Source organism: Hyaena hyaena, unplaced genomic scaffold (assembly GCF_003009895.1).
Source record: "Hyaena hyaena isolate Hyena2069 unplaced genomic scaffold, ASM300989v1 scaffold_672, whole genome shotgun sequence".
NCBI classification, from domain to species: domain Eukaryota; kingdom Metazoa; phylum Chordata; class Mammalia; order Carnivora; family Hyaenidae; genus Hyaena; species Hyaena hyaena.
This window is the reverse complement of record NW_024081299.1, coordinates 276,747-348,835: the sequence shown is the minus strand read 5'-3', so window position 1 is coordinate 348,835 and position 72,089 is coordinate 276,747.

Genomic DNA, 72,089 nt, shown 5'->3' with positions numbered 1-72,089 from the left:
CAAGAGACATTTTAAGTTCATAAATTTAAGTTTTATTATTTTAAAAAAATTTACATTTATTTATTTTTGAGAGACAGAGCACAAGTGGGGAAGGGGCAGAGAGAGAATGAGACACAGAATCCAAAGCAGGCTCCAGGCTCTGAACTGTCAGCACAGAGACCAAAATGAGGCTCACACTCACAAACTGTGAGATCATGATCTAAGCTGAAGTTAATCGCTTAACCAACTGAGCCACCAGGTTTAAACCAGCCTCTGTTTTATTATTAAAGGGGACTCAGTTTATGACAAGTTAGATGAGGTTTTCTTTTTCATATCATTATGATGACTTATTTTCTAAACGTTTTAGAAAAAAATAAGAATTGCTAAGAGGCCAGAAAATGGGTCAACTGATAATCAAAACTGTATATCAGAAAATCCTCAACTATTACCTTAATAGCATGCAAATTAAGTACAGCTTAATCATTTTGAAGAAACTACTTCATTATCATCATTGTAGTTGTCATTGAATAAAGAGAAACCATGCATCATTTTCTCTTATATTAATAGATCATGGGGGCAACTGGGTGGCTCATTTGGTTGGGTGGCTGACTTTGGCTCAGGTCATGATCTCACGGTTTGTGGGTTTGAACCCCGCATCGGGCTCTGTGCTGACAGCTAGCTCAGAGCCTGGAGCCTGTTTCTGGTTCTGTGACTCCCTCTCTCCCTGACCCTCCCCTGCTCGCTCGCTCTCTCTCTCTCTCTCTCTCAGAAATAAATAAAAACATTAAAAAAAGAACTATACATTAAAAATATTAATAGATCTTAACTTTTTCCCATTTACAGTGAAGTAAATATTGTGGAACATAACTACAGAAGTCACTTTAAGTGTTAAAATAACAAAATTAACACTAATAGGTATTGGCTAAAAGTCATAAATGCTTTTGTACATGAGGCATATATAATATTCTGATAACAGTAGACAAAGAAATGCCACATTTATTTTTTTAATTGCAATATAATTGACATATAACACTATTTTAGTTTCAGGTGTATAACATAATGATTCAATGTATTTATGTGTTGAGAAATGATCACCATATTAAGTCAATATTCATCATCTCATTATAGTTATACATTATTTTTCTCATGATGAAAACTTTTAAGATCTACTCTCTTAGTAACTTTGAAATATTACAATTCAGTGGTATTAACTATTGTCACTATACTTTAGATTACATCCCAAGAACTTATTTATTTTGATCACTTCTTCCATTTCATCATGGGTAAAAGGGGCCAAATTTCTTTTTTGTTGACCCTAAACTCTAGAATTACTCAAAATATCTTTTCAAAATTAAATAATATATTTTAAAATTTGTATATGTTATATTTGCATTATTCATAGTTATAAATACTTTTTTAAAAAAGAAGCATAAAATTAAAACCGTCTTGGCTTTCAAAGCAATATGTTCTCTAAAACAGACTTCCTCAGGGCATATCATGGTGGCTCAGATGGTTTAGCATCTGACTCTTGACTTTAGCTCAGGTTATGAAATCCCAGGGTCATGGGATCAACCCCTGCATCAGGATATGTGCTGAGAATGGAGCCTGCTTAAGATTCGCTCTCTCTATCACTTTCCCCCTTTCCCCCACTCTCTCTCTCTCTGTCTTAAATAAAGATAAATAAATAAACTTCCTCAATTGTAATCAGGGAAATCATAGATGAAATTTAAAACATACTAGAGAATAAAACTAATAAGATCAGTCAAATCATTAAGATAGAAAGCAGAGCCAACATACCCAAACTCAGTTAATTCTATATATGTATTCCTGAAGTATTTGACTTGCCCCTAAAAGGTATATAGCAAATAAATTTATAATATTGATATGAGGGACAAAAATACTAGCTAAATAAGTTATCTATATTTTTCTCATATATATAATATATATCAACATATATAATGTATTTTTTTTTTCAAAAGCTCTTATGTTTACTTCTTTCCATTACAATTCTGGGTCTTCATTATATCTTACATCTACCTCTACAAAAAATTTTTAAAGAATATTTATGCCTTAAAAATAGTTAAAATTATGGGGCGCCTGGGTGGCTTAGTCGATTAAGCGTCCAACTTTCACTTAGGTCGTGATCTCGCAGCTCGAGGGTTCGAGCCCAGCGTCGGGCTCTGTGCTGACTGCCAGCTCAGAGCCTGGAGCCTGTTTCGGAGTCTGTGTCTCCCTCTCTCTCTGACCCTCCCCTGCTCACGCTGTCTCTCTCTCTCTCCTAGAAATAAATAAAAAATATTTTTAAAAAAATAGTTAAAATTAGAGGCTCCTGAGTGGCTCTGTCAGTTGAGCAATGACTTTGGCTCAGGTCATTATCTCACAGTTCATGGGTTCAAGCCCCACCTCAAGCTCTATGCTGACAGCTCAGAGCTCAGAGTCCTAAACCAGCTCCAAATTCTGTCTCCCTCTCTCTCTGCCCCTCCCCCACTTGTGCAGATGTTCTCTATCCCTCTCAAAAATATACATTAAAAGTTTTTAAGTAAAATTATCCATAAGTCTAAAACACCAATATCCGTACCTACAAATATTAAAATATAAATGTGGTGTATCTGAATTCCTACTTAACTTCTATTTTAGATAGCATTATTTTTGACACTTTTATTGTTTTTACATGACTTTTAATAGCTTTCTGTAGTTTTCAAACTGAGATTCAGTCTTTATTTTCTCCTTTATAATATTCATTCAACAATCTTAAACACACACACACACACACACACACTCGCACACACACACATTTCCCCTCACTAAGTCACTCAAGAACTTACCAGAGTCCTTGGAATAAAACTGATGAAAGTCCTTTTCAGGTTGGCTTCATTTTACTTTAACATGATAGCCAACAGCTCCAGCCAATGAAGTTTCCATAAACAGATCTTTTACTATTCAAGGCTATAACTGTCTCTAAACCATTATATTGTAACCTGAATATACCTATCTTTCCGTCTACTCATACATCTACTAAAGGCTTCTGTTTCAAGGCCAAATCTAAAACATATTATTAAAATTTTGGAATCAGCATACACTCACTAAACTCGCTTCTTTCTGATCTCTCCTTAAATTTATAACAGTTCTTTATATTTTTTTCATTTAATTATACTTCATTGTAAACGATTGGGTTGTTTCAAATGTATGTGTATATTGTCTCAAAATGTCTTTTAAATCTTAAAAGCCATGATATGTGAGAAGACTCTGGGAAAATGGCAGAGTAGGAAGCACCAAAATTTTGTGTCCCCACCCAGACAGTGATTACACTGGCAGAATCTGTTTGATGTAACGATTTTGGAACTATGGAGTCTATTGAAGACCTGTACCTTCCAGGGTAAGTTAGGTAAATTTTGGCAAATTTCAACTCAGCTCCTCAATAATTACCCATCTCTTATCCCTCAGCTCCATGAAAGGGAACTATGTATGTGCTCTGGAGCATTTTGCACACATCTTGCCAGAGCCTGGGTGAGTGACAAGGATCCTATCTTCCAGATAGCAAAGAGTCATGTCCTGGTCACGTACTTCTGCTTCTCATCACAGAGGTGCGGGCACAGAGATGGGCACCCATTATTGTTACACCTCATTTCCTTATCATAATCCCTGACAAATATCATTTTACTTTCTGTTTCTATGGCTTTTACTATTCTGAGTAACTCCTATAAATAGAATAATTTAGTATTTGATTTTCTGTGATTGGTTTTCTCACTTAGTGTAATGTTCTTATGATTCATCCATGTCATAACATATACTAGAATTTTCTTTGTTTTTAAGGTTGAATAACATTCCATTGTATGTGTATACCACATTTTTCACCTGTGGTGGACATTTGGACTTTATTTTTCTGGAGAATTTTTCTGGCCAAACAAGAGTTTACTTAACTTTTCAACTGGAGGATTATCTGCCCAGCCTCTCTCAGAAGACCACAACCAATGACTTTCTTACACAAGATACTGAAGGCTGGCTCTCTTAGCTCAAAGTAAAAACAACTCTGAGCCAGTTAGTGCTATAAATGTCCCCATTGAATATTGCTAAAGCAAATCTCTAGCAAAAACCACATATTTGCTTGGCTTCTCCCCTCACTCTTCTCCTGAAAGCTCTCTTAAATAAACTTGCCCATATATCATCTCTATTCTACTTTATCAGTGACAAGAGTAGTATGTGTAAGCTATTCAACAAAAAAACCCTAAAAACCCAGGATCACCAAATGACAGACATAGAAGATGTCCCTATAATTTAAGAGCTCTCATTTTGAGCATAATCATATATCAAAGTTCAAATTTGATAATATGACCAATGCTTTAGAAATACCTGTTGTAAGTTTATTTATAAAGTTCTTAAATTTGGGATTATTGTCCAAAATATTGCAAGTCTGGAAAAACAGATTGAAATCATTCATAAAATCATGCCGATTATAGAAGGTAAGTCCAGATGGATGGCAGAGGAGATAGCCATGGACCCAATGTTAACAATATATTAATTTTATTATGACTAGGTTGGCTGAAAAAGTAAAGGAAACTAGAAAAGCCTTATGGGCATATGGGAACATCAGGTATCTCTCACAATGGTGAATGGTGTATTGCTGAAAGATGCTTACATAGTTCTTTCCAGTAACCTTCACCAAAGAGTATAAACAGAATGCATCATGCCTATTTGAACACATGAAATGGCACAAAAAAGAAGCATAGGCTACAGTAGTTTGGCAAGCATCCCACAAAGAAACTGATGAAAAAGTAGCTTCTTGTATGGTATGCCAGCTCTTATAGCACGAAAATATGAAGAGCTACTAAATGAGAAGACCAGCAGCTGTCAGACTTGGGAACAAGTTGGCACATGAAAAACAAAACAAACAGTTATTACTACTATTAAAGACTTAGAATTGTTTCATGGTGAAACAAACATAAAAAGAGGTGAGAATATAAGAATGTAGTCAATATTCATATAGGGTTAATATTGAAGAGTATAAAAACTTAGAAATGTGACCTTTTACAAAATATACTATTTAGGTGTATAAAAATAATTTTGGAATTTGGCTAATTATAAGTTAATTTATACAGAAAATATAGATAATTAAGGAGTATACATTGGGAAGAAATGTTTACTAACTTTAAGTTCTTCAAATTAATCTCCTGTATATTTATTATGTTAAGGGATCTTCCAATGACAAGTTGAATCCAGATAAATTATTGAGGATCATACAAAAAGTATTCAAAATTAACTGAAATAATAATTATACTTTTAAACTATCATATACAAATGCTAAAAGTCTTAAACAAAACAACAAATCAAATCTCAAGCCCTCCATAATATCTATGACAAATTAGCCTGTGATTCCTATAACAAGATTTCTGAAAAAGAAATTTGTTTATTTTATTGACCTTTTGCAAAACAGCCATGTAAACTTTCGAAAGGTCTATGTTTTCCTTCTTGAGTAAGTAGTTCACATCTGATCTTTTACACACATATCTGAAAAGACGGGTTTATCTGCACACAAATTCTAAGAAGCACCATATATGTTACCATATTGATGTTTGCATCAACTTTGTGGGATTAATTTGTTCACTAACATAAAATCATATTTTACTTTTTACTGTTATCATGAATATAATCTTTTAATTTAAATGAAGTACATGGATAACATTAAAACCCATTGTCATCACAATTCAGGGCATATAGACCAAAGAATGTTGGACGGGGTGTTATAACTCTTGTGACACAGTGAATCACCATGCCTACCATGCATTTTCAGGTATAAATACTATCATTAAAATGCATAATACTTATAAGTGTGTTTATAAACGAAACCACAAATCAAAAGCAAATGAAACATAATATAAATTTTAAGTTAAAAACACTGTGTAATTCATTTGTGATTTTTTTTTTTACATAAAAGTTTTTGATAAATCCATTATTCCAAATGCTCTTAAAATCTAAGGCCAAGAATAGTAAGAATAGTTATGTTTAACATAAAAGAAAATAGAGCAGATCATAAAAATACTTAAGTTAGTCTTGATTTGAGTACCACATCTTGTATCTGATATTGGGTAAGTCACATAATCTTTGTTTTCTCAGTGACAAGACCTGAAGTTTTGTTTTATTGTCTCTCACAAGGCTGTCATGAGCATCCATGATTAAGGCACTATAAATTTGAAATGTTTTTACTAGCTTAGTTAGGAATTCACAATTTTAGGGAAGAGACTCAGCTAAAATTATTCTCTATAATGAACTAATCATAATATGATACCCTTTGGAGAAAGAACCTAATACCACAGAATCAATTTATCTATGTCTTTTCTGGGACTCAAGTTGAAAAACAAATGACCAAGATGATGCGCAGACTTAGCCTTAATGTTTCTGTCCAGTTTTAAATCTTCATCTCCTGCAAGATAGCTCCTATTTGGAACATGAAACAAAAGGGCTTATTTCTAGTCATGCTTCCAAGTTCTGGTATGTTCTCATTAGAAACCATGGGTCACTAAAATCCTGGAAGTGGGGAAGGGGGGGGAGAGAGAGAGAGAGAGAGAGAGAAAATATCTATCATCCAGGCCATCATAATAAGAATGTAAAATCTATAAGAGCAAAGATATTTAACTATTTTGCTCATTTCTGTAATTACAAGAGTGTTAAAAATGTTGAGATATAGTGGGATGTATAAAGAATATTTGTTGCATAAGTGAATCACTTGTTTATATTTGGATTATGTTTAGGAAGTATCTACAACAGGTAAATTATAGAGACAGAAAGTATATTAGGAATATCAGGGGTTAAAAAAGGAGGGAATGGGGAGTTATTGGCTAAATAGAGCAGTTTGGGATGATGAAACAAATTTTGGAAATAGGTAGTGGTGGTGGTTGTATAACATTGCGACTGTGATTAATGGAAGTGTATGTATAAAACTGGTTAATGGTAAATTTTGTTACATATTTTACCTAATAAAAATGTTTAATTATAACTCTAATCCAGAAAAATTAACTTATTTAGAAATAAGGAGATGAAATCACTCAACAGACTCAAAAAAAGTAAGAATTTATGATCCTAAAGAATCTATATCTTAAAACACATTATTGGTCACATATGGTTTTCAAGTAAAATGTGAATAATGTAAAATGAACAGGTCATAAGTGGAGAACTGATGAGTTTTGATAAACATACACATCCATGACCCATCATCCCTGCCAATATGTGGAACATTACCATTAACATACCTCAGAAATGAGGCAAGGGTATGAAGAAATTGGCATTTAAAAATTTGCAAGTGGAAACTATTTCAGAAATTTTTGTGAGCTAGTTATTAAACAGTCATTATTAAAATGCAAGTTATATAAACTTACAGCTCAATAAATTGAAAACAAAATTAATAGTTAATTTAAAAAAATCATATCTTCATTATTTTATTACATTTTAATGTTCTGCTCTTGAGATTATTTGTCTATTGCTTCTGTGTTTTAGAAATACCATGTTTGTATTGTGTTACTGCACATTCCTGACACTGTGTTCAATAACTTCATGATAGTAGCTTGAAATGGGCAAGGTCAGTATTTACAACATGGGAATCACATTTTTAAAATTGACTTTCTTCCCCCACAGAGAAGTTCTTAAACATACACGTGCACATCAGTGCTCATCTATCCAACCATCCACCACCCTGGAGGACATATCTTAATTTTGCCCATTCTTGAATTTCAAATGAATGGAAGCAGAGATAATATTCTGTTTATTATGCCCCTGGCTTCTTCTGTTCAACACATATTTTTTGAGATTCCCCTATCCTCCATGTATTCTGCATATATCAGTAGCCTGTTCCTTTTAATTGCTGAGTGGTGTGCCATTGCAGGAATACACTACAATTTGTTTGCCCAGGATTCTTAATAACAGTAATTGAGTATTTATATTTGAGCTATTTTTAATGAAGCTGCTACAAACATTTTTGTATAGTCTTTCATGAATATGCTCTTTTCTTATTCTCTTATGCAAATATCTAGAACTGATGGATCATAGATAGGTATATATTCAGCTTTTTAAGAAACTACCAGATATGCAAAGGGTGTATACCATTTCACATTCCACCAGCAATAAATGAAACTTCCAATAACCCTGCTTCTTCTCTGACATTTAGTGTTGTCAATCTTTCAAGTTTTACTAATTCTAGGTTTGAAATGATCTCATTGTGGTTTTAATTTGATGATTAATGATGCTGAACATCTTTCCATGTGCTTATTAGCCATCTGTTTATCTTTGCTTGTCAAATGTCTGTTCAGATCACTTGCCAAATTATTTTTTTTATTTTTTTAAATCCTTTTAAATGTTTTGTTTTTATTTATTTCTGAGAGAGAGAGAGAGAGAAAGAGAGAGACAGTGTGAGCAGGGGAGGGTCAGAGAGAGAGGGAGATACAGAATCTGAAACAGGCTCCAGGCTCTGAGCTAGCTGTCAGCACAGAGCCCAACGCCGGGCTCGAACCCACGAACTGTGAGATCATGACCTGAGTCAAAGTTGGACATTTAACCGACTGAGCCACTCAGGCGCCCTGCCAAAATATTTAAAATTAAATTGTCTTTTTGTTTTTGCTTTGTGTGAATTCTTTATATTGTTGTTATAAGTCCTGTATCAAATGCATGTATTATAAATATTTTCTCTTTTTTTAAAAAAAAAAAAAGATGTATTTGGATGAGAAGTTTTAATTTTGATGAATTATATATATTTTTTCTTTCATAGTTAGTGTGTTTTGATTCTCTATAAGAAATCCAATCTTCCCCCATGGTTGTGAAAATGTATTACATGTTTTCATCTAGCAGCTTTCTTGTTTTATTTGTACATTGTCCACATTTCATCTTACAAATTTTTTTGTGTCAAACTTGATGTAGGTGTTTTGTTTTGTTTTTTTTTTTCCCATGTGGATATCCAGCAGGTATAAAGCCCCTCTTTGAAAATATTCATCTTTCTCTATTGAATTGGCTTGGTGTCTTTGTCAAATAGCAATTGATCTTTTATGTGTGCCTATACTGTTTCTTTTTTCCGTCAATTAATTTTTCTGTCCATATTTCAAGAACACATTGTCTTAATCACTGTAACTTCATAGTAAGAAATACTAAGATTTGAAATCATTCAGTAGGAGTCTTTCAACTTCTTTTTACTCAAAATTATTTTTGGCTCTTCGAGATATTTTAAATATCCATCTACATTTTAATCTCAATTATTTCAATTAAGCAATCAGTTGTTAGAAATGGTGAAATTGTTTTAAATCAATTAAAATTTTAGCAACATTAAGTGTTTAATTTGTGAACATCGTACATCTGTCATTTATTTAGGTCATCTTTGATCCCTAGTGGCAATATTTTATAGTTTCCCATATAGATCTGTTACACATCTTTTGCTAAATTTATCTGTATATTATGGAGTTTGATGTGTCTATTAATGGATTTTAAATTCTTTTCACATTGCTATAAATATACAAAAATACAAATAATTGTAATATATTGAGCTGTGGTCTTGCTAAATTCACTTATTCTAGTAATAGTTCTGTAAATTTCTTTGAATTGTGTATGTAAGCAATTGTGTCACCTGGAAGTAAAGAACTTCTACTTCTTCCTTTTCAATCTATTTCTACTATTTCTTTTTATCTCCTGATTGCACTGATGAGCGCAATTAATACAATACTGAAGAGAAATTGTGAGAGATTTCTTTTCCTTATTTGGGTGACTTAATGAAAAGATATTCAGTATTTTACCGTTAAGATGCTCTTCATCTTAATGAAGAAAATGCCTTCTATCCATAGTTTACTGAGAGTTTTTATTGTGAATTTATTAAGATGAATGTATCTTGTTTTTCTTAATTTATGATCTTGTTCTTTTTTAATTTATGATCCTGAAGAATCTATATCGTTTTTAAAATTTTTTAATCATTTATTCATTTTTGAGAGACAGAGCACAAGTCGGGGAAGGGCAGAGAGAGAGGAGACACAGAATCTGAAGCAAGCTCTAGGCTCTGAGCTGTCAGCACAGAGCCTGATACAGGGCTTGAACTCACAACTGTGAGATCATGACCTGGGCGGAAGTTGGATGCTTACCCGAATGAGCCATCCAGATGCCCTAAAAATCTATATCTTAAAACATGTTATTGGTCACATATAGTTTTCAAGTAAATTTTACATAATGTAAAGTGAGCAGGTCTTAAGTGGAGAACTTGACTGGATTTTTAAATTTTGCATTTCAGCTGATTTAACAGGTGTGGTTCTTTTAAAAACTTTACTGTGCTTGGGGTTTGCAGAGTTTTTTCATTTGTTTACATTGTTATTTGATGATTGTCATCACATTGATAAAAATCTGTCCCAATTTTTCTACTCCTCTATTCCCTGAGCTCAATTCTACATGTTTTAAAACATTTACTATGACTCCACAAGTCACTGAGTTTCTAGAAGTCATGTTTCTCTAGTTCTTGACATTATATAGTTTCTATTAATCTATCTTAAAAATCAATCCATTTTCTACCCTCTTATTTCTGCTATTAAGTCTATTCAGCAACTTTATTTCTCAAGTTAGATTTGTAATTTTCAAGTCATAATTTCCGTTGGATTGTCTATTGATTTTCTGCATTTATATTCAGTTAATTTGACCACATTTTCCTTTAAGTTCTTAAACATATTTGTAACATTTTCTTTAAAGATATTTTCTGCTATTGCCACATCTGGGTTGTCCCCTACTTTGTTTATGTCTCTTTTTTCCTGAACAGTTGGTCATATTGTGTTGCTTATCAGTGTATTTTATAAATTTCTATTGTATACTAATAGACATTGTAAGTAACACTTTGTAGAGTTCCTAGATTTTAGTATTCACTGAGGATGGTTTCTTTTTCTTTAAGCAGATAATTAAGTTACTGGTAATTCATCTTGAACTTGCAGAGGCTTGGTTTTATGCTCTATTAGGGCAGACCCTGGAAAATTCAAGGCTTTTGGTAAATACCTCTAACTTCACAGAACTCAAACTCCAAATGCTACCCCTGTTCCTTTGAGCAAAAGCTGAAATCTCTTGGTCTTTCAGTCCTTCAGACATATGTACGTATGTATGCATTTAGTCATACCACGTGGATGTTCAGAATGCCCCACATATGTGTTTAGCTTAGAGGTAAGCCGTAGTTTTAAAAGAATGTATGGATATATTTGGGGATAGACCCTACTGGACTTCATTCTTTATGAGATATACCTCCTTAATTTCTAAGCACTCTAGTTACCTAAAATTCTGTCTTGTAAAATCTTAAACTGATAGAAATATATCTATTTGACTTTGAGCCTCTATATTCATAACCTAGGGAATATCTTCAGGGGAAAGATATATGTACTTAGATCTCATCCAGTTAACTTATGTTGTAAAGTTTTGGATAACCTACAGTTATCTAGTTTCTTGCTTTGGATAGCTCTCTAACACCTTTGTGTAATTGTTCCTCCCACCATTAGAGTTTACAATGGTTATCTTTTGGCGGGTTATTCCAATATGACCTACTTTGTCATGTCTGGAGGTGGAATTCACTAATTTATTTTAGAAATATGGTGTGTAGGCATTGCTTAATTATTCATTTACTATGTTTCTAACTTCGATTTTTACCACAGGTATTTAGACTCTGATAAACCACGAAGAACATACATTAAGGATTGCATTTCGGGAAAATACTTAGAGTTTAGTAGTAATGCATTAAATTACTGTATAACATATATGTGGCTGAATTCACTGTTAATTTCCTATTAAAAAAACCTACCTTTTAGAATACCCAGTTTATATTTTAATGCTGTTCACTCTTCAAATTTAGTGACTTGAGATCTGAAATTTAAAAGATGACAGCTGATTTTTCAACTTAAAGGATGTTTGTTATAATATATATATTGGCTGCTTATGTTCACAACATATCCAGAGATGCTCTTAGGAAAATGGGTTAATAATAATAATAAAATAATAACAAAACAAAACCCTACCTGAAATATTCTGCTATCCATAATATGATTGTCAAACTTCAGTAATATCTATAATTAGATTTATAATGTTTGCCTTTCAATACAAAGAAAAATGTTTCTTACAATTTAGCACCCAAAAGGTGCAGATAAGTAACTTTTTTCTTTTACTTTTAAGGAAGTGAATAAAGACAGGTATATATTTTTTCAATGCGGTATTTTGTCAGACATCAACATTCTCCCTCTTGCAAAATCTCAAAAGAAGTGTGAAAGGTGGTAAACTGAATTAAGGGAAATTTCTTTCCAGCTTTCATCCAAGTTGACTTAATACTCCTACAGATTCATTTATGGTTGCAGGGTATCTGCAGAAGCACCAGACCTCAAAACCTTAACATCTTTTCCAGTAGTAAGGGAAAAATCCTTTCCCTAAATTTCAAACAAAAGGCATTGTTTTTAATTAACTCTGATTGGCCATGTGAACATCTTTGTGGTCCCAAGTGTACGTAAGTCCCGACCATATGAGGATTTGATTCTAAGAGACATTATTCACATAAACTTGTCCAATCTTGTCAAAAGGTATATAGAACTTCATCCAAGATACACAACTGAGAATGGGTACAAGTGTGATTTTCTTGAATGAAAATGGTGAGGAAAATCATTAACTAGGCCACAATATAACTGTTAACCACTGACCAGCCAATTCAGTCTAGTGGTTTTACCTTTCAGCCCCATCTAGAAAGATTTATCATCAACCCTATTGCAGATCTGATTTTAGTTGGAATGCACTTCCACATCATGAATTCTGTTAGTAAAAGTTTATCAGTTCAGGTTTTGATTGAAAAAAAAAAAAAAAAGAGGGAAAGAAAGAGAGAAAGACAGAAGGAAGGTGTGAAGAAAAAAAAAAGGAAGACAAAAAAAGCATTACCTCAGTTCTTACAGCCTAGGATAGAAATATTCTCTTAATAATAGGATTCACATTTCATTACTCTTAAGCTATATTCCTCCTTTCATACATATTCAGCTCCTCAAACTATGCGTGACAAAAGATACCCAAAACAAAAAAGCAGGTAATAATCGATATGCAATTCTGTTCGGTATTATTTCTCTTTGATGTTTGCAATTTGGATTGGGGGATGAAGCTCATGATAGTGTTATTTTGAGGTACCTTTGAGCTGCTTATTAGTGGGTCCTTATTAGCAGCTTTTTATTACCAGCTTCCCAGGCCTTTGTGACATGTTTTGAAGATAACTCTTTTGTTCCATCGAAACCATAAGCCTACGTTAATCTGCAATGAATTCAAAAAGAAAGAAGAAAAGGCCAATTAAATTATAAAATACCTTTAAAGTCACTGCTATGCACAACTAGCTTTTATATCTTAGACAATATTAAATTATAGAGCCTTTAGTGAAAAATTATATTTTGCTTTGAAACCAGTCTGGCAGCAATAATATGTGCTTCCATACAATGATAGGTGCCAAAAACCTCTTTAAAGCTAAAAGGAACCCATAAATGAAATCATTTTAGGGAAGCCACTATTTACTATAAGTACCTTAACTAAAAGAAAGATCAAATACAGTATTGATGTGTCAAAAAATTTAATGACAACCATTGTGTGCAATCATTTCAGCAGGTATTACAGAACTCCATTTTATTTCCTATTTGTTAATGTAAGCCATTATATGATGCTAATGATTGCTCGTTGCTTTATAAGCATTGTATGTAAGGACAACTTTATTTCTTTTAATTTTTTTTAATATTTATTTTTGAGGGAGAGAGAGACAGGGTGTAAATGGGGAAAGGGCAGAGAGAGAGGGAGATAGAATCCAAAGCAGGCTGCAGGCTCTGAGCTATCAGCACATGGGACTTTGACATCATGACCTGAGCCAAAGTAGAACACTTAACCGACTGAGCCACCCACGTGCCCCTGTAAGGACAACTTTTAATTCTTAAACTGAAGTATTGTAACATTTGTAACAATACTATTGTCCCATTTTAGTGTAAAGAAACTGAGACCTGGAGAGGTAACAAAATTATCCACTGTTATAACAACAATTACTACAAAACCTGACCTGTATAGTCTAGCTTCAATATCTAGGCATCAACGCCCAGGCTATTCTAACTCTTTTTAAATGGTAATGCATGTGTTTTCTGAACTTTCTTTAATAAACCTCTCCTTGTTTCTGTTGTTCAGATCTCTGAGGTAATGCTATACTACTCCCACTTAGAGTTCCCTTTAATTTGTCCAGCTTCTTATCAGCACCTCTACAGAAATGTTAAGTATCTTTCTCCTCTTCCTATGATTTTGCTCATAGGATTCTCAGACTCCTGAAGTAACTTCTATTCTTCACATCTTTACTTAGATGATACTTAATAATCTTTAGTGACCCAGACTCTATACAACTCCTGTTAACAAATCAATTCTAGTTTATTCCTTCAAGATTTGGTCTAACACTCACTTTCTCTAGGAAGCTATATGTAATATCCTTTACTCACTTATGCATCTAATAACCATTTTTTATTTAGTGGTTTATTACTACAACTTGCATTGAGTATTGTGTATGTCTATTATTCCTAATGCATATACACAGAATTTTATGTGGCACATAAACATAGGATTGAGAATAAGAAGATAAAAGCCAAAGTTAGATAATACTGCCCAAGACTTCTAACTGAGCTGTTTCTTCTTACTACTGGAAAAGATGTTAAGGTTTTTGAGGTCTGGGGCTTCTGCAGCTACCCTGCAACCATAAATGAATCTGTAGGAGTATTAAGTCCACTTGGATGAATGCTAGAAAGAAATGCCCCCAAAATGTTAATAACAGAAATATGATTTTAATTTAAAGGATTTTTACGGTCACTTGGGTGGCTCAGCTGGTTAAGTGTCCAACTGTTGATAATCTCACGGTTCATGAGATTGAGCCTTGTGTGGAGCTCTGTGCTGACAGCAAAGAGCCTAATTGGGATTCTCTCTCCTCCTCTCTCTTCCCTTCCCCTTCCAATTCTCTCTCTCTCTCTCTCTCTCTCTCTCTCCCCTCTCTCTCTCTCCCCCCCCTCAATAAATAAACAAACTTAAAAGATTTTTAGTGGCATGAAATATAATGATACAGATAGGCATAAAACCACATAGCTTATTTTAATTTCCAGCACTACCCTGGACCCAAAGCACATCCACATTACCCTTAGTACTTAACCAGCTATTCACAACTGACCATGCCCTGTCCATAAATTAATATTTCAGCCAGGTGGACATTTTAGGCACATTTTGTTAACTTTCCCTAACTAACCTGTCAACTCTCACCATTTCCATTCAACAACTTACTAGACTTTCTAGAGAGTATAGTAAGGCAAGGAAAAGAACTGTATGGTATCCACCCTATGACAATATGACTATCAATGTAGGAAACCCTTAAAATCAACAAAATAGATTAGTAAACCAATAAATAGTTTTAGGAAATTTTCAGAATAAAATATTAATATATAAAAATCATAGAGTGAATTTAATTTTAAGGGCAATATATTCACTCTTTTTTCATTAAATATATTTTGAGCTATATATTTTGTAGATCCCCTTTATTGTTTTAAGGAAGTTCCTTATATTTCTATTTCTATGTAGCTGAGAGTCTTTATCATGTATCAATGTTAAATTTTTCAAATGCTTATCCTTTTTGTGTTTATTAGTTTAACATGTGAATTATTTTTAAAGAATTTTAGAATATTAAGCAAATCTTTCAAATAGTTTGTGCTATACCTGACACTTCAATCAAATATAATGTTTTCTCATCTTATTTCTTAGAGTTAGGTCTTCCTTTGACCTTGACTTGGGTCTAGAATCAGACTTAGGTTTATCACCCTTGATGTGAGTTGCAAGAACATAGTTGCAGTTTGTTGTCTGTTGAGAAAAGAACTGAACTCTTGCCATTTTTCATTTGCTGTTTCTCCTAGAAAGGCTAATTATGCACATTTTGAGATCAATTAATGTTACAACTTTTTTGCTCAGTAGCAAATTTCAAATGTGGTAATTAAAAGGGTGGACTCTATAGCCAAATCAGGTAGGTATGACACCTGAGTCTGTCATTTAGTTGCTATGTGATCTTGGCCAAGTTACTTAACCTCACTTTGCTTCAGGTTCTTCCTCTAAGATACAGAAATAAACAGCATTTCTAGTATTATAATAATTGGATATATTAATATATAAATCACTTAGATTATAGCACATATTGAACATGACCTCAGTGTTAGGAATTTTATATTTTTAATTGTATAAGTTTGAGTAAGCTATTCTAGCTCATAAATATGTAGTTTCTTCCTCTGTTAAAATGGGAGTAAATAATAATAGCTACCAAATAATGGATGTTAAGCATTTAGCACATAAGTGATCAGTAAGTTAAATCTATTTTTATTGTTGGTATTACATTTTTATTCTTTTTTTAATGTTTTATTTCTGGGAGAGAGAGAGAGAGACAGCGTGAGCAGGGGAGGGTCAGAGAGAGAAGGAGATACAGAATCTGAAGCAGGCTCCTGGTTCTGAGCTAGCCGGCAGCACAGAGCCTGACACGGGGCTCAAACCCATGAACTGTGTGATCATGACCTGAGCCAAAGTCAGATGCTTAACCGACTAAGCCACCAAGGTGCCCCTACATTTTTAATCTTATCATGTTTTCTGCAGTAGGAATGTTTAATTATACATAACTTACATAAGTGCTGTTAAAAAATAATCTTGAGATATAATTTTTAAATGCAAGGTTGCATGAGTAATCAAAAATTAGAATTTTGGAGGGCTAAGAATAAAACAGGAAAAGATAAGAGTAATAGGAAAGAATGTCTGGGACAAGCTGTACACCAACCTTTTCTCTTATCTGAATAATCCTGACAAATTCACCTATTGGAAAATTGGATAAATGAACAACATCCATGGGGAATATTCTTTGAGCCACATAAAATCACAGCAAGTTTTCTTCCTAAGTGACAAGATGTTTACTTTCTAATATACAAGATGGCATGTATTAGAGAGAGAAAGAAGAACCACTCTTAAATTTCAGCAATGGACTAATAACTTCTGTGAACAAGAGATTAAATGATTTTTGACTGCTCTATTCTCAGAACTATTGGTCTATGTACCTCAGCACTGTCAGGGTAAAAAAATACTTCTGACAACCAAGTCATTATATATTAACACTTGTCAGGATTTGAAGATGGTATGCATTAAAGATGCAAAGATGTACCCCACCACCCTCTCTTCTTTTCTGTGCCACCAGCTTGCCTTTAAGGCTATTGATGCTCTCCACCATCAAGATACCAGTAGACCCAGAAATAGAAGACACTTTGCTTGGAACTTTGGGGTGGAGTTATTCTAAACTCTTGACGCTTTCATTCATGTTAGTTAAAAATGATCACAGCAAGTACAAATATCTCCTTGCTGCCGTGTTTCTCATACTTATAATCCTGTACTGCTCAATTCCACTGCTCCTTGAATAACTCCACAAGTCAGTTCTACTGTGCCCTGTTGAAGGGCCTGTTCAATTGTGAACAACCTCTCCTTCCTGGCATTCCATCCAATCTCAAGACTTCCTTTCTGACACCTAGCTGAATAGCATCCAGATTGTCATCTCTACGCATCTTTAGGCCTAGAAGTATGTTTCAAATGGCTTGTAGGTTCATGAAAGATCTGTCCTACAGCTAATGAAGATCAAGCTTGGGGACCCCTCTTTTGCACTGGTTTCTTTCAAGGGCTCTAGAAGTATGTCTGTACATTTTTATAAAATTTACAGCAGTGAGAAATTTGGGTACAATCAGTTAAAACCACTTTCAGTGAAGATTTGCCTTTGTACCTAATTTTATATTTGTGCATTTGCATTCTTTTACTTAAAGAGAGTCTCCAAAATTATGTAAATTTCAGGTATCACAATATCTGGACCTACCATTATTATTATATAAGTAAAATAGTTTGTTCTAAAGATGATAATAATAGCTTGATCTGAGAATGTTTCTCAAATTATTGCCTCAGCCATTCTGAGCCACCTCACAAAGTGTGTGCCAAAATACTGTCAATTAAACTTCGGAATTCACTTTAGTAAACTGTGATTAGTCAGGTAAGGTAGGAAAAAAGCAATCTAGCCCATTGCAATCTAAGTGTGATATATTTTAATTAATTATGGTTTTGCGTTATCCCAACTTTTATTCCCTTTTCTTGGTTTGGATAAGTAAACGTAAGCAGTAACATTCCATTATGTTCTTTCTGGGCAAAAATGAATATACATTTGTCAGGTTGCAAGCTTTTACCAACACACTGGAAATTTTCTGTCTTCTAAGCTGGTGATTCAGGTCTGATGTCTGACATAGGTTTATAGAATTCCGTCAGATTTTGACCTCTGAAGTTTGATTTTAATTTTGGAGGACTATAGTTGAGAATATGATTTTTATCTATAGCAAAGGAGTTCATAATGCAAAGGTAGTTTATGTACATTTTTTGCATTCCAATCTGTAGAGAAATGTTTATTTTGTTTGAACATCTCACTGACAGCCTATGTCAGAAAATATCATAAGTACACATATAAAAGTCTAATACTCAATTTTCCATTACTTTGCTTAAAAACTTATGGTTTTATATGCAGAGTATATATAAGTTTTATATCACAATTATATAAAGATGAGCACATATGTTAAATATTTATTCATTAGGAATTCTATAATTGTTTTTACTTGATCATTATGCCCCAAATTTAATACATATAGAAGAAAACTATTAAACTGGAATGATACCCAAAAAAGTCATGGCATAATGAAAAACATCTGCTCTGCAGTACCATTTACTAGGTATAGAGCATATTTGGAATAAATTAGTTATATATGTTCTTTTTCTTAGATTTCATATAAATCCTTTTGAGATATTTTAGCTTACATACTCTGTCTCAATTCTTGCCTGACTTTAACTATTTGAAATGATGAGCCCATGTTAAAACTTACTATTATCTTTTCACTTAAAAAGTTATTGCTGTATTTTATTTTTCCATTTAAGACTTCAGTAATTTTTCCTAAGCATTTAACAATGAAAGTAGGAAAATAGCCAGTAGAAGGCAAATCATAGGGCTTATTCAGTGTAAATCAATGTTGATTATTAGCAAATGGGTAAAAATGAAAGCTTGGGAGTAAGTGCAGCTAAAATGACCCAATCCTATATATGACTCATAAAAGTTAACATTAATTATTATCCTATTATTTTTATTTTTTCATTATGGTAATATTTTGAAATTATTTTTCATTTTCATCTGCATCTTTAATTCTGGATAGGTGCCAACAGTGCTGTTTAATTCAGCTTATTTCAGCCAAGCTATCTTATTCAGAGCAGTAAGGCGGGGGGCAGGAAAGATTTTCTATAACACAAATAAGCACTTAAATTTTCTTTTAGACTTCTGTACATTTCAAAGTCTTTAGTAGAAATATGTATAAGTTTGCATTGTGTTCAGAAGACAAAATAAAAGACTATAAATATAAAATATATAAAATATAAAAATATAACAAGTATAAAGGAAATATGCAAACTTACTTTTAAAGTATGAACCTATACAATCAAAGCAGTTAGTTCTTAGACTTAAAATATATCTTCTTTCTACACTTTGCCCATTTATCTTTATGACAGTGTTGATTCTGATCAACAAAGTGATTATGTTTATAAAAAGATAAATCATCTTTTAACACCAACACTTCCAAAATATCAGACCTGAATTGCCAACTAAAAAATGTGCGATCAGAACTTAACCTCAGAGTGACTTTCAAAGTGAAACATTCAGAAACATTCAGAAACTGCATGATGGAATAGACCATAAAACGCTAGTAATGTGGAGACTTGGCTGGAGCAGTAACTCCATTAGGCAATCTTTCGAGTACTTATTCTACATTCTCCATTACTCTAACTAGATTTATTTATCTGAGCTTAAGTAAATACAGATAAATTTTATTCCGTAAACTAAGTAAATTCATTCTAATTGCTTATTGGTAGCTTAATGTTGAATGTAATGGTTTAGGAAAACTCCATTGTAAATTTTTTGTTAAATAATAATATTCCTACATGAATAGATGTTTTTCAGTTTGTTTTTCAAAACAATATTGCTATGTCCTTCATTTCCTAAAAAGTATACCTGTTTATAATTTTGCATAATTTAATTATATTTCTTTAGTTTTCTTTTGTTTACGTGATAATTTTCCATAGCAAAAGTCACCTATATTATGAGTTTGTAGAGAAAATTACAGATGACCTAAAAATATGATTTACAGGTGCATGGTCAGGATATTTAAAAAGATATTTGAAAAACAAAGGAAGTTATAAACAAGATGAGAGTAATTCAATTTTTCACATTGTAACTTTATCCTGACCATTTTACTAAAAAAAAAAGGCTGCCAATGTATATTTCCTAATATGATTGTTTTTCAAGGAAAATTGCAGGCCCCTACCTTACTAGAAAGACGTCTCTATTATTTTTTGATGGCAACGTGATGTGATATGTTTAGAGTCTACATGCCTTTACTCCTGCTGCTTCCTCCTCAGTAAAGGTCTTTTCCACATCGACTCTGCATTTTTAAACCCTATAATTTCTTTCAACAGCTAACGGTCACACTCTTCATTCTGAACATTCTTTGGAATGCTCAATTAAAATCAATGAATTCTTTCTTTTTTAGCAATTCCTATCTCAATTTTAACTTATCTCACTTTTTGTCGTGTAGTTATTCAGGTCTGTCTATCTTGGTCATTATTGTGACTTGAGGACTGAGACTTTTTTTAACCTCCCTAGGGAACCTAGGACATAGTGGGTGATCAATAAATGTTAAACTGTATGTACATAAGTCACTTTGGTATAATGCAATAATTAGAACCCAAACCTTAATTTCTTTCTTTTGCTCTCTTTCTCTTTTTTTAATGGAGAATTTTTAACAGGTTGGTTAAGGTATAATTTATATATCAAAAAATTAAACTATTTTATAAGTACCATTTAATGATTTCAGTGGATGTATATAGTTCGTGTAGTTTTAGAATATTGTTATAACTTCAGGCATCCCCTTGAGCTCTTTGCAGGACATCCCTATTCTCATACCTAGTCCCAGACAACCATGTGTTGGATTCCATCTCTATAATTTTGCCTTTCCCAGAAAATTCGTATAAATTAAATATGGCTTCTTTCACATAGCCTATTTATCAGATTGATCTATGTTACTCCATGCATTAGTAGTTCCTTCTTTCTTTGCTGAATAATATTCCATGATGTTAATATATCACAGATTGCTTATCCATTTACCAGCTTGTGGATAGTTGGGTTGTTTCCAGAGGTTTTGTTACTGTGAGTAATGCTCCTATTAATTTTGCATAAAAGAATTGAGTGGGCATATATTTTCATTTCTCTAGAATAGACTTTGAAGACTTGAGTGGTTGGATTACATGGTAAATGTAAATTTAAAGTTGCAATATTAGCAAACTACTTTTCCAAGTGGCCATGGCATTTTATGTTCCAACCAGCAAATCATTAGTGTTCCAGTTTCTTCATATTCTTACTGGCGGTTAGTATGCCAGTCTTCTTTCTTTCTTTCTTTCTCTCTTTCTCTCTTTCTCTCTTTCTCTCTTTCTCTTCTTTCAGTGAATTCTGGTGCAGTATCTGATTATGATTGTAATTTGTGTTGCCCTAATGATTAATTATGTTGAATATTTTCTCATATGTTTCTTGCCATTCAATCATCTTTTAGAAGGTGGGACTGGGTTGACAGTTAAAATATTTTTTTTATTTTAATGGAAATTTTTTAAATTATTTTTGAGTTTCAAGTCTTCTTTATGTACTTTGGATACATAAGATATAGGTTTTGCAAATATTTTCTTCCAGACTGTTGCTTATCTTTTTATACTTAGAGATGTCTTTTAATAGTTAATAAAAATTTTTAGTCATTTTTCTTTTCTTTTTTATGGTTTTTGTATCATACCTAAGACATCTTTGACTATGAAAGGTCTCAGAGTTTTGTCTTCTGTGGATCTTTCTAGCAGTTTTATAACTCTAGTTGCTACATTTAAATCAATAATTCATTTTAACTTGATTATTTGTATGGTGTGAGGGAGAGATCGATGTTTATTTTTTGTTTGCAAATAGATATGCAAATATTTCTATACCATTTATTTAAAATAGTATTCTTTCCTCATTTAATTACTATGACACTTTTGTTCAAAACGAACTCCACATATGGAGGCCATTTTTGGACTCTTTATTCTGTTCCATTGAATTATGTGTCTATTCTTGTCCCGGTACTAACCTTTTTTGATTCCTTTAGCTTTTATAGAAAACTGGGAAATCAGGAAGTTATGTCCTCCAAAACTGATTTTTTTTCTAAATTGGTTGTTTTAGAATCTTTGTTTCTTTGCAAGTTATAAGCTAAGCTTATAAATTTGTAGCCCCCTCCCAACAAAAAAAGGCTAGTGAAATTTTGTTAGGGTTTCTGTTAAATCTAGAGACAATTTGGGAAGAATATACTTTTTAGCATGTTGAATCTTCTAAATAATAAATATGGTATGTATATCTAATTATTTGTTTTGTTTAAATTCTATCATAAATGTTTCTATTTCAGTACTATTTTTAATGGATTTTCTTTTTTGTTTTTAATTTTTTAATGTTTTATTTATTTCTGAGAGAAAGATAGCATGAGCAGGGGAGGGTCAAAGAGAGGTGGAGACACAGAATCAGAAACGGGCTCCAGGCTCTAAGCTAGCTGTCAGCACAGAGACCAACAGGGGGCTGGAACCCAGGAACCACGAGATCATGATCTGAGCTGAAGTCGGACGCTTAACTGACTGAGACACCCAGATACCCTTCAATGGAAGGGTATTATTTTGCTAATATGCAGGAATGCAGTTGGGTTAGGAGTATTGATCTTGTAATCTGCAAGCTTCCTAAACTTGTTTATCTGATTCTTTTTTTTTTTTTTTTTTTTTTTTTTTTTTTTTTTTTTTTACAAATATGATTTTCCACATACAAGATTATTTTGTATATTTTTTCTGTGTTGGAAGATAGTCTTAGGTCTTCCTTAACAATCAGTGCATTGAATATTTCATTCTAGTGCCTACTAGCCTCTACTATTTCTGTTGAGAAGTCAGAGACTGATGTTCTCATTTTTCCTTGTATGATAGGAGTCCTTCTTTTTTCTTATTACTCAGAGGACTTTTTCATTGTCTTTGAATTTGAGCAGTTTGAGTATTATATGTCTGAGTGTGGATTTGTGAGGTCAAGTTTCTCATTAAATATGAGAAGTAAATTTTGGACATTTTTAATTTTCTTCTCCCTTCTCTCTCTCCTTTCTTTTGAAACACTCCTCACATGCATGTTGAAATACATGATATTGTTCCAAAGATCTTTGAGGCGCTATTTCTTTTCTGTCAGTCTTTGTTCTCTTTAATCTTTGGAGTAGATAATTTTATTTTATCTTTAGTTCATATTTTTTTCATCTTCCATCTCAAATCTACAGGTGAGGTCGTTTACTGAACTTTTTGTTTCAGTTATTGTAACTTTTACCTCTAAAACTTCCACTTGGTCTTTTTTATACTTTTCATTTCTCTTTGAGAGTCTCTATTTGTATTCTCATTGCTGCTATATTTTTCTTTAAATGTTTGAGCATATTTTCTTTAATTATTGAACTTATTTATAATAGTCCCTTTGAAGTCTTCAGTACGAATTCCAACATACACTAGATAAGACCATTTTGAGTTGTTTTAGGGTTATGTTGCTGTTTTCCCCTAAGTAACTGTCACATTTTTCTTTTTCTGAAAAGAAAACATCTGAACGGATGTTTTAGATGATATATTAAAGGAATTCTGGATTCTGTTTTATTTTTCTGAGCATTCTTGCTTCTTCGTTCTATTATCTTGTCAGTAATATAATTATATAACCACACTTGCTCATGGTGTGCGGCTATAGTTATCTCTGCTCAGCCCTTCTCTCTTTTTTTGGAGAGGGGCAAGGGGACTTATACCGATGTTGTCATAATTTAGTGATCAGCCAATAATTCTAGTGGATGTTGTGCCCACAAACCTCAACATTATAATGCTTGTACCATTAGCAAACTAAACTATGTGTGACTAGAGAAACACCTTCAAAGCCACTTCCCAAATCTCACTGGGTTCTATTTTTTCAGGGTTCTCAGGTTTCTTCACACTTGCAAAGTTTAGAAATTATCCCACAAATATTTGGAGAACTCATATCAGCATTTCTATTTCTGTGTCACTTCTAGAATCTCCCTGCTAGGTTCTGGCTGCTCTCCCTCCCACCACACACTTGGCCTATAACCTCACTTTAGTCAGCTTTCTTTACCCAAAACAACAACTAAGATGACAAAAACCTGGTGTTGCTGCTCTCTAGTGTCTTTCTAGACTCCAACTGAGTCTACTATCTCTTATTTCAAAGTTGCTGGGTTTTGCTGTCCACTTCTGTAGTTAAAACTAGAGCTTTCTGTGATCAAGCTGGTGGGGAAGCCCACCAAGAAGGCTACAGATTTGCCACCTTTCTCATCTAATACTGTTGGAGTTTTGAAGAATAATTGTTTCTCAATTTGTTGTCTGTGTTTGGCTGATCTTTAGTACTCTGAAATAATTATGATGGGTTCTTTCCAGTTTTATGCTAATTTTCTGCAGAGGGGGATCATCTCTGCAGAAAACAAAGTAACAAACGTCCAAAAGATTTTTATTTTTATGGAAATTATGATAAAAATCAATACAATCATGTAGAAAATATAACAATATGGATGCTATTATTTCTTAACAGGGTTCCACAGCATTAAAGTAGTAATTTATAATTGAAATAATACCTAATAAATTTATAGGCATTACTCAATACCTAGAGATCTGGGTTTTGTGAGCATATGTGAGCATGTGCAGTCTTTTAGCAAACTAAATAATATAAAGGTAAAATACATATATGATAAAACAATAAATTTTAAATGTAAAATAATTTACATGTATGATAAAAACAATAAAAATATTGAGGAAAAAAATTATTTGTATGATAAAACAATATAAAGACACTTCTGTTGTAAAACAACATAAAGCCTACTCCAGAACAAGTGACCGTAGTAATCTCCCTCCATATCAGAACAAAGCTGAAAGTGGAAATTATATATTGAAGACAAACCACTTGTCACCATCCTGCTAATGCAAATAAAAAATCAACTTAATACAAGTGCTGTATAAATTGACATATGCTGAAAAACTTATAAACCCAGCTTTTCATACAAAAGATTTTTTAATGTTGAATGATGTCAAAAGTACCTTTCTCTTAATAAGCTAATGATGTACTTGATGCTATCTCATGACATGAGCAGTATTATTTCAACAGAATATGCACATTTTATCCAGGTATACTGTTATAATTTAACATCTCTATAGCATTAATATGATTCTCAGATTTAACACTCCTAATGGAACTAATATATTTAATATTGTTATTATATCGTCTTTTCCGTGACTCAGAACACCACAACCCATCAACTTCTCCAAGCCAGTGGCTGAAAGTGCCACTATAATTTTATTTGTTTAATTCATGTACTCTTTCTATATTACTTCAGGCCACAGAGTCTCATCATCAACATGATTATGGGCTTTGCAATTAGCAACTGCAATTAACCTATGTTTAAAAGCCTTATTGCAAATATATAAATATTATACCTTTGAGATCCTGCCAAGTTATTTAAATATCTTGGTCTGAATATTAAGAAATATGAGGCTAATATTTACCTAAGAGTGTTTGTTTAATAGAGGTAAAACAATTTTATTTAAGTTGGCTTATGTATAGATTATAGCATCTCTCCTTGCCCCTTGGTTGGAAGAAAAGAAAGCTAAACCCATGCAGTTATACCTAGAGGACAAATCAATCATTTAACAAAGTCAATCATTTAATATAAGATGACATTTTTACCTGACTAAAATGGAAAAAAAAGATTTTTAAGACTTTCTCATTTCAAGCATTGTATTTCAGAACCTGAAACCCCAATGTATAGGGAAGGATCAGAATACATTGTTGATTTATTAGTTTTTTCACCTAGAAGGAAGTAAATTGTCACTTGAGAGTCTACTTATTTTTTAAGTATCAGGACAAAAGCAACAAAATGAAACAGTCATTTCCAATCTCTTCCAGATGCATTATTACATTAATCTGTAATATCTGATTATCAGATAGAGGGGGAATGAGATAGAGCTAGAAATACTTAAAAGACTGTTTTTATTCCCATTGGAAACTGTCTGATATAATAAAGCTCTTCAGAGAAAAGGTCTGGCACTGACAAAAACTGACCTTGAAAATAGAGTGAATTACTTGTTAAGAAGCTCGTTCCCTCAGATTTCTGTCCAGGTACTGTTGTTGAACCTCATTGCTGTGTGTATGACCAGTCGGATAGGAACCGACTCCCATGATCCAGAATTTGTATAAGGAAACTGACTTTGATATGAAGCCACCACTTGCAAGAATATCACTTTCAAATCTGTTCTTATGGTAGACATGAATTTAAACATATGGTTGGGGGAAATTTGATCAGTTGAGTAGGAATAAACATAACGTTTGCTCAAACTGTCGAGTAAGGAATTTGGAAAGGCTGTGTATGTGCCAATTGAAAAGGAAACTGGAAGAGAAACCCCTCATGGGAGATCTCAGATGAAAATAGCTTGGGGAGAATAAGCAGCTTTAACAATATGTTGGTTAACTTTAAAGAAATAAAACCTGGAAACTTTAAGATCTTGACAAATTTTTTTGCACCTTATCTTGCTAGAAGGGTAAAGAATTCATCAATTTTAAGTTTAATTATTTCTTAGTATATCTATCCCATAGATATTTTTTAATAGAGAATTTAAAAGAGAAAGGTAGAGAGTGAACCCATGGTGTTATAGGTAACATAGAGATCAAAGAAAAGATTGTAACTACAAAGAGGAAATCACACTGTGAAAATAAATGCAATTTCATGGAAATTTTCCCCATAATTTAACTTGAAGAAAATTCATCAACAGTTTTTGCTCGCATATCAATGATCAAATTTCGAACTATCTTAAAGTGAGTTTTGCCATTGTTTATCAATAATGATTGGAAAAATCAACTTTATAACGCGTGTGTCATGTAGATCTTCATTTAGAATAATAAATCAGAAATGAAGATAATAAGGTTTACACCATCTAAGTTCAAAACATAATGGTGAAGGATATGAGGGGAATATATTTGCTGTATTTCTGTGGATATTTTGCATGTGTAGTGGTGACAGCAGGTATTGACATCTGGCTGGGGTAATGTAGCACCTGCTAATAAGCTGCAGTGCCTGGGAAGGCTCTGGAATAGTTATGAAATAATTATATGAATTGTTTTTTTATTTAGTCCTCCTTAGTCCAGTTCAGGATGTTCTGTAAATCTGCAGTTGGCACATTGAGATTTTGACTGGTGAATTTTTGTTTTACCCCAGTAAAGTTTTGCACATGGGAAAGAAATCTTACATTGATTTGGCTTTAGCATTACAAAGTTTCAGTATTATGAGGTACAATTAAAAGTATGTCTTGTGGAAGCAAAATTGGCTAAATGAGTGTGCCCTTGAGTTAGCCTGCAATATCTGGATATTTTGATGCTTGTATTTGCTGCCCATAGCTCTCCTGTGAAAAGAGAGAAGACAAGGAAAAAGGAAAATGGAAAATAGAATTTACCACTTTTCCAAGTATAACCAGTTTGGGTCAGATGAAGTAAAAGTTTTCTAACTAGCAAAGCTACTTGTGTGATTATCAATCAGATACTTGTCAAAATATCACCTTTTCCCACATGTGTCTTCATGTCCTAGTGAAAGGAAACCTTTGTTTGAAACCCTACCTCACTATGTATATGTATTCAGAATATTGGAGAATCAGATTTATTCCTCCATCTGGATTACAGGTTTGCACATTTAACAGATTAGATCCTTCTTGTTACATGATGCAGTGATTTCTTTTTGTTTTATGTTTTTTCAAGAACTAGTTTGACCAAATCTGAAGTGCTATTAGAATATGCAAATTCCATCATTTTGAAGCACCTTCATTTTGAAAGATACTCTGATAAAGGAAAAAGAAACATGAATAAGAAATCATACCTTCAAGAAGGTAACCTCCTGTGGAAAAAAAAAAAAGACAAGTTTGCAAATAATTATAATGAAATACAGAATGACATGTTTAACATAATAGAAATCCAAACTGATTGCTATAGGAATTCCTTAAAAGAAATAAATTGAACATTCTTTTTTTTTTTAATTTTTTTTTAATGTTTTTTTTATTTATTTCTAGGAGAGAGAGAGAGACAGCGTGAGCAGGGGAGGGTCAGAGAGAGAGGGAGTCACAGACTGAAACAGGCTCCGGGGTCTGAGCTGGCAGTCAGCACAGAGCCCGACGCGGGGCTGGAACCCACGAACCGGGAGATCATGACCTAAGCGAAAGTCGGACGCTTAACCGACTAAGCCACCCAGGCGCCCCAAATTGAACATTCTTAAGTAGCAATCAAAATAGAATTACAATGTCAATATATTTTTGCTAACTTTTTATGAATTTCTTGCAGAGACAGGGACTAACAATAGGTTAATTGTAAGTGATTACAGCTGCAGTGTTTAGATGCCACAGCTTATACCTAAAATGGTTGTCTTATAGTCATTTTCATTTTAAAATTGAACTCACTTAATTCAGTGTGTGTGTGTGTGTGTGTGTGTGTGTGTGTGTATCCTCAGATCTTTGGAAGCAGTAAATAAAGTGTTTTAAGACTGTAGTATTTTGTTGATTTAGGTTTAAAAAGGAATCCAGAGTATTGTAAAAATACTAGGTTTTTGAAAGATGAAAAATTCCTTATGAGTCGACAATGACAAGAAATTTTCACCTTTCTTATTTTCTGCTCTAATAGGGAAAATGACAATTCTAATTTTATATTTCCAGCTATAAAAGAGAACCAGACTTTCTGACTGACCTAAACCATTTCTAACCTTCCTCCAGGGTAATAGTTTTAGGTAACTGGTCCATGGACCCTGTCACAATCCCGTGAAAGCAATAAACCTTCTCTACGTAGGCCAAAAGTTCACTTAAACATGGAATTTTGCATTCAATTTTTGAGAATTCCATTCTCAGACCCCAGATTCAGAATGCCTAATCTAGAGCCTTTCTACCTTCAACTTCATAGGCTACAAATAGTACTAGTTGTTGCACATTTACTAAAATATGCTTCATAGTGTACTTGAGGTAGAAATCTCAGGGAAAACAAGACATTTGTCATTTGACTAGGAAATCAACTGTATAAATCAGAATTAGAAGCTTTGCTGTGATTATCACTCGGTTAAAAATCTAGTGTAAAATGCATTCTTCAAATAACAGTGAAATGATTTTTCTTATGAAAAAAGTTAAAGATATTTTTATTAAGATTCTTTAATTTTTGAGAAACCATGTTATTTTTTTCAGACCTATGGGGAAAATCATGATTATTACATCCTACTGTAGTTTTGTGAACTGGAAGCAAAAATGCCTTGCAACAATGCAATTAATTGGGATTTTGGATATTTAATTTGAGGGTTTATTTTGCAAAACATGTAGAGAAATAATATTAAAAAGAACATCTCTATAGGCCATTCTCTCTGCCTTTTACTTAATACATTATTAGTATGGAAAATATTTTTTTTAAATGTATTTATTTCAGGGCGCCTGAGTGGCTCAGTCGGTTGAGTGTCCGACTTCAGTTCAGGTCATAATCTCACAGTTTGTGGGTTTGAGCCCCACGTAAGGCTCTGTGTTGACAGCTAGCTCAGAGCCTGGAGCCTGCCTCAGATACTGTGTCTCCCTCTCTCTCTGACCCTCCCCTGCTCATGCTGTCTCTCTCTCAGAAATAGATAAAAACATTTTATAAAATTAAAAATGGAACACTAATCTTCAAAAATAAAATAAAATGTGTTTATTTTTGAGAGAGAGAGACATACAGACAGACAGCATGAGTGGAGGGGGGGAGGGAGGGAGGGAGAGAGAGAGAGAGAGAGAGAGAGAGAGAGAGAGAATCCCAAGCAGAATCCTGACTGTCGGCACAGAGCCTGATGTGGGGCTTGAACTCATGAACCATGAGATCATGACCTGAACCATGAGATCATGACCTGAGCCAAAATTGAAAATCAGACACTTAACCCACTGAGCTCAGGCACTCAGGTACCCCAAAACTGAAACTGTTTTTTTGAGAGGCATATATAAATTTTATTTTATAGTATACTTTGAATAATTTATATGATATATCTATATATTTAGTTTCTTTTATTTGCCTAACTGATTAGTACCAGATTAAGAATTTTTATTATTTTTGGTATTGAAGCTCTCATAAATAAGCCAGTGTTCAATTACCTATCCAGGATTTCCAAAAATCCAACACTCCCTGCTCAATCCTGAAAAATTAGCTTTGTACAGTCATTTAAATAGAGAGGCACAAGCCTTCACCATCCCAATAGCTGCTATCCCTTCTCGATAGACTTTTACTTCCTGACCTCAAACCTTCATGGATGAAATTGTTCCAAATAAGTCTTTATTAATAGGTTAGTGTTTATCAACCTTGACCTATTGTCATTTTGGACCAGCTAATTTTGTATTGTCAGGGGCTGTCCTGTGCTTTGTAGGATGTTTGAAGCATCTATGGTCTCTCTCTAATAGATGCCTGTAGTATCTTCTTGTGACATCCAAAAATGTCACTAGACACCACCAAATGTCTCTCAGTGGCAAAATAGACCCCTCATTGACATTGCTTTAGTGACTTTTTACCTAGGAATTTTGGCGTTCTCTAGCACATGGGGTTCATCCTTTGATTTATATAGTCTGAGACCCAAAATTAGTTTTGCCTAATAAGAGTAATGTGCAATAAAACTCAATGTCATGATACTTTGAAGATTAGCTATATATCTGAGCTATACCTGAGACTCATCATCAGTTCCTCTTGACATCTTCAGTCATGACTTTATAGGTATCTCTCACTGTATCAAGGGATCTAGGATCTCCTGATAGTCTAAAATTAACTCCTTGCATTGGAAAGTATTTTTCTGAAGTCCAATAATGTTCGCTCTTTCAAACAATATTGCTTAATGACAGACTCTTGGTGAGCTCTGCAAGCCGTGTTGTTTTTATGGTCTCCTCCCACTCTCTTATGCCATCCCTCTATCACTTACTTGCTTACCAGTAATTATAGACCAAAATGTGAGCAGATGAGCTGACCTGCAAAAAGCAGGATATTATGCATACATGCTAATAGTACTTATTTCCTAGGAAGTTGAACACATGCTAGTCCAGTCTTTTCCATTCCTTGCTATCTTACCAATTAGTAGGAAGTTATCAAACTGACTAATATTGTATAAACAACGTCACCTTAATCTCAAACCCTCAAGATTTTCACTCACAAATTTATAACCTTCATGTAAGTCCTTACCACTTAGTGATGACTTCTCAGTGTCCCTAAGGTGTGTGCTTCAGTCAGTTCTACTAGAGTCCTTTTTAATACTTTTGGGACATTTGAATCCTGGGATATCTATAATTTATTTTAAGATATCTTCTATCATCAGCCTCTCTAAATTATACACAAAATTTTATTAAGAGTATGATTTTTGGAGTCTGTCCTCCTGAGTTGGAAGCTTGGCTGGACACTTAGCTATGTGATCTTGGGCAAGTTACTTATGTTTCCAAATATCACCTTCTTAAAATGTGAATAATATCTATTCTTGTGTTGTTGCTATAAGGAGAAAATTTATGTAAAATGTCTATATCAGCATCTATTAAATAGTAATGACAGCAAGTGTTGGCCATTATGGTTCCCTGTTTGCTACTTCCTTGCTTACTAAATTAAAGTTTGAAATGACTAGCAACCAGTATCTGCAAATCATTTAAAAGGCACTATTAAACACTATCTTCTGATAGTGTCCTTTTTTATATATCACCTCAACTTAGAAGCTCCACTATTCAAAGCTATGAATTTTTTGCCTTTTGTATTTAGCAAAGAATTCGTGGCTCTCTTATCAATATGCAGGCTTGGTGAATTTCCAGTATTATAAGAGCCATGCCTTACCCTAACAGGATGCAGGAGAAGAGGAAGCAATAAAGAGATCACCTCTTCATCCTCAGGAGTAAGATAACTCTCCTCAAATACTTCATCTTCCTCATTGATGACAGGTAGACAGATAGATAGATACACACACACACACACACACACACACACACACACACACACACACAACTTCTCTAGGGTTTTAAATGTATTTTCTTTAAGTGTAAATGAATACTTTGGGGTACCATAGAATGTGCCTTTACTTAAAAGAAGGTTAAAAGTTATTCAGCATTACATATTTGGATTGCATCTGTGCAGTTGGTATAACCAGAGATTGTATGTTTTAGAATATAAGCCATTGCAGATATAGAGAAGACAAAGTTCAAGAACCAAAGAAGTGAAAGTACTGAGGAGATATTATTTAAGCCTCAATTAATTTTAAAATATTATATTTGTAAAAATGTTAAGTACTGACAGCAAAAAGCTGATGGAAGAGTCTCTTACTCCTCCATGTAAACTCATCCACAGCTCTACTGGTCAGGACTTCTACTAAAAGTGTATTCCTAGATCACTCTCAAATTAGCAGTGACACTTTTTGTCCATTTAAAATCTCAGTGCAACCTCTTCTCTTTTCTCTGCTTTGCCAACCTTCAAATTTCAAAGCATCCCAGCAAAGTACATTTACCAAGAAATGCATATTTATTCGTGTGATTACACTATCTCACTTCTGGTATTTAATGAATTTATCCTCTAAATCTGAGTATTCCAAGACATGTGCATGGCATTTTATTTCCTTTGCTGTAGCTTCTAATTAAATGGTAATAGGGTAGAAGAATAGAGTGACTGAAATGTGCTTCTATATACAGGTGAATATAAAATGTGTTTAAATATTAGAATAATCATACCTATAAGTTAGAAGTATGCAAGTGGTCTAGACTAGCATGGGGTAAGAAGGAAAAATCAATAATGGAAGACCGTAAAATGTCATTCTTGATTCTGAAAACATTCTTATTTATTCCAAAAATATTTATTGAGCAACTACAAGGCAGTGCACTGGAGCTTCATGGATGAACAGTAGGAAGAATAAAAATAAATAACCAATTACAATGTAATGAGATAGTTAACGAAAGCTAAATTGTGATATGCAAGCATATGGGAAGAACAGCTAGAAATAGAATAGCTTTTACTTAAAAGACACAGAGGAGACCATTTCTAATATATGTGATTGATATTGTGCTTATATCATTTTAAAGCCCACTGTCCAACTTGCAACTAACAGTATCTAAATCTCTGACTTGCAACTAACAGTATCTAAATCTCTTTGCCAGCAAGCTTTCTCATGAGGGGAAGAAAGCTATCGTGGCAAGACTGGCAGACTAGGAATGTCAGGGAATTAACAATACACTCCTCCATTCCCCAAGAGGCAACCATCCATCAGTGACTAACAGCAGTCAGGGAATAAAGACTTGAGCCTACTTGCCTCTCATATGGAATAACTCTGAGATGGGTGTTTTATACCATTTCCCAATGTTTTCTGTAGATCTAAGTTCCAGTCTCCCATAATGTTTGCTTACTTGATAATATCCTTTATATTTGCTACCTTCCTTTCCTTGTCTCATTTATCATCTTCCTTCAGTGTTTCTAGAACCTTTCAAATAAACCACTTTCCCTTAAACAATCATTTCAGGACCTACTCCTGGGATGAGCACCATATGATCTAACATTCCAAAAGTGAAAGAATCCCTGTTATAATGAGCACATACAGAATTTTTTTTTTTTAAAAAGGAAACTCCTACATGATTAGCCACCTGTGTTTGTGTTGTTTCATGAGTTTCTTAATATTTCTTCTTAAATACTATGTGGAGATGATACTTTGCCAAGGAGATAGCATCTCTTTAGGAGGTGGAAACAGCAAGACATAAAGAGTGTACCTGGGTCATTTGGGGTCCTTTTTAGAAATAACTTCAAAACTAGCTAAAATTTTGCCCCAATTCTCAAATTTTGTACCTAGAACAAATATTTTCTTTGACTTGAGGATTCTAGAAATAAGGACCTTAATTTCTTTCCTTAGCTGAATCATCATCACCCAGTAGTTGTCAACAATGGTTAAGAAACACCAGGATTATGTGTGGTTATCTCAAAGGATGTCACAAAATAAGTTAGGGGGAGGGAAGACAAAATATGTATGAATAGTTGGGGCACCTGGGTGGCTCAGTAAGTTAAGCCTCCAACTTCTGCTCAGGTCATTATCTTGCAGTTCATGAGTTTGATCCCTGCATCGGGCTCTGTGTTGGCAGCTCAGAGCCTAGTGCCTGCTTCAGATTCTATGCCTCCCTCTCCCTAGGCCCCTTCCCTGCTTGTGTTCCATCTCTCTTTGTCTCTCAAAAAGAAATAAATATTTTAAAAATCTTTAAAATATAAATATACTTAAATAGCTTTCTAAATATTTGGTGCATGGAGATGCTTGAATAAGAAAAGGGAGGGGGAATTTAGAAGCTGTATACTCCTTTTCTTTTCTCTGCAACCTCCTAACAAGTGTTTGAAAAGCTCAGATTTGGATTATTTTGTCACATAGTTTACCTTAATGCTACATAGGTAATATTAATATGTCCACCAGTTGCTCCCACATCTCTCCCAATGAGGGATATTACTGTTTTGTTTTGTTTTGTTTTGTTTTGTTTTTGTTCTGTTTTAGGCATTACAGCCCATCCAACCCCTAAGGAAGCTATTTAAATTCCACTTAAGGCTTGTTGGAAGATTAAATATTATAAGAATTTGAAACCAGAAAATGCTGAGAATTATAGACATTAGTACCAAACACATATTTTTTTAGCCCAACTTATCAAGGAGAAAGTATAGTCTTGTTCACTAATAAAAATCTTCTTTCTTCAAGATCCTCAGGTCCTAGTTGAGCCAAGGATAACAGAGTTTGCCAAAAAAATAAATTTAAAAATTTTCTCGAGTATAATTGAAATTGCTGAAATGGACAGAGTAAAATCTCACACACAGGCATATTTTTAGTACTTCCTTGTGAACATTTAAATGGAACAAAGGAAAACGTAGAGGAAAGATAAGAGTTACATTATTACTTAAAAATTCATAAGTAGAGAAAAAAAGGAACTTTGCTGTAAAGATCTGTTCCATCTCTACAGGGGGTAGTCAATATTTTTGTAGATGACTCAAGTGATTTTTTTTTACACAGTTTTAGGGAATTCCTCTTATAAACCCATTCTGCATGGATACTAAGTGCCCAAATAATGACAAGAGCAGCAGCAACAGTTATAAAAATGGATAACTTTTGTTGAACTCTAAATATGTGCCAGAAAGTCTAAGTCCTATGCAGCTATATATGTATTAACATATTTCATCCTCACCACAGAGATAGATACAATTATGATCTGTATTATACATGAGGCAACTGAGATGCAAAAGGATTTATTAACTTGTTCAAGCTTACACAGCTATAAGTGGCAAAATTAAGATTAGAACCCTGGCAGTGTGAATTATAACCATAACACTACTCTAAATGCAGTTGAATTAACAATTATTTTAATAGTATAGAAAATGTAAGAAAACATTTTTGCAGTAAGGCATAAAATTAAGCAGTGTTCTGAACACCTCATTCCTTTTCTCTGGTCTGACTTGATACAAAAGGGTGAAAGGAAAAGTGCAAACATTTAGAGTTGCTTTGGAAGGAAGGAAATTAGGTTTGCTTGGCAGGATGTTACCTAGTCAGCATACTGTAGGCATAGAACCTCCAGAGGACTGGGATGTGCAAAAATATTCCACCTTTGGCTTTAAAAGATGAGATTTTCAAATAGATGTTCCAACACATAGTAAATGCATGTGTCTCGGATTTGATGTTATTCATTAATGATGAAACAAAGATACTGGTAGGAAAGATGTTCTTGAATGAATTATCAGAGGTAAGCAACCTAAGATCACAAATCTGACTGGATTCAAGTTACGACAGAAACCGGAAGCCTTTCTTGAGGTGAAGAAAAAGGTTTTTTATTAAAATTAATGAGTCTTATGCCAGTTTTTAAAGAACTGAATTTGTGTCTATTAGAGCTGTAGCCAAGTGGATCTATTTTCTCCCCAACTCTTGAAATAATATCAGTTACCATGGTTAAATCGGTGATGCAGGTAATAACATGTATCCCCCAACACACCCCTGCTGACATTTGTGGACCAGCTGTGCTACAGCCATTTCATTCACTGAGCTCTGGTTTGGTCTACATACCAAACCTATAATCCAAGAGAAACAAATAAAAATAAAAATAAAATATTGGCAATATTAACAGTATTCCCACCCTAAACTTTTCTTCTGAAGGAGAAAAAAATATATGGTGTAAAACTTTTATTTTCATCTTTAAAAGACAGACATATTGAAATAGAGCTTCCACTGAGGCAAAGATATGAGAACAAAGCAAAAGAACAAATGAATGGGTCACAGAGAGAGCTGTGTTCAGTAATCAACACTGTCAATCAATATGAACTTGTTACTTTAATGAATTCTCAAGTGTCATTATTAAGAGAAACGAGTGTCCGTTACTTCAGAATGTAAAATGAGTTAATTCCCTACCAATCCAAGAGACCTCTGACAACTCACTCAGAGCTCTGTCATTATTATATACACCAGTGTTAGAATCAGGCATATTTTCACTTTGAGCAATGTTTGAATGCAAGTCCATGTAGTAAGCATCTCTAAGGCTGGCAAGGCACAGTCCATATTTACTATAAATTCTTCCTGATTTGTGACCTGTGCATTACATATTGCGTGGTAAGCAAGCTCACTTAATTTGACTAAAAGTAAACCCAATAGTCTCAGGTGAAATTAGTCACTTTAGAGTGGGAAAGGCAAGTGCACACTGTAACAGAAAAGCTGTGGGATTTGCTGTCAGAGAAGCTAGGATTTCTCTTTGATATTGAGCTAGTTATTTAACCATGAGCTTACGTTTACTCAGCCAGAAAATGGAGGTAATGTTATCTATCTCATGGGTAGATATTGTGAAGATTAGATGACATTCATACACCATAGCGTAGATGTTCAACAATACTTTTTAGCATATTCATAGTTGGCTTTCACCTTAAAAAGCCGTGGGAATGATGAAATAGACAATGAGCCAATAATCAAATAAAAGTATAAAGCCTTTCATTGTCTCTATGGAATGTTTTAGCTCGTCATTCTACCATCTTTTGTAGCTTCAAAAATTTACTATTTTTTTCCACAGACCTAAGAGGGCGATGTACCCAGCAGGGGTCCTCATTCTAGAACAAAGGCTTGTACAATAGCACACATTCAAACAAATCCCTGTTGATTCAAATGGATGAATGGATGAATAAGAGACTGCAAAGGGATCTTAAGGATTGTTATAAACTACTCACTTTAAATGGAAAGTCTTTATGAAGAATCATACCAATTTAAAAAAAAACATTTCAACAGTCAAGATTTGACAAGTGAATAGAATGAAAAGAAATAGATGTATTAACTTGCTCTCAACATAAACAAAGCCATATCTTAACATTCCCTACAAATTACTATTGCAGTTTTCAAAATGAAAAAAGCTCAGTTTAAAAAAAGCAAAACAAAACAAAACAATCTGATCTAATGAAATTTAAATATACCTAAAAATCAGAACAGTAAAAGAATAATTTTGGTTGCATACCAAGTTCAAGTGGAAGATAGAATAGCCAACCAGGTGTTAGCCTTCATAGAAAGACACCGTGTGCTTTCAAGTTCATGACAGTGGTGGGCAATCATTTTTAATAATTATTTTTATCAATAAAATTCATAAACAATATAAAAATGAAACCACATCTTTTACAGAGAAAATTCTACAGAGAAAGCCAAAGCTTTGATTCTCCTATCTCAGCATGACTACCATGCCACCAGCTGTCTTGCATTTGGTAACTGCCCAGAATTCCTCAGAGTGATTTTCTGTCAGTTTTCTTGCTATGCTCCTTCACTCCACTTTGAGCATATTATTCCCAAGCTTTCAGTGAAGGCCTGAGTGTAAGAAATGGTGATTAGTGTAATCTTGCTCTGTGGCTAGAAGTCCTTGGAATTCCAGTACATGAATGAGGCCTCACTCCATCAATAAATGATGAAGTCCTGGCTGTTTTTTTTCATACCCCATTTTATGGTAAACTTTTCCTTCTCCTGCTGCTTCACCAAGAAAGCAAACAGACATGATTTCTTACTTCTAAGAAGAATTTGCACAGTCTGCATCTCAGTTCATATGTATTCTTGTCCTCAGCTTTCTGATATATTCAAGAGAACTGTGACACTATAGTCTTTCTAGCTTTTTTGTGTTACAGTATGATACATGGTTTCCTGCAGCTCCATATCCTAGTCAGAAACAGAGGCTTATATTCACTTTTGTAGGTTATCACTGAATGTAGAATTCAGGTGTAGTAGGTATTTTCTTTCTATAGCAATGTGATGTCTTCTGTCTTTCATCATTAATTTGACAAATCATCTGCCTGTGTTATTTTTTTCCTCCTTTGAACATAATGTTTCTTTTTTCAGCTAGCTAGTTATAAGATGTCACCTTCCTTCCCTCCCTCCCTCCCTCCCTTCCTTCCTTCTTCTTCTCTCTCTCTCTCTCTCTCTCTCTCTCTCTCTCTCTCTCTCTCTGTGTGTGTCCCTCTCTCCTTCATGCTGCACATTTATGTAGTTTCTTCTTGAATCTGAAGGTTTATGTCTTTCAGTGGTTTTGAACAATTTTCAGGCATTCAACTCTACAGATATTATTTCTGCTCCATTTTCTCTCCCTTTCTTTCAGGACTCTTTTAATTATGAGATTAAAGGACATGTATTTTCACTGTTTCACACATGATTCAAACTAATATATTTATATTTTCCCCAGATTTTCAGATTTAGCACAGGTATTGCTATCTTTCACTGTACCAATTCAGTCTTGTCCTGTATATAGGTTGCTTTTAGTAATTTTAGTGACTATATCACTCAGATCTAGAATTTCCATTGGCTTTTTTTTTTTTAGATTCAAGTCCTCTAGTGATATTTTCCAGTTTTAAGCTTTCTACATTTGTTTCTCTAGCTTCTTAAATATATCAATCATGGTTAATTTAAATAATCTGCTAACATTTTTTAAAAAATTGAAATTAACTTAGGGTCTGTTTTTATTGTCATATTGTCTCTATGCAGTCCAGGACACAGGTATTAGAATGAAAAATGTAAAGTCTCCTTACAATATTATCACCACTCAGAAAGTATTTTTATCCTATCCCACTGTTGAGCTCATTTCTTTACTTCAATCTAGGACTAAAATAAATTAAACCTTCTTAGAGTTTTTGAAACATCTGTCTTTACCTTCTATTTTGCTCTAGGACTTCCCTAAGTATTTTTTATCCTCCTATTTAAAAGTTATAAAAATAATTGAATTAGTTTGGGTCATTTCATTATAGGTCACAAATCCACTTCTCACTACCTTAATAAAAATATAAAATTTCTTGTAGACCAAAGAACAGATGAAGGACCAGCCTTACAATAAAGGATAGGCAATATTCCATGAGTTAGGTTAGTGCTAACCTATTAGCAACTATTTAGCCATCTGATTCAAGTGTCTTGAGATGAATCAACTGAAATGCAGTTTCTTATGTTTTAATTGTTTCATTTTGTACAGATACAAATTTAGGACATTACAAAAGGCCAGTTTTTTTTTAGTTGGGTTTAGTCAACAAGGAGTTTGGTGGGAGAATGTAGAACCTCTGAGAATATGTATGTAAGACATATAAATTTGGTTTCTGATTGACAATGAAAAAATAGGAAAGGAATAAATATTAATATTTCTACTTATTATCTCATTATACTAATGTTATTGTGCATACAGAACCATTATGCACTCAGGGCATTAAAATAGAAAATGAAATACCTAGTATATGAAGTCAATATAAGTGCCCAGCCTTATTTTCAGAATGACTAGTTATTTTTAGTATTTCTAGAAGGCCTCACTAAGATCCAAAATTGTATGGCTTACATGTCTGGGAGAAGCTTTATCTCTAACATAAGAGAGACTGAATTTAAAAATTCACATATAGTTCTTCATATGATAGGTTTAAGTTAATCTACTATAAAATAGATATTGTGAATGTTATACTAATATTTGGAAATATAAAGAAACTTTAATATTTTGCAGTATGAATCATGAAGTGTTATTGCTGAAAGGGAAATTAAACATAAAATAACCCTAAAATATTATTTTGCATTAATTCTTCTGAATAAAAGTACTAATTCAGTATGAACTATATATGGAACTGGTTCACTTTGGGTTTTACAAATTCAGAAATTTGGGGGCCTTAGGTCACAGTGGATAATCTGTTAGTTTAATGAAATGATTTTTTTATTTAGTAAAATAAATAGTAAATTTATTTTTCATAGGCCTAATATGGAATTTTCATTTTTTATATGGTTCTAGAGGTCCATAGAGAAAGGAGTTGAGCATTATCATTAGAAGTTAATATACTGAGGGCATCTGGGTGGCTCAGCCAGTTAGGTGTCTGACTCAATTTGGTCTCAGGTCATGATCTCATGGTTTGTGCAATAGAGCCCCATGTCAGGCTCTGTGCTGACAGCCCATAGCCTGGTTGGCATTCTCTCCATTTCTCTCTGCCCTGCCCATGTTTGTGTGCGCGCTCGCGCTCTCTCTCTCTCTCTCTCTTTCAAAAGTAAATAAATAAACTTAAAAAGTTAATACTGATAATAGTATTCATTGATATGCATGCCAGTGTTGCCTGATATTATAACAAAATCATGTAAAATAGTTATAAAACAAAAAATGGTTTTATATATTGAACTTTTATATATATGAACTTTTACAAAGAAAGGATATCATTAAGTATTTTAATCCAAAAAACTGAATAAGCAACATGCTATAGTCACCAAGCTTAGTCATAAAGAACTCTGCTGGCAGGTGTATTGACTTCATTTTTAGCATAACAACAATGACAGAGAAGAGAATATCATATTACATGTCCAAGATAACACAACTAGTTAAATGGCAGGTATAGAAAGGGCATTTTCATCTTCAAACCTTGTGCTTTTTTCAAAAAAAAATTCTTTCATGAGAGGAATGCTTTTTTAGCAAAGAACATTAATATCATACTATTATTGTGTGTTCATAAGAAGCACTTCTTCTCTGTTATGGAAAAGTTTACAGTCTAGATAGAAGATAGTATATATATATATATATATATATATGTGAAATGTGTCAAAATTATGAAAGGTAACATCTTCATAAGTGCAAATTAAAGTAGTAAAAAGTGATGATATAAGAAACAGCAAATTATGCAGGGTTAATAAGGTAGTTTATGGAGAAGGAAAATTTCAAATAGGGTTTTGAAAATGGTAAAGGTAAATGAGTGGAGATATTAGGGGGGAAATTCCATGATTAAAAATACAAAGGGAACAAGGTGCCTAGGTGGCTCAGTCAGGTAAGCATCTGACTCTTGATCTTAGCTTAGGTCTTGATATTATGGTCATGAGTTCAAGCCTTGTGTTGGGCTCTGTGCTGGGCATGAAGCCCACTTAACAATAACAACAACAAAAAAACCACAAAGGGAGGAATGAATGGTTGTTACTAAGAGCTCAGTAATATTACTTGAGAGATGAGGATAGACAAGTAGTTGAAGCAGTCATTGGAGAGCTAAAAAGCTGCTCAGAAGACCATGTATTTGATAGAATAGGAAATATGAAAGCCAACCTATAGTTTCTACAAGAGGAATATACCACAATGAAAATGTATCTGAAAAGAATATTCCAGCAATAATGGATAGTATAATTTAAAAAAAACTAGCAAATGCACTTTTTAAATTCTATTTTCTCATTATCCTTTACAAGTATCATTTTGTACATTGAGTGCTAATTGTGCTCTTTCATTTATTTTCCCTTTATTTGGTTTAATGATAGGACTCCCAAGTTTTAGTTACATCACAAAAACCAAGCAAGATGTATTTCTTAGCCTCTTTTACTGTAGATGCATCCATACACTCACTTTGGGCCAGTGGTATATGCAGGGAAATTAAATGAACAACTTTTAGATTAGCACCTTGAATGTAGAGCCACCAAACATGGATTTCCTTATTCACCTGCTTCTGTCTCAAAGGTGGATATGGATGCCAGCTAATAATGATAATTTAGTCAAGGACAGAATACCTGGAGATGACAGAGCAAGATAAAAGGAATCTGGATGCCTAAATGACTTCTTGGAGCAGATCAGTTTCTCAAGCCCTGGAAAATTCACTTCTGTACTCTTTTGTGTGAAGTAAACTCCCTTTGTCATTCAAGCCACAAATGTGGGATATCTTGTTCCAGTAGTACAACCTAAATACTACAGAAGTTTGTACCTGTAAGTGAGGCTTTGCTACAATACAAATTAAAAATATGTACCATTGTCTTGGCATATGGACAGCAGGTAAAGAAAAGATAGACTATCTATCTGCTGGTATGCTTCCGACACTTGTTAAGGGAAAGCATTTCATCAACTATTAGCTATAATAACTGGGAGTCATAAAAAATGCCTTTGGATTTGTAGTTTGTAGGGAAGAGGATAGAAAAACACAGGATTCTGACTGTTCCTGCCACTTTTAGCAAAATTCTGTAAGAAAGAGATAAACCCAGGCAAGAATCTGCCAGTTTGCAAGCAAGGGTAGAAGTGAGGGTCTATCTGCCTGTGGTCTGTAATGGAAATTACTGAGAATCAGGAGATTGAGGGAGATAGAAAAGTCAATGCTTCTATATCCTAAACAGCAGGAGATAAGATTTTTCACTCAGAACCTTTCCTAGTCAGAGTTAGCCAAGATTCAAAAATATGATTTAGGATACATCCTCCCAATCAAACCCATTGTTTCATTTGGCAACCATTCCTGAATTGAGACAGACAGGAATGGGGAACTTAAAGGTGCTGATAATAGTCGCCCTGTGCAATGTAATCTATTATCAGGGAAAGCAGAATGAAGCAGATAAATGGGGAGATGAAAGGAGACACCTTATGAGCATTGATGATCTGGAAAGACAATGAAGGACTCCTACCTGATTTATTTAAATTAAATCCAATAACTGAAGAGTGATATCAGAGAACACAAATAGGTTTTTGTTTGCTCTTTGATCCTAAAAGTCATGTTCTCTTATTTAAATCTTATTTTGTCACGTGTTCTAGAAATCATCTTCATCAGAGCCACCTGAAGTTCTTGCTAAAATACACATCTTGGTTCTTACCCAACAGCCAATAAATCAGACCTCCTGTTTGTGGGCTACTAACCCAAACAAACAAAAACAAAAACAAAATGCAAAAGCACCCCACCAAAAAACAGTTGATCGTTATGCATCCTAAAACTTGAAAACAAATTTACTCTTTTACTAAAAACAAGTTAATAGTGAACATGAGAAACATATCTGATTTTTCTTTATGTGACAGTAAGCAGTGTCAATAACAAGTAGTTATCTCCCTCCATTTGGTAAGATGGAAAATAAATATAATAGATATTTTAAGATATCTATTATCCACAAAGGTATATGATTATTAATCTAGAGATTATTAAATAACACTATGACAACATCTATTTTTCTCAGCAGATCACTAAACAAAATCACTTTCAATTCTGCCTTGTTATAGCTTTCAGAAGAAAAATGTGCCTACATATATATACTATGGCAAAACAATGAACAATTCAGAAACTCTTGATGAGAAAAACCATCTGAGAGAGAATGAAAGAGGGTGAGAGAGAAAAAAACTTATATAGCCTTTCTTTATGAAAAAACTAATCTAGTCATCAAGTTAATGGCAAGAGAAGCGCATAGTTACAAATGAGTCTCTCAAAAAACCTTAACTTTTTTCTTAAGCTTTAAATAATGATATGAAAGTTAACCACTATGGCCTCAGTAAATGTTGACTTAGAACCGTTTCTGTTAAAATGCAGACTTATCTTTGAATTCAAATAATATTTTATACTAAGAAAGAGTTAAGTTACAGAAGAACATGGATATGAAACATGTCTTTGAAGAACCAATGTTAGTCATAGTAAATACTGGAATAATCTTTGCTGTTAGCACTCTATAAATCTTTCATGATAATTTTTGCCTGAGCTAATTTTTAATTGCATTAGCATGCCCTTGTGCAATATGTATATTAACCTGCACAGTTAATTCACTTATTATATCAAATATTACTTGAGATCGAAATGTAACTTTTTATAAACAAGACTCTACCATATTAGAATTAAAAGTTAAAATGTCATTCCAGTCATTTCCTTGGTAAAATAACGTATGGTAGTTATATACTTAATGGATCCACTAAGAGAATGGCCATATATCTTAGATCAGTTCTGCATCCACAGCTTTGGTGTAATTGCCATTATCATTCCACAGTTAATTTTTTAAAATTATTACACTGTTAAGATATTTTCCATCTTAACCAAATTAAATAGAGCATTTAACACATTTTAGTATTATAAGGAATTAACTGTAATTTATATATGAATGACCACATATTTTAAGTACAAATTTATAATAATGTCATAGCAACTCTACTGATAAATTTGATCTGAGAAAATGGCGTATCCACTTCCTTTGATTGCTTTTTTGAGCTATTTCATATCATTATGAAGCATGAACACACAAAGTACTCAAAAAGACACCTCTTAAAAGAGGTACGTATCCTAAGCTAACCATATGAGGACCCTGAAGAAGTTAACTCATAAGCAAATACAGGACCAGCCATCACCAATGGGCAATATTTGTTTCTATGAAAGTGACTATAGGACAATATGTTAATGACTTCCCTTTCTTCTTGGGAAGATACTGCAGGAGGAACAATACTGTTATATAAATTACAAAAAGAAAAAAAGTGGATGGGGGAGAGGAGTTAGAAAAGGGGGGACTAAATTTAAGTAAATGAATAAATAAAAGGTAAATAAAAATACATATGTAATATTTGGGGAAAAAATGTAGAATTATTTTGAAGAAAAGGAAAAAGAATCAGGCCCGGCTGGTCAGAACCTAAAATTGAGCAGTGACAGACTCTCTAGTGCAATTGTTCTGGGGACTGGCCGCAAAGGATATGCCTCTCACCACATTAAGTGGGCTTCCTACTTTGAGTCATCTTTGTGGGAGGGCCTAAAGGGGAAAATTTTGATTTTACATCCAAGAGCTTTTTTGATTTAAATCTGTCTCAATTCTACATTTTTAATAAGGTCATTATTCAATGTGGGAAATTAAATTTTTTTTAATTTTAAAGCTTGAAATTGACTTCAAATGCTTTTTAATAACATATATAGCTGATAGAGTATAAAATAGTTCCTGAGAACTTTGTTTTTTCACTCTCCAAGTTCAGGTTTTAGATTACAAGGAAAAAAAGTGCACCTCAATAAAGTAGTGTATCCTTTCCTACCATATTTACAATAACAAGCATCTTCTCCTAATTTTTGCTATGTATCCAAATGTGAGATTATTTTAAAGTTTGTACATAGTTGTAAAATTTTTAAAAATTTAGTGGTATATATCAGAAACAACCTATACCATTTAAAGTATATAGGTTTTCAACTTTGAAGTGTCATTAACTTTAGAGCCTATACACACTTTTTAATCAGTGAGGCAATTTTCTGTGGCTCTCAACATCTAAAGTAATATATCATGTAGTTTAATCAAACATGAATACATATAACTTTAAATTTAATTCATGGTTTCCAATATAATAGTTACCCAATTTTGCAAGGACCTTTTTGTTCCTATACCATGATAAAAATTCACAAATTTATGAAGACCTTACATAATTTGATTGCTCTGAGATCTTCAGAAAAAGTAATACAAATGATAATTAGAAAATTTTTTTTACTATTTTAAACATTTTGAAAACAGAATCTACTCATAAGACTTCAAAGGTTGTTATTCTAAATATATTTTTTAAAACAAATAATGTCCTGCATATGGTTTTTTTGGGCATCTAAATTTTATAACCTCATGTGAAATTGTCAATGCATTTCAAATGTATGCACTATTGTATTCAAGACAGCCAGATGGTCCCACAGAAAACCTGACTGGTCTCACTGACTCATTTCCACAGTCTTGGTTTAATAGGAATTTCTCTGTTTACTCACAGTGGTACTTTTTTATTAATGGAGTTTGCTTGGCCTTTGGTTGGTATTACTAACAACAGTGATATTTCTTACCTAAACTAGGGAAAACAGCTTTTGTACTGGTTCCATGACTTAGTTCCTGGATCATCTAAGGGTATATGTTTTATTCCAATGTGATTGTTCAGCCTGTTCATAAATCTGAAGACTAGCCCCGGTTAAGCTTGATGCAGAGAACAAAGAAAAGAGAGATCCATGTGAACAACTGATTGCCTAGTTCTTTATAAACATTTGCACAGAGGTTCCTGAATTCTGTCTCACTTGTTCAGCATCAAAAGATCCCGATAATTCTTAGCACTCAGCCATGATTTTAGTGTATGGTCATGAATTTCACACTGTCATAAGCCAACAAGATATCTGAGTCCATGTAGTCATGCTCATTTTCAATTCCTCTATATATTATATACAGCATTAAAATCTTTAAGCAATATTTAAATATAGCAATACATATTTTAGACTTAATACCTGTGGCTCTAAGATTATATGCCTAATAGAAGACCAACATCAACCCCAAATTTTTATCTTTAACATTTATTTCACCTTGTTGAGGATTTTCTTTTCCCAAAATATTAGACTTCTATACATTTTTTTTTACCCCAGTGGACACCATAGTTGTGAAACTAAAGCAATAGTAAAGGATGGCAATGTTAGTATACGTTTATGTCCAAACCCTGCAACTGTATAAGAAAACAATACTTAAAGTAGATACAAAATGGGTGAACCAATACAATCATCAACAAACAAAATGGGTGAAATTCTTTGATTCTAAGAAATTTGGATCATCACCTATCCAGGTAACTTGTTGCTTTTATTTTTCAGAATGTATCACCATCCCAAACTGAAGCACATGTATAACAGATTGACTGTCTCCATTTGAAATTGCTCTTTGTAGACTGAAAATAATAACTCCAGATCGCAGAAGTTAAACACATTTGTGATACCAGCTTGTAGCTTATTAGACAGTTGGAAAACATGCACATTCTATATGTCCATCATTTGCACTACTCAACAGATTCCAAAGCTACAGATAGGTACACAGGAAATGAATTCCACATAGTAGAGTTGTGTGAGAGAGTCAGTAACAAATTTTTCAACTTATTGAACAAGTAGATTCAATGCAATAGTACTTGCCTCATTTCTTCCCATAGGCCTATGGTTAAGGAAAACTTGGAGGGAGGGAAAAATATCCTTACCAATACTCACGGCAAGCCTATCTCGGACATCTATGAAGCCCAGAACAAAAATGAAAATGGAGTCTTACAAACTATGCATCTAAATGTTAAAAAGTTATAAATCAAGCTGAAAAAATATTAAATAAAAGATGTTCTATCTTTATAAACTTTCATAATACACTGAAAGACCATGTTTTGCTGGTCTTTGGAGATTTGTGCCAGAATCTGGCCTTTCAAAAAGTGGCAACTCTGGGCTTCTACCCACATTATGTTCTACCTTCCATCTTATATCTTTTATTCACCTTCACTGGCAGCCTCTCTTCTCCCCTCACCATGAATGGCCTCAGGATCATTGGATGCTCTAGGTCTTAGGTGCAAACTTCATTTATCTCCTCTACAGATAGCTATAGGTCAATCCTAGGATTTAGGAGTGTGAACCCTAGCAAATTGTTCACTGTGCTGGACTGAGACCTGTGCATATCTAAATCAGGCTCATGGATGTCAGGGCAGTGAATTCTGGGGTTTTTTAGTACCCAGTATGATATCTAGAAGCAAGAACACTCCAAATGATCACAAGCTCTTGATCTTCATTCAAATTCCTTACCCTATAGACTGACTCAGAGTTGGAGTGAGCAAGGACAAGGACCCCCTAAAATGAAGGGACAGAATGAGAACCCTATTGCCATGACTTAAGACAGAAATGTTATGTGGAATTTTTTAAAATTTAATGTTTATTTATTTTGAGTGAGAAAGAGAGACAGAGCATGAACAGGGGAGGGGCAGAGAGAGAGAAAGGGAGACACAGAATCCAAATTAGGATCCAGACTCTGAGCTATCAGCACAGAGCCTGACACAGGACTCGAACTCACAAACCATGAGATAGTGACCTAAGCCAAAGTTGGACGCTTAACTGACTGAGCCACCCAGGCGCCCCAATATAGAATTTTTTAATCTACTTAAAATTTTTCTTCACGTACTTAGATCCTGTATATTATAGGATATTACTGAACCTAGATCAATTTTTATCTTTCTTTTTTTTTTAATTGAGAATTCATTTCCTTAGAGCAGTTTTAGGTTCACAGCAAAACTGAGGAAGCAAACAGATTTTTCTGTTTTCCCAGACTCCACACATGCTTAGCCACCCCCATTATCAATATCTATTCCACACCAAAGTAGTAGTGCTGTTCCAAGTGATAAACCTACACTGACACATTATAATCACCTAAAGTCCATATGATGGAGGGATTTTTTTTTTTTTTGTGGTGGTGGTGTGGGAGGGAACAGTGGGGTTCATGGGGTTCAGAGTCAAAAGCCAAGAAAGAATTCTTGAAGACGTCTTTGATGCAAAAAGGTGATTTTATTAAAGCACAGACACAGGAACCCTGGCCAGGCAGGAAGAGCTGCCCAGGGGGCATGAGGAGAGACTGGTTATATACTGTGGGGTGGGGGGAGGTAAAGTCCAGGGGAAGTTTCCACTGAGCTTTTCATATCCTCCCAGGATAGTGGAGGCCCAGCTATTGTCAAGCTAAGGTGGTTTCTCCCTCTAGCAAAGCATTAACATTAAGACAGTAGGGGGTTCCTGGGGAGACATTTTACTCTGCCAGCCTCAAGTATTTGTCAATGGGCTGCAGGTTATAAGGAAATTTAGTTCTCTCTGCCATTTCCTTCTGCCTTTATTTCCCATATTACTGTGCAGTGATGATGGAGATTGAGGTCCTGCAGGACTATGATCTCTATTAGTTAACCATTTGTTTCTCTGCTTTCCTTTGTTCTTGGGCAACCTGGAGTGCCCTAATATCACACATATCCCCCCTGCTTGGGGTGAGAGTGTTTGTGGCCTGTCAGCTTGCCTTATGCTCCCTCATCACATAGTTTGCATTAGGGTTCACTCTGGCATTGTATATTCTATAGGTTTTGGCAAATGTCTAATGACATTTATCCACCATTACAGTATCGTACATGACACTTTCAATGCCCTGAAAGTACTCTGTGCTCTGCTAATTTTCCCTCCTACCACCAGTCATTGATAACCACTGTTTTTTTTTCTTAAATAGTTTATTGTCAAGTTGGTTTCCATATAATACCCAGTGCTCATCGCAAGTGCCTTCCCCCATGATAACCACTGATCTTTTAGCTTTCTCCATAGTTCTGCATTTTTCTAAAATGTCATATAGTTCGAATTATACAATATGTAGCCTTTTTATATTTGCTTTTTTTTCAGTTAATATTAATTTAAGTTTCCTCCATGTCTTTCCATGGCTTGATAGCTAATTTCTTATTAGTGCTGGATAATATTCTATTGTTTGGATGTACCACAGTTTATTTACTCATTCACCTACTTGAAGTCATCTTGATTGCTTCTAAGTTTTGACAATTATGAAAAAAGCTACTATAAACATCTAGCACAGGGATCTGCATGAAAATAAGTTTTCAACTCCTTTGAGTATATATTAAGGAGTGTGATTAATGAATTGAATAGTAAGAGTATGTTTTGTCTTTCAAACTGTCTTCCAAAGTGGCTGTGCCATTTTACATTTCCACTAGCAATGAATAAAAGTTGTTGCTCTTTCATGTCGTTGTCAGGATTTGGTGATGTCTGTGTTCCAGATTTTGGTCATTTGATAGGTCTGTAGTGGTATTTCATTGTTGTTTTAATTTACATTTCCCTGATATGATGTGGTACATCTTTCAATATGCTTATTTGCCATCTGTATATATTCTTTGGTGAGGTATCTCTTAAGGCTCTTTTCCCATGTCTTTGATCAGATTGCTTATTTTCTTAGCGTTGAGTTTTAGGAGTTTTTTTGGTATATTTTGGATGACAGTCTTTTATCAGATATGTCTTTTGTGTATATTTTCTCCCACTTTGTGGCTTGTCTTCTCATTGTCTTGACAGTGTCTTTCACAGAGCAGAGGTTTTAAAGTTCAGCTTATCAATTCTTTCATAGATTGTGCTTTTGGTGTTGACCTAAAATGTTACTGCCACACCCAAGGTCATCTAGGTTTTCACCTATGTTATCTTCCAGGAGTTTGTAGTATAAGATCCTGACACTTGTTTTTTGGGGTTTTTTTTTGTTTGCCTGGTTTTTTTGTTTTGTTTCATTTCTATTGTGATGGAAGTTTCTGACGTTAAGCTTTTGATTACTCAGGCATCCACTTTAAAGACTATTTCCGTGAATAAACACGTTGCTAACCACAGACTAGATAAAGCATCAGGCCATTCCACCCCTGAAGTTTCTTCTGTTTTAGAAATTTCTGGTTAACTTAGTTGACAACTGGCCGCTTATTTTTCCCTTTGCAGGCTTTAATTCCTGCCTTTATGTTTTAAATTCACCAATAAAGAGTAAACCTGCAAAACCCTAGGCACCCCACCCTCAACCCCAAGAAAAGCAGAACCCCAGGCCTACATTAGTTCTTTTTCTCTTTCCACCCACAACCTCTCTGTGCTGTCCCAGGCATGCCAGGTACCTCCAGGGCTTGTGAGTAAGAAATCCTTTTTTGTTTGTTTGGGTTCTATTGTTGTTGTTGTTATTGTTATTGCTTTCTCAATGTTTCCTAGTAGTTATTGTTGAGATCATCTTGAAATCATACTAAGAATCAATAGGGAGTGGTGTAGTGGCAACATTGATTCCAAAAAGGGAAATATTTGTGGGTACCCAGGTGAGTGCCTCCAGGCATTGTTAGCTGATAGGGTCACTATAGAAAGGCTGATACCAGCACAAAACAGAATTTTATAGTTTTGTATTTTACATAGGTCCAGGATCCATTTTGAGTTAATTTTTGTGAAGGGTTAAGGTCCCTGTCTAGATTAATGTTTTGTTTTCTTTGTTTTGTCTTGCATGCAGTTGTTCCTGCACCATTTGTGGAAAAGACTATTTTTATTGTATTTGTCAAAGATGCAATTGATAGGGAAAAATCTGTTATAAGACGGCCTACAGGACTGATAAGGAAATACCTGTCCCTGATCAAAAGCTCCTTTTTCTGGGTTTTTCTTCCCACCCTGCTTGTCGCATGCATTAATGAGGAATGCGGAAGTAACAGGCTATAAATTACTCCCTCTGCTGATGCTCTGAGCTCAGACCTCTGGAAAATGATCTCTGAGACCACAGGTGTAAAATAAACCTCCTTTCTTCCAATATCTCTGAGTGCTGCTTGGTTCTTCCACCAGTGATCCAGACCAGATTCCGCGGCACAATGACCATTATTCCTTGGTCTATATCTAGGTTCTCTAATCCATGCCACAAATTTATTTTATCAATTCTTTTGCCAATACCACACTTTCTTGAGTCCAGTAGCTTCATTGTAAGTCTTAAAGTCAGGTAGTGGTACACCTATAACTTTGTTCTTCTCCTTAAATATTGTGCTGGTTATTCTGTATCTCTCTCCATATTGTCTCTCCATATAGACGTTAGAATCTGTGAATGTCCACAAAATAATTTGCTGAGATTTACATTGAATCTATAAATCATCTTAGGAAAACTGACATCTTGACAATGTTGAATCTTCCTATTCATGATATTGAATAACTCTCTATTTATTTAGTTCTTTAATATTTGCATATTTTTGAGTGTAGGAAAAAACTGTGCCACATACTTAAAATGCCTAATTTTAGCTTTTCTCTTCAGGTATATACCTTAATTGATTTCAACATTTTCTCATGTTATACTGCACCTGAGATTCCAATAAGTATTGTATCCATTTAGCTCCACCTTGGTTACATTATTGTTTATTACTGCACTGCATAATGGAAGGTGGTTTTGAAGATTCTTTTAAAATCCTACTTATTAGCTGTGTGATTTTGTACAAGCTGCTTAAGCTTTCAAAGCTTCATTTCCTCACTTATGGAATGTTAGTAATACTAATAGTAGTAATTCTTATTTTACTAATAACAACTGTTACATATGTGTAGGATTGTTGCGTAAGGCCACAAGTCTAAACGTCTAAACCAAACTGACTCCATGACAGGATTTAAGTTTCCCCTCTAAACTAGAAGGCCTAAGTTTCAGCTTCCCGAGAAACTATCAGGCAGTTTACACATTGCCCAAGGCAGGAGAAACCACCCTTGCAACACCCAGTCAGGAAAGGCCAGCGACCACCCTCCACATTACTAAGGGAGAGGCCTGGAGATAGAAACTATAGATAGGACCCTGTTACCTAATGTTAAAGTTAACCTGTTAGTCGCCAAACAAGACCCTAGGCTCGCTCTGTAAGTGGTTGAATTTAAAGGTACTCTAAATGTTGTAATTGGATCCTGCCAAAAGTAACGAATACTCTAGACAATGTGTATGGTTAAACCCGCTGTCAATAATGTTGAATAATTATGATTGGATCACTGTTCCCCTGCCACAACTTCTGTAACTCCCCTGTCACAAACCCCATAAAAACCGTACTCTGCCTTTACTCAGGGCTCTCAGCACAGATCCACTGCATTGGTGAGGTCTGGGAGCCCAAGCTCGAGCCCGTAACAAAGCTCTTTGCCTTTGCATGCGTTACTCGGTCTCCCCAGTGGTCTCTGGTCATTGAGGATACTGCGATCTGGGTATAACAGTTGTAATAAATAATGAGATCATTGATGAGGGGAGCATAGACAAGGTAGGACGTGTGTCATACTCCTTGGGCACTCCTGGCTGCCCAAGAACAAAGGAAAGGGAAAACAAAGGGCAAACTGATAGAGATCATAGTCCTGCAGGACTTGAGTCTCCATGTATTTATAAATATCTTAGTAAATCACAAGTAAAAGGCAAGCTTATCAGTAGCCTAATCTTCAGAAACCTATAGACTCCATTTCCTAGAGCCCCAACATCACCCCTCCACAGTGATGTGGGGAACAAAGGCAGAAGGAAATGGCAGAGAGAACTAAATTTCCTTATAACCTGCAGCCCATTGACAAATACTTGAGGCTGGCAGAGTAAAATGTCTCCCCAGGAACTCCCTACTGTCTTAATGTTAATGCTTTGCTAGAGGGAGAAACCACCTTAGCTTGACAATAGCTGGGCCTCCACTATCCTGGGAGGATATGAAAAGCTCAGTGGAAACTTCCCCTGGACTTTACCTCCCCCCACCCCACAGTATATAACCAGTCTCTCCTCATGCCCCCTGGGCAGCTCTTCCTGCCTGGCCAGGGTTCCTGTGTCTGTGCTTTAATAAAATCACCTTTTTGCATCAAAGACGTCTTCAAGAATTCTTTCTTGGCCTTTGACTCTGGACCCCACAAACCACTGTCACTGTAGAAACCTCATCAATAACGTGATTGGTGTATTTGTTAACATGTTGTACATATTATAAGCACTCATTAAATTATTGTTTTTCCACTTTTTCATTATTAGTATTGGGGTCTTTGTTCTTGCTATTGTCATTTAGGAACAGTTTTACTGTAAAAACCGTGAACTTTAAACAGTTTTAAAGTAGAAAGTTTGTGGTAGCTCTAAGTTTGATACAGTTCCCTAGTTTTTCATTGTGAAAGCCATGATTCTAGTTATTGTAAAATATATTAAATCAGTCAGAGTTTGTTTTTAGCATTTGGTAAAAAGTTTCTTGTTTCTGTATTTAATTGTGAATATCTTATGAATTAATTGCTTAAGTTTAGGAAAATGGCTATGAGAAACCCTTTTTTTAAAAGGATATTTTCCCTAAATCTCTGGCAGAAGAGGCTGTATCTGCATGTATTATAAGGTAGTTTTTACTAAACTTCTCACTTTGCATAATACACCTAAATCAGTATCTTCCCCATGACAATGTAGAAGACATGAGCATCATTAATGAAGCACCTAAAATGTATGAGTGTTGAAAATACATACAAGTAAATATCTATTTGACCAAAAGAATCATAGAATCTTTTTGCCCTCAAAAAGATCTCATATCTAATTTATTTCAAATTTTTGAAATACAAATGAGTTTTGAAACTAAAACCCAAAAAGATCAAATCTGGAGCATGCACCATTGTTTAACCAAGACTTTATGTTCTCAGTGAGATATTTAATAGAAATTATTTTGAACATTAATTATTTCTAATTGTGTTTCTGCATAATGTAAAGGAGAAAAAAAAATAAGAAAACACACTAAAAGATCTATGAGAATAGGGATTTCTTATAAACACATAGCTCCCATCCAGTAGCTCTAAAATGTATTCCCCATTAGTATAAAAAATAAAAATGTAGAAGAAATGACTATTTTTAAATACATAATCATACTTTAAAATTAACTTCACTATTTATTCTCAGATAATCACTGTCTTATTAACAGATTATTATGCCTTCCATTTTGTACCTGAAAAAAATGGGAAGTAAAACAATTTTAAAATTTGTTAATTGCAAGGATCATAGAATATAGTCTGGCTCAGTAATGTACTGGTAAATGTTTAAAGTGGTGTAGATTGGGGTGCAGTGCAGTGCAGTGGTTTTACTTTTGCTAGTTTCCATGATGTAAATACTCCTGTCTTGGACCATGTTTTGCTACCTACCTACATCCTGCGAGCTAGGAGGTAAAAGTTTTGAAACTTGACCAATTACCTTTGATGATTCAGTATTAGTCGTTCCCACCAATCTACACCATGCGTCCAACTTGCTCACATGTAGGAGATTTCATCTGCAATGCCAAAATGTATATTCAAATAAAATATTCCTCATTTGTGGATTGTGCTAAGAGATGTGTGAGAAAATATTTTCTAATTTGTAAAATAGTACATAAATCTTAGTTGTTAATAACTTTATGAATAATATAAAGTAGCTATATGATTCCTTATACTATCTTGTTTCAGAAACAAAATTTTGAAAACAATATATGCACTCACATTGATTCTATGAATTATAAACATCACAATTTAATCTAAAATTTTAAGAAAAAAAATCAAGTGGTTAGTCCATGGCAAAGACATAGTTGTCATTTCTTTTAATAGTTTGTGACAGATTTTGTGGGACCTTTAAATAGAGTTGTAAAAATGGTTATCTTTTTTATAACATGGGGGAAAAGAGCTTCAAATACATTCTTAAACACTGCAAGTGACTTGGAATATTTATGTTTATAGATAAACACACACAATCTTGTATGTACTGGGATAGAATTTAGAGTGGCATCTCGTTTTAAAAAACTCATCTGATTTTGGATGTTCAGATTGAACGTGAAAGTGGTTTAGTTTCTCTGTTAGGATTAGCAAAGGTGGCATTGCTTTTCCATTAGGATTAGCTGTCAACCATCAGCTGTAATGCTAGAAAAATCACAGCTCCACTCTGAGCAAGCCCAGAAGTTGATGCCAGGAAGTTACTATCAGGTTCTATCCAGGTGTGCAGAGCCAGAAAACATTACAAGGAAGCAAAAACCAGCGAGAGTGTTTGGCATGAACAAGTTTGCATTACACTTTTCATTTCTCTCTAACTAAATTAGGCTCTTTTGCATCTAGAAACATCTAAGGTTGGTTGTCTTTGCAAATACAAAAAGAATCCCCTAAAACAAAAATGTCATTTTTGTTCAGGCTTTTGAGATTTAGAACTCAATACCTCTTAAGATATTGCCATGTGACTCAAGAAATATTCTAAACTTAAATTATATATACATACCTCTATATCCATAAATTTTTATATCAATTTATATGTCTTCATGTATATAAACACACATATTAGTGTATGTATGTATATTAGGATTTAAATTTTGAGAGCTAATTTTTATTCAGCAAACATTTGCTGAATGAATGTTTAGGATTTTCAAAATTATGCTAGGAACTGAAAAACGAAAATGAAAGTGAGTAAAACACTCAGGGAAAAAAAGAATTTATTTTCTAGTAGAAAAGACTGGCATATAAATGGGAAATGAAATTGATACACGAAGCAGTGAGTAGGAAAGAAGGAACATTGTACATAAAATGTTCAAACTAGAACCCAATTTATTTAACAACCTAACTCAGCAGATTGTTTGTGGGTAGACCATTCCACTAGGTATGGTGAGGGTAAAATAGAAAGTTCGGACTGTTAAACAACAAAAATTAGCTGAGTAAATTTAGAAATCAAAATGATGTTATCCACGGAATCCTGAATCAGAGTCTCATCCAGCAAATGAAAAGGAGCTTGTTTAAGCTATAGAATAGGAAAGGTTTTTAAAGATGGAAAAGGAGGAGAAAAAAAATGTATTAGCAAAGAATGCATTGTTTCAGGTGCATGAATCCATTTTGGTCTTGTTGGCTCTTTTTTAACAATTTTTAATTCATCCCCACCCCTCGGGAGACTCTTCACTATACATGGTATCATCAGTCATTTGGCTAAATAAGGGATAAAAGTTTATGAATGGAAACTCATAATACCCATCAACCCTTAAAATGAACATTTTCTAGAAGCAGATTCAGTTCTAGAAAACTCCCCTTGCTGCATCCCCCAGGAAAACAAGAAAAAATGGCATGTTTTTCCTTCTGAGAACACTCAAAATGGCATTGTTACAATATGATAAAATTAGGCTCCACCTACTGTCAAGGCTGCTTTTAGGCAAACAGGCTTTTTTTTTTTTTTCAAATAGTTTATTGTCAAATTAGTTTCCACATAACACTCAGTGCTCATCCCCAAAGTGCCCTCCTCCATGCCCATCCCCCCCTCCCCCCCACATCCATCAGTCCTCAGTTTTTGTCAGCATTCAAGAGTCTCTCATGGTTTGCCTCTCTCCCTTTCCCCCACCATTTCTGCCCTTCTTCTCCCGCTTGTTCCTCCGTCAAGTTCCTCCTAATCCTCCTATACGTGCAAACATATGATATTTGTCCTTCTCTGCCTGACTTATTTCGCTCAGCATAACACCCTCAAGGTCCATCCATGTTGCTACACATGGCCAGATTTCATTGTTTCTCATTGCCATGTAGTATTCCATGGTATAGATAAACCTCATCTTCTTGATCCATTCATCTGTTGATGGACACTTAGGCTCTTTCCATGTTTTAGCTATTGTGGAGAGTGCTGCTTTGAACATTGGGGTACATGTGCTCCTATGCCTCAGCATTTCTGTATCCCTTGGGTATATTCCTAGCAGTGCTATTGCTGGGTCATAGGGGAGTTCTATTGTTAGATTCCTGAGGAACCTCCACACTGTTTTCGAGAGGGGCTGTACCAGTTTACATTCCCACCAACAGTGTAGGAGGGTGCCCGTTTCTCCACATCCTCGCCAGCATCTAGAGTTCTCTGATTTGCTCATTTTAGCCACTCTGACTGGTGTGAGGTGGTATCTCAGTGTGGTTTTGATTTGTATTTCCCTGATGAGGAGGGATGCTGAGCATCGTTTCATGTGTCTGTTGGCCATCTGGATGTCCTCTTTGGAGAAGTGTCTGTTCATGTCTTCTGCCCATTTCTTCACTGGGTTGTTTGTTTTTCGGGCATGTAGTTTGGTGAGTTCCTTATAGATTCTGGATATTAACCCTTTATCTGATATGTCATTTGCAACTATCTTTTCCCATTCTGTTGGTTGCCTATTAATTTTCTGGGTTGTTTCCTTGGCTGTGCAGAAGCTTAGGCAAACAGGCTTGAGCAGTGGAATTCAGAAAGGGCCACAGTGATCCCCTGGCTGAATGCATACAGGCCTATCAATATACCCACTCTGAAATAGGCCCTTACTGACCAATGAGCTATTCACTACTAGGCACAGTTACCCAAAAAGGGAGGCTTCCATACATTGCCATACCTCCTCACACTCCCTCCTCAAAAGCAGCCTCCTCCCACTGCCTCCTTGCAGACAGCCTCTCCTCACTGTCTGGTCCCCCACACCCTTGTGGTATAGTCACCAAACGTCTACCTCCTTTGTTCTGCCTCAGATGAATTCTTTCACTTCCCAGGCCAGAGGCTTTCACCCCATCATCAACCCACACCTGGGCATCCCCATCCAGTCAAGAGACACCCCATTTAGACACCACACCGTTATACCCAGTAACAGAATTAGTTGGAAAAGAATAATGATTTTGTTTTAAAACAAAATAAAAATAAACATATTAGTAATATGAAGAAATGTTCTTATGGAACAGACTCTAACCAGTCAGCACTCAGTACAAGAACATATTGTTCCTTGTATTATCTAGAAATAAATGCATGTTAAAACAATTTGTTTAAATTTTGAACCAAAGTACTACCTACTGATTCTTTTTCATACTTTATGGATATTAACCACCACATACATCATTGGTAGTTAATATTACATATATATTTCACAATGTTTATTTGTAGTATTGATTTCTGTAGTGATGAGGGTTATATATGATTTGAAAATCAAACCATGACCACACATAGGAAATACTTGCTAAATCACAGTTGTTATCTTGTATCTCTAACATGACTGTGTGTGAGGGAAATAACGCTCTCTAAATTTAGATCAGATTGCCTCGAAGGTGAGCTGACTGTTTAGAGTTAAGCCCTGTAGGGAGAAAGTAGCCTTAGGTAAGCAGTATGTCACATCTCCTGTTTAGATTGTTAGAATTTCCAAGTACTGAATAAACTATAACTGAAGTTGTGACTAACTTCTTTTCTTCTCCTAATACAAACAAAAATCTCTCTCGAAAGTGTTTTCCTTCAATTTTGGAACTTTTTTATGCTCTTCAAGTCTTTATTTTCTCTTCCTTGTTTCTATAAGCACCTTCAGTCTTCCAGTTGCTTCAGTGAAGGGAGACTATAAAGCAGTGACGCTTTGCAGCATAATAGAGAAACACATTATTATTTGTTGCCTCAGATGATATTTGCCAGATATGCAAAGTATTTTTTATTTGTTGATGCATATTTCAATAGCCCTAAAGCCTCACTTTATACAAATAGCCCTCTAGCTTTTGTACTGCTTATAGATCAGGCTTTCTTTAAATGTCATAAATTTATTATTGCATGCCAAACAAATATGTTTATCTGGCACAGCATAAGAAGGTATCAAAAGAAAATAGTTGGTGATATTCATAAATTAATCTGTCACTGTATAATTATTTATAGTACTTCCAAACCCTATCTATGCACAAGTATGATTTAACTGTTTTTAATGTTGTATTTATTTTTGAGAGAGAGATAGAGACAGCATGAGCAGGGGAGGGTCAGAGAGAGAGAGGGAGACACAGAATCTGAAGCAGCCTCCAAGCTCTGAGCTAGCTGTCAACACAGAGCCCAACGCGGGGCTTGAACCCACAAACCGTGAGATCATGACCTGAGCTGAAGTCGATGCTTAACCGCTTAACCTGACTGAGCTACCCGGCGCCCCTGTGCTGGAGACCTGCTCCAGCAGGTCCAGGGGTCCCTGAAGGATGGATGGTGTCAGAGAGAGAGAGAGTGAGAGAGCCCCGAGATTCTTTCTGTTCACCAGGCAGGCATCTCCGTCCTGTCAGTTTGGGTGTCTTTATTTAAAGGTCAAACGACAACATGAGATCAGAAAAAGGAATTTTTACAATGGAAAACTCTTTGTGACAAGATACTTTGAAAAGTGTACAAGAACAAGTTTTTCGGAAATATTCTTGCAGAATTACCGCAGTGATAGTGAGGTTGAGTAAATCTTACAACTAAGGCAATAACAGGATGTTCTTAGTGAAAAACAGGATGACACATATTTGTTCTAAGTTAATAACGCTAAGATTAGGACATAGGCTAAGTTGTATATAGATAGGCTTGGAGTCATTCTGTCTTGCTCACAAGAGGACAAATATTTTTAAACTGGTTAATAAATGATCTCGCGGTTCGTGGGTTCGAGCCCCGTGTCAGGCTTTGTGCTGACTGCCAGCTCAGAGCCTGGAGCCTATTTCAGAGTCTGTATTTTCCTCTCCCTCTGACCCTCCCCTGCTCATGCTGTCTCTCTCTCTCTCTCCTAGAAATAAATAAAAAAAATATTTTAAAAAAATCCCACTGAATTATCTCAAAGTACTTTAGAGGCATTTAAGCCATTGCAGTGCAGTTTGTGAGGTGTCGGAGGCCAGCTCCGGCAGGTCCAGGGGTCCCTGAAGGATGGACGGTGTCGGCAAGAGAGAGAGTGAGAGAGCCCCGAGATTCTTTCTGATCACCAGGCAGGCGTCTCTGTCCTGTCGGTTTTGGTGTCTTTATTTATAGGTTAAATGATAACATGACATCAGAAAAAGGAATTTTTACAATGGATAATTCTTTGTGATAAGATGCTTTGGAAAGAAGCAGGTTTTACAGAAATATTCTTGCACAACTATTCCAATTATAGTGAGGTTAAGTAAATCTTATAACTAAAGAATTAACAGGGTATCCTTAGTAAAAGACAGGATACATATTTGTTCTAAGTTAATAACGCTAAGGTTAGGTCATAGGTTAAGTGTATAGATGGGCTGAGTCATTCCGTCTGGCTCTCAAGAGGACGAATGTTTTTGAGCTGGTTAAAAAGTTGTTTGTGGAAACCTATTTGACTTGATGCTGAATGTGTAAAAACCATGGAGGCCCTAAATATGTCGACCTTTGTTTGTGGGTTATGTTTTAGCGACTCTTATCTATCCTCATCCCAGCCACCCCTGTAAGGGAGAGTGTTTGCAGAAAGTAGGCCTTAGGGAAGGGACTGCCATACATCACCAGTTAGAAGAAGCTGTAAGTATTAACTTAAGTTCTGCCCTTATCTGTTCCTTAACTCTAAATTAGGCTCTTTGTCTCAGGGGCAGGCTCAATTGTCTTTGATCTGCAAGGCCCATAGGAAGAGCCTTTTGACAATCATCCACAGAGCTTTCATCTAAAATCTCATTTGAAGAGGCAGGAATATGCTTTTCCTTATGAGGTATCTGTGTTCAGAATATTGGCCTGATATGGAATATTGTGAGACCTGGTCAATACCAGCAGGCTTATTTCCAACATGAGCCAGTAGTAGCAGAAAAAGATATCAATTCTCATTTCTCAGGGCAGGAGCTGTGCAAACACTGCCATTTCCTTGCTGTGACTGCCATCCAGAGAGGCTGGTGTGGCTCCCAGTAGTGAGGGGTAATGAAAGGAGTGGCTTATCTTTGGGCTATGCACCTTCATAATATCTTAGTGTAAAGTAGATTATTAGATCACATTCTTCCTTAAAATAGTCTTACACAAAAAGAAATTAAAATTTTGATAACATAAGATGCCAAAAGGTAATGTAGATCATAGAGTCAAGATCATGAAGATGATGGAGTGAGTGAACTTGAAAGGTTAGTAGGAAGCTTGCAGGTGATAGAACCTAGTCAGGGACCAGGTATGTGAAAATTAGAAGAAAAGTCACTGAAGAAGAAAAGCTGGAGATCCTGAAATTAAACTAAGCCAACCTTACTGTTTTGCTTGCCACTGATCGTACTCAGGACTAATATCCATTGGGCATGTATCAGTTAATTTGTATTACCAGCATCTGATGTAATTGGTCAGTGTCCATGTGGTATCTATCGTTAAATATTCTGGTTCTACTTCTCACTCACATGATACCTGTGGCTCATGTGACCCCTCCTGATAAATATTCTAGTTCTAGTCCAAACTCATATGTAAGCTAGATTCTTCATGCAAAACCCAAAACATTTTAGAGAACTACCATCTGATTAAGTCACAATATTTTTCTCTCCTTGAAATTCTCATTTGGTTTTAGGAGATTATAGAGTAAAGCTCACTACAGCAACTGGCTTTAGAGTTTCTTACTTCATCCAATCTTTTCTTTCTGGAAACTGGCTCATTTCCCTGTTTCACAGTTCACTGGAGCCCTTTGTGGTCACTGAGTCCCATCCATCTTATTTTGGGTTGACTTTGTGAATCTCACACATTTAGAGTAGATGTAGGGATAAGTAGAAACTGGGAACAAATGTTTTACACAGGATAGGCATGAGACACCTTACAGCAGATTTGACAAGAATGAAGGACATAGCTTTGGAAGTGACAGAGATGATAAAAATAGCACTTCTTGTGATCTTGCAAAGAAAAATAATAACAGTTTCTGTTGCAGTACAAGTGCCGATCTATATTTTGAGAATGTCATATTCTTAATGAGTTAATGCATATCAGCATCATTTTAAAAACATTGCATTTCATGTATGGGTTTATTTAGAGTTAAATTTTTCCGAACTCATAAATCCTGCCCCCCCTTTCATATCTTTCCAAACTTTAACTTCCATTTCTTTTATAAGCTTATTTTTCTCCTTTCATCTCTCTGACTTGTATATTTTCTGATTGTGTCTCTTTGGTTTTGCATTTTATACTTAGCACTTATTTGAGGCTTTTAATCTTCAAAGCTCCTGAGAACATTACCTAATTAATCCTCCCTACAGTCTTATAGGAAAGTCATTATTAGAATTTCTACTTTTACATATGGGAAAAAAAATAAGGCAAAGGTTAAATGACTTACCAAAAATCACAAAAAGGAAGTTGCAGCCTGTGTGGAGATTCCTGTGCTTAATCACATTGCTCCTGTATATTCCTTTTTGGTATTTTCTTTCTGTTTGTTTGTTTGTTTTTGTTTTCTGTTTTTTTGTGGGGTTTTTTGGCTATAATACATTTGCTTTGATGTTATAAATTTTATTTATTCATAATTCAGTCTCTCAAAAAGAACAGTGAATTTCCTTTTTTAATAGATTTTTTTATTGTTTATTTTCCATTTTCTCAATAGTTGTTTTTAGCTTATCTTGTGTTTGTATTTACTCATATTCTTATGTCTTTTACAAACCCTTCCCTATTCTTTTTAACCTTTTTGCAATTTTCCTTTAATACAAAATTTAAGTAGCTAGTCCTTGATTATAATGGAAAAAGCAATAGCTTTAAAAAAAATAAGTTCTGATTAAATATGGGCTTTTCCATTTGCTTTATATAAATTGGTCAAATAAATTAATGTACCTGATATTTGATACCTTTATATATTAGATAGAACATATAGTTCATGGGACTATCATATCGATGAAATTGTTAACACATACAAGATGCCGAGCACAGCACCGGCACACAGTTATTTAATTCTTCTTTCTTCTTTTTAAGATCTTCATTATTTTTTAAAATTAAGGTATATTTTACACACATAAAAATTAATATCTTAAGTGTACAATTTTATGATTTTTGACAAATTCATACATTGGTGTAACTAGAGAGTGTATATAGCTCAGGGGTAGAGCATTTGACTATACATTGGTGTAACCATTATCTGCCTTAAGATCTGGTACTTTTCTATAGTCCCTAAAGGTTTCCTAATGATTATGTCCAGTAAATACCTCTCCCAAAGTAGCAAGTATTCTACTGATCACCATCCATTAGTCTTAGTCATTCTAGAACTTCATATAAGTGGAATCATTCAGTATGTATGCTTTCATATCAATCTTCTTTCACTAATCATGTATTTTGAGTTTTATCAACCTTGTTGGATATTGTATCAGCAGCATGACCTTTATTTGTGCTTCAAATTCTCCTGTTAATGGACATTCAAATTATTTCCAATTTTGAGCTATTATGTGTAAGGTTTCTATGTACGTTGCTGTGAAAGACTTATTGTGAACAATATTTTTATTTATTTTGTGCACATATCTAGGAAGAGAATTGCTTAGTCATAAGGTTTGACTTTGTAAGATTCTGCCAAACAGCATTTTTCTTGGTTGTACCACTTTACACTGCTCCCAGAAATGTGTGAGTTTTGTTATTTCACATTATTGCCTATACTTGACACTGACAGTATTTTAAATTTTAGTGTAGTGGCATTTTATAATGAATTTCTTTTGTATTTCTTTGATGGCTAAGGATGTTGAGCAACAATTGTCCCAATCCTTGTTATAGAACTGTACTGTTATTTCTTCTCAGCAACATTTTCTTCAATAGATTTTTATTCACATTTTGAGAAAGTAGTAAATGGGTCAGGATTTTTAATTTACTTTCATAATTTTAGTTATCACAATAAAGATTGTTTTATCAAAAGCAAGAACAAATATATGGCCACCCCTTCTATTTTAATTATTAATGTCCTCAATATAAAACTGGCGAAAACTTTCCATTGTCTCTTCCTTATAGAATAAGCATTGAATTTTCTTCTGATGACAGAACAATTTTTAAATTTTCTAGGGTTTAATGAAAAGAGTTTTTTTGTGTGTAAAAATGGAAAATAGTACTATAAAAATTAGAACACTAATTTTCTTTAAAGTTATGGATGAGGTTGGAGGGCAAGGCATATAAAAAATGGAGGGAAATATTTTTATATTTATTAAGAATAGATGCAGATTAAGTGGTTGAGAAACAAAGACAGAAAATAACAATCCAAATTTATGTCCGCTCATTAGAATACGATGTATCTGGGGGGACCTGGGTGGCTCAGTGGGTTAAGCATCCGACTTTGGCTCAGGTCATGGTCTCCCGATTGGTAAGTTCGAGCCCCACGTCAGGCTCTGTGCTGACAGCTCAGAGTCTGGAGCCTGCTTTGAAGTCAGTGTCTCCCTCTGTCTCTGCCCCTCCCCAACTCAAGCTCTGTCTCTACCTGTCTCTCAAAAATGAATAAACATTAACAAGAAATTTTAAAAAAATTAAAAAAGAATATGATATATCTGAAGATAATTATCAGAGAAGAGGAGGAAAAAAAAAAAGATCAGGAACCATTTAATTGGAGCTCAAGTTCCTCCTAAGAAGAAATCATGAGCATTTTTGTGGCATCTTCTCCCACTTTCCTGGCAAATTTATTTTTCTCTGAATAGCAAATACTCACATAAATATCATTTTACTAAATGTCACTACAAAATAAAGTGTACTTCAGATGTTTTTCTTTAACACAGTTACTTCAGCCTTTCTTTTCCACTTGTTACTTACCAACCACTCACATCAAAAAGTACTAAACCTGAGCACCTAGGTGGTTCAGTTGGTTAAGAGTCTGACTCTTGGTTTCAGCTCTGGGCATGATCTCACAGTTAATGGGTTCAAAGTCCACCTTGGACTCTGCAGTGATAGCTAGGAGCCTGCTTGGGATTCTCCCTCTCCCTCTCTCTCTCTGCCCCTGTCCCACTTGCACTGTCTCTGTCTCTCTCAAAATAAAATAAATAAACTAAAAAAAAGTACTAAACCTAAGGGCTTTTTAAAATAGGATAAACATGTATATGTCATAGGGAGAAGTTCTACAACATGGCATAGACCTGATTGCATTTAAGCTTTTTGTCGGTAACAGCATAGTGGACCAAAGTGCCAATTTCAGCTAGCTAAACTACTCAACCAAGTCAGCTATTGGCAATACTTTTGATTTTTCAATTAGCAGCCTAGAAGAATGGGAAAAAAACAAATGGCCACAGGCCAATTTGTCCTTTTTTTTGCGACTTGAGAAGTATATATCATATAACCCATCCGTTTGTCTGCAATAGGCAAATGATATAGACAGATAGATAGATACATAGATAGATACATAGACAGATACATAGACAGATAGATATAGAAAGAAGAAAATAAAGAGAAAATCTCCCAGTAGGGAGTGCTCTCCTTTTGTAGCTATATTTACATTCTGCTAATTAATATTATAAACTGATTATATTTCTTGATTGCTAACATTTCTTGAGTACCCATAATATTCCAAGATAATGTGCTCAAAACTGAATCAATAATAGGAAACTAACCAGAGATCATCCACACCCATATGTGCTGCATTTTCTGTCCTGGCTTTGGAGTGGTTGTTGTTGTTGGTGGTGGTGGTGGTGGTGGTGGTGGTGGTGTGTGTGTGTGTGTGTTGTCCATAACAACAAACAAAGAAGCAGATGTAACACCAGGACAAACAGTTTGGAAAATTGCAGGCACAGAAAGAAATAATAAGTTCTGTTGTTACTTGAGTGCAGAATGCTAGTAACTTTTCAAAAATACTACTGTCTTAGTTCAAGTTCCCCCAAAACAGATTATAAGATGGGGATTAACATGCAAGTAATTCATTAAGGCAGTGCTCTCAGGAGAAACCAGTAAAGGAGTGGGGGAAGTAAGACATTGAAATGGAAGCCAAGCAAGAGAGTGATCCCAGATGATTCCCATTCCAACCATCTGGCATTCAGTCTTTCCTCAGCAGGGGAGACTGAAGTGTAAATTGTACCTTAGCTGACCTTTGAGACATGGAATTGAGCATTAACACTCCTGTACCAATCACTGGCTACAAGTTGCTTCAAGAAATAGAAATAAACTCTTAGCCAGTTTTAACTTTCTGGAATCTCCAAGGGTAATCTTCTGATCTATCAATGGCCCCAAAATAAGAGGACCAGAAAATAGGGAAAAAAAGAGAAAAATTTCAATGGCTGTGATTGCTTCTGCCCTTGACCATTAGCATACATTTTATATATTTCAGGAACTTACATTGATCATAAGACAAAGAAACATGGAAACAAGAATATGTGTGAGATAAGAATATCCATTCTCAGAAATAGATAGGCTAAGAGTGAGAGTCTGAAAAAGTATATTCTGTGATTTGGGATTTAACAAGGGAGAAAATGGGTGCTTTAGTCTAGGGATTGAAGAACTTGGTCTTTCCAAAGAGATAGCAATTGATTCTGTGAGTTCTGTAGAATAAAATCATAACCCATTATAAAACCATTGGGAGCAAAGCACAAAGAGAATGAGGATACGTGCATAGAACCTATAAAACGGATCCAAGAGGATCTAGGTAGGGCACTAACAGTGTTCAATATAATTCTCAAATTTGGAAGGAAGCAGACTAAGCATTTCAGTAGGTATCCTAGAGTGTTGGACCAGTGCTGGGAAAATCTGCTAATATAAAGCTCCTCTATCCCACCAAACGGTCTCATGGAGGGGAAACAACTTGAGTTGTTCATCATTTATCTCTGTGCATCTTGGGAGGGAAAGAAAGAAAAAGAATAATTATAATTATACAGTGAGAATTACCCCAATAATAGGAACCTAATGGACTGAAGACAAAAGAGAAAATCCTGAAATGAAGGGCTACAAGACCTCAGCAATGTGTTCATCTAGTTTTATGTTTTCATTAAATTTGTAAAAAATAAGATATTTTCACTCGGTTGAGGACAGTGTCTCAGTGATTAATCCTACTTCCCTCTACCACCCTACCTCTTCTGACTGGTAACCTTGGAATGAACATGTGCATCTTAGCATCGGGGTAAGGGACCGCAGGATTGGGGACACATTTTGTTTGGTTTATTTGAATCTATTTATATAAACTGTAGCAATTTCCCTATATAGTTAAGTTACTGCCAGCCATTCTGGTAGAAGAATGGCTTCCAGAAAAACTCTTACCCTCATGTCACTCAGTTCTGGAAATCTGTGGTTTAGTGGAGGAGAAACAAGATTTGAGGCAATTTGAGTCAATTGATTTAAGCCAAACAATTTTTGGAGCCAAAAGCTAGTCTATGGAAATTTTTTTCAGTTATTAAACTTATAAAATTGTAAATTAAGAACTTGATTCACATATACTTCTTGTTTAAACTATCGACAATAAAAATGTAAATCAACCATGCTAAAGAAACACCAATTCTTATTTCCTCCCTCTGAATTGATTGTAAAATTCTTATATCAATAGATGATCAGAAAATACTTCTCCAATATATGTAAAGGAAGTGTATTATAGAAATATGTTAGGGTATTAAAAACATTAAATTATATCTCTGGATTTTGTGATGCATTTTTTTTTTGCCTTTTAACTATGACATTTTTCTGATTTTTTTTTCCTTTAAATATATATTAGTATGAAAGAATACCTATTTATGTGTTTCCAAGTTGGAACAAGACTGTAGCTTAATGAAGCATTATGGCAAAAGAAAGCACTACAAGGAAATGCAAATATTGCATTTATGAACAAGATAACCCAATGTTATAAAAATCAAGACTGAAATTTAGTTATAACTCCATAAGAACTCAATTTAAGTACTAAAATAATTTTTAATCCAACAAGAAGATTTTAAGTTATATTTTAAAATTAAACATGAAATTAACTGTGAGCATCATAGTCATCATTTCTTCAGGTGTATGGCTAGATCCAGGACCTCAGTGGACGTTATGTGAACTCTTACATTTCTCCATTTCTCATATATGCTTTTGTATGCATTTCTTTAACTCTTGTTCTCATTATCTGCCTCTATATGTTCAAAGAAGAGTCTTAATCAGTTCTGGCAAAAATTATTCAAGGTGCTCCTGATTCCAGCAGAATAAACTTTTCTAAGACCAATATATTATATCTTAGGAAAGACTCTGGTTGACCCCAATTCACCCTCCACTCAATCTAGAAATAAATCACAACCAGGGGTTTAAATACACTAAGTGGATGACCTAGATCACTACTCACCTTTGTGTTGAGAATGGCAGATCCATGAGTGACATCCCCAGAAGGGAAGGGATGGTAATATTCTGATTGCCTTACTTGGTTCATCACTCACCATTGTGGTAAATATGGGGTACCGTAAGTGATCTTCCAACATAGTGTTCCAGTGATAGGTTACCCAGAAGTAAGGATACTAGATAAACAAAATGTATAAACTATTTTATTAAAGTTCAAATGCCATCAGTGAAAAATACTATTATTTATGTAACACTAGAAAAGAAAAGATACTGCTAGTGAAATTATGTTACATTTTCTTATCACTTATACTTTTTTATATTTATTGATATTCTTTAGACATGGTGTTGTAAGTCATCAAGTCTGTGGTAATTTGGTTACAGTGGCCACGGAAAACGAATACAGTTTCTTAACTAACTCTTCTTATCTTCAGAAAGAATATGCTAATAATTAGTAGACATTTGCTGAATTTCATTAAGCCAAGATTTTTTACAATTTCTTATTTCTAGAGAAGTATCTCAATGTAATAAGAACTAGTGAGTAGGGCTTGATTCTTCTTTTAAGAGTTTACAGGAGAAAATGTCTATCTTGATCTTGGACTGGCTAGTCTCATTATTATGATCGAAAGGGAGGGAAACACTCAAATCTTCCTGAGAGTGTCCTTGATTGGATAAATCACAGGTTGTTTAATCTGTCAGGCTACCTTTTCAGGTAAGAATCAAGGATCTTATTACTAAGAATCTGTTCAGCAAGAACCATTGCCAGTAATCAAATATCAAGACACTTTCTGACAGTGGTAATTAATAATATAGATTTGTTCATTGGCCTGTAAAATTGTCAGAGTATGTGTTTCCCGTTGTAAAGGCATCTTTTAAATGAATAAACCCAAAAGCAACCTGTCATGAAGAGTGTCATCAAACATTGTACAATTCATAATAATTTGTTGGGATAAATTTCCACTATTCTTTTTTTAATGTTTATTTATCTTTGAGAGAGAGGGAGAGAAGAACACAATTGGGGGAGGGGCAGAGAGAAAAGGAGACACAGAATCTGAAGCAGGCTTCAGGCTCTGAACTGTCAGTCCAAAACCAGACAAAGAGCTCGAACTCACAAACCGGGATTTCATGACCTGAATGAAGTCGGACTAACAGGCTGAGCCACCCAGACACCCCTCCACTGTTCTTAAAAATAAATTTAACTAGTATTCTCTAGCTTACAACAAAGGTAATATGGGGCTAGGTGTAAAGATATTTAGCATTATTTTTCCAAAAAGTTTCATTTCACGTCAAATGAATATGATAAGCGATAGAAATAGTTTGGAAAGCAGTCTTCTCGCTAGAAATTAACATCTACTTCTCTCATTAGCAGTTCTATCTCATCATAATAATATGCGCTAGTTTTCAGAATCCAAGATAGTGTGAGATCAGCCATTATTAGCCCATGTACTCTCTAAAATGTTAACTGACCAATTGTAGCAATAAATGGCAATATAAATTCCAGAAGCAGAGCAAAGGTTAGAGGCTGGGGAAGTGGGTCCAGGAAAAGAATTGCAGATGTGTATGCTTCCTAGCAACTGTTTCCATAGTTATCCAAAACACAGCATTGCCTTCCTACCTTTCTCCCCTGCCCTGTCTCCCCTCTCATTAAGCATCATTTTACTCAACAGCAAAGACTAATAATGCAGAACCTTGTGATGAACTCTGGATTTCTGTGAATGCCTTTGGCATTTTCTCAGTAGCCAGTTACTATAACAATTTTTGAGTCATAGTGAGCAATCTCTGAGTGGTTATAAAAGGTAATTATTTCTTTTTTTATTATTATTAGAGTGAGTCAATTAAGGGAGATATAGAGCTATAACTTTCACCGATTTACTATAGAATTTTGTAGAAGGTCACTTTGCTCTATCTTATCTGGAAATTCATTGGGTATATCATAATCTATTTTAGCTAAGGTAATAAGAGTTGTCTAGAAGGAAATAGTTTCGTTAATAGGCTTTTAAAATGTTGGTGAGAAAAGGCAAGCTGTTGTGTGATAAAATAATCTGTGTAATCCTGCAAAAAAAATAGGCACAAATGCCATATATGAATACTATATCGTAACTCAAATATCTATATCTATATCTAGTGTTTATATATACCAATTAGGTGTGTATTTGCAGCTTTTTAAATTGTCCTAGAAGTTAAATAGGGATTGTTGTCTTCAAGGAATGCATCAAAGCTCTACTCAACAGTGTTATTTAGAAGTGTCACTTTGTCACCCTTCCTGACACAGTCCCTGGCAAATGCTTATCACTCAATTAGTATTAATTTAATTACCAAAGTTTTCCTCCATAATTTCAGGTTTGCTCCCTAAATTATCCACTCTGTGTTTAGGAAAACATTGCATTCTTCTTTTGATTCACTCTGTTCCTGACAGTCCAATGTTATCGTGTTTTAATGTGGTGCTTAATTCCCAGGACTCATCTAAGCTTGCCTTCCTGAGGCAACTGTTCTTGTATGCACTGAAGCTGTTCCTCAGTCTCTCCCTGCCCCCACCATGCTTATCAAAACCAACCTGCCATGTATTCCATTTCATCTAAACATTTCTCCAAGTTAGATGAAAGTTATCTAACTGGATATCCCATCTCAGCTCTTTTTAGTGGTAGATAACAGCTTGACATTCCAGCTCTTTGTGGGCAGTATCTAGGTAAATGTTTTCAGAGCTGGGCTAGACACAGTATGCTAATAGTAGAATAGTAGCAATAATAGCAGCAGGAGGAGTAGTAGTAACAAATAATAATAGCTAAGACTTATAGATAGAACTATCATTCCCAAGCATTCTCCTAAGGACTTTACTTTGATGGTCGCCAGTATTTCTCACATATATGTAGGAAAGCTTCACTTTTATTCACTCCATTAGTGATAGAGGGGAAAGAACAGAGGCTCAGAAAGTTTAAAGAAGTTGTCAAAAGTCACCCAGTTTGAGTATATGGGACTCAATGAAAACCTGAAACTTCTGATTCCAGAGCTTTAGAATTTAACCACCATGTCATACTTCCTCCCTGTTTTAATCTCAAGAGTGATCTTATTGGACAATTCCACTCTAGTGATCCAGACTGGGAATCTGACGATGGAGATTCTAAATGGCAGAACTTAACATGAATCATGTCATTTATTACATCAGATATTGTCCAGTAGATTCAAGTGGTGCTCAGTTTTTGATAACTTTTAACTTTTGTTGTTGATTTTGAATGAGCCAAAGTATTTGTTCAGGGTCAGCGATACATAGAATAGTCCATGCTACTTTAAAAATGAGCTCAACCAACACACATACTTGCAATAGCTAATCCACAGTTCGTGATCAATAGTGTTATTGGTTGCTTGCAGATTCTGATTTCCCAACATTTGTCCAACTTTCTGATTTTAAAAAAGAACTTACTTTTCAATTTCCTACGCAGAAAACCATTTTGTAACTCAATTTTTCAGCTCTTTCTTCCTGTGAAAGTATACCTTTTAGGGGCCTATGTGAAATATTGGTCTTGATTCTCATTATCACTTGCTAATTACCTACTATGAAGAATGTGTTCCCTGATAATGACACATTGTAAAACATTGATCAAA